At 49.5% G+C, this 71,482-nt stretch overlaps 1 protein-coding gene across 1 annotated transcript; it reads right to left on the minus strand.

Moving 5' to 3' along the window:
- Nucleotides 1–1,403: 1,403 nt before the first annotated feature.
- On the minus strand, nt 1,404–48,445 carry Slc9a8 (solute carrier family 9 member A8). Its single transcript, XM_051186046.1, has 16 exons — nt 48,306–48,445; nt 45,813–45,991; nt 37,181–37,261; nt 33,751–33,809; nt 31,633–31,716; nt 30,099–30,200; nt 29,219–29,253; nt 25,721–25,864; nt 20,622–20,760; nt 18,505–18,610; nt 12,300–12,416; nt 11,201–11,283; nt 9,659–9,770; nt 7,015–7,235; nt 4,921–5,067; nt 1,404–4,431 (listed from the first exon to the last, which is right to left on the minus strand). The coding sequence occupies exons 1-16, from the start codon at nt 48,317–48,319 to the stop codon at nt 4,324–4,326; spliced, it is 1,731 nt and encodes a 576-aa protein (XP_051042003.1). The 5' UTR covers nt 48,320–48,445; the 3' UTR covers nt 1,404–4,323.
- Nucleotides 48,446–71,482: the final 23,037 nt, after the last annotated feature.

Here is a 71,482-nt window from a genome sequence, read left to right on the forward strand (position 1 = left end):
CCATGGGCAGCTCCCCAAGATGCTGCTCTCCTTTGCCATGCTGGGTTAGAGGTCTCCCTCTACAAGGTACTGCCAGGGGTGCTGACCTGGGAATGGGCTCAGCTCTCTTCAAAGCAGGTCACCCACATCAAAGCTGAATGCCCAGGGAAGGAAGCCCCGGTGGACGCCATGGAGGACTCAAGTGTTTGCAGTGTGTCTCCCCTTTCCTTTCTTTTGATAATCTTAGCCTATAATCAAGGCTGGGTCAAAATGGAGGCCATTCTCCTGTCTCAGCCTGTTTAGTGTTGGGATTATGGTTATACACCACTATGCATGGCAGCGATGTTTTTATTTTTGAGACAAGGTCTCACTGTAGCTTTGGTTGGCCTGGAACTTGCTATGTAGGCTAAACTGGTTTCCAACTCAATAGATTTCCATCTCTGCCTCCCAATACAGCATGTTTTTAGAATGGGTTCCTTGATGGGAACCCACCCATTTCTCCACAGCCTCTGGCCTCTGAGGAAGTTATTTCTTCCTGTTTCTCCCCTCCACCTTGAGGGCTTTTTCTGGAGCTACCCAGAGAAGGACTGAGTCCTTTCCTCCAGGCTGGCACACTACTCAGAAAAACTCCCAGCTATCTTCAAGGCCAGGGCACCCTGAGGATTGCGCCTGTTGTTCATGAGCATGTTCCTTGACTTCATCTAGTTAAGTTACTTTGAGATGTCACACTCAGGCAGCTCTCCCTGACAGGGCCCAGACTATACAGAGGAGCACTCATGTCCTACACCCTTGGTGCATCTCCAGCCTGTGGCTGGCAGGCATCAGGTTGATACCAGTGCCCTTCACTCTTTTGGCCGCTGCTGTGGGTGGGGGCATCTCAGGGCTAGAAGCCAGGAAATCTGGTTTTTGCCGTGTGTGTGTGTGTGTGTGTGTGTGCGCGCGTGCTCGAGTGCGCGCGCGCTCTGTGTGGATCCCCCCACTCCCACACAAGACAGGGTTTCTCTATAGCTTTGGAGCTTGTCCCAGAATTCACTCTGTAGACCAGACCGGCCTCAAAAATCAGAGATCCACCTGCCTCTGTCTCTTGAGTGTTGGGAATGAAGGCATTTTCTACCACCACCCAGCCAGTTGTGTGGATTTAATGGAGAAGTTTTCCATTCTTCTGTGTAGATAGAGCTGTCAGAATCAATGTGCAGCCAAGCAGCAGCAGGTCCTGGGAGGCTGGGAGCACTGGACCCCGGGCACCTGGGAGGCAGTCCTGGTTGATGTGAGCATTCTGCCTCTGCGGACCAGAGGCTGTACTCTTTCCACTTCTTGGAACATGCCCACTGCTTCCTGGAGAGCTGTGAGCACCCAGAGCCACATCCAGGAATGTACAAACCCAGCTTTCCAAAGTCACTAGACATAACAGAGGCCAGCTCTGATTCACAGCATTTTATTTCTAACTATCCAGTGATGTGACCTCCCATTCAGTGATGAAGGGGAGGGACACAGGCAGGCAGGCAAGGGTGAGCTCCAGGAGAGTGACATACTTCCTTCGTGCTCAGGCCCCTGGGACCTTACACAGATGGCTCCTAGCCAGCCTCCTTAAGTCACACAGAAAACTAGCCTCTCCAGAACCTTCCACTGCCAAGGTAAGGAACCCAGGCTTGTGAAGAGCCCTCAGCCTCCTCCTGGTGGAAGCAGGGGGCTCCACCAGTCTCCAGCCTGGGCTACCATGGCTCTAGAGCAGAGCCACAGCCACCAAGAGTGGCCTGTCCCACCACTACTGTACATGACTGCGCCTGGGTGAGGGGGCCATGGCACCTCTTCCTCTGAGACTGGGTGGACAGGTGGGAAGGCAGGGTGGAGAAGCAGGGCCACCTGAAGCCCCCCACCATGCCGTTCCAGTTAACACAGCTTGGCCCTGGGGCCCTGAGAGAACGCAGTGCTGCTTGCACCTGGTTTCCTGGGCACCAGCCAGCAGAGAAATCAAGCTGCTATTTCTGAGAGAACTGGGGAGGGCTTCTGTCTCCGTGTGGCATCTTAGAAGCCTCGTGGGTAGTAGACAGCTACTGAATTCCTTCTCACATGGGAGCCAGGAACAGCTGATCTCTACCATATGTACCTCTGTGGCTAAGGGGGGGTGGGGGGGGTCTGGGCAGTTGCCACCCAGCCCAGAACCTTCCATGGGCATGTGGACCTGGTAGATCTTAGGGTGAGTCTTAAGAAGGCTTTCTGCTCAGCCTCTTGGCATTCAATTGCACAGAAAAGAATCTGCATACCAAGCCCTCAACCTGTTAGGTTTCACCCCAAGATGCTAGATGTGGCTGTTTGGAGGAACCCTGTGACCACAGCACTTCAGAATGCAGGGCCACCGGTTCCAAGAAGTGGCTCCTACCCTGCAGGGATGGGCCACCAGGAACTACAGGGTGAGGCCTGCCTATGGGCTATAGTTCCAGATCCCCAAGGGCACCCATGGCCCTCACTCTGAAGTATTACCTTCTGTGCCCAGCTGGCCTGTCCCTTGGCCTAGACCTGAAATTTGGAGCACAGCTGGGTCACCTTCTACCATCTCACATTCACTGCTGTACAGAACAGGACTAGTGGGTCTGGGAAGGTGGTGGCAGCATTTGTCTCTCATCTGAGAAATGCCCTCCAGAGCTTTGCTCCTTGGCCATGGGCCCTGCAGGACTGGGCACTCCCAGGTTCTAAGGCCATATTCCCCAGGAGAGGGTAGATCTGGTGCCTACTGGCACTCAGGGCTGGCACAGCAACCCTCCCTCCTTCTCACCAGCCTCCCGGAAACTCTCTTCAGGTTCCAGCTAAAGCAGGGGACCAAGAGTGATGTGTCTGGGACATGAGCTGGTGACAAGGGACTGAGTGAATGGTACCCTGATGCTTCACTGCTTCACCTATTAATCTCAGGTTTAAAAAGGAATCTTGGCAAGCATTGAGCAAGGAAAGCAACCTCCATCTCAGAGATGGAGCATGAGTCCTGGGAAAGAGAACATTCCAACCTGACTCCAGCCTTGCCTCAAGTGCACAAGGCCACAGGTGACTCCAGCTCCAGGGTTGAAGTGAAAGACAGAGAAGAGGACCAGGCCACATCTTGGCTGTGCCAAAGATAAGTGACCTAATGTATAGAAGCAAACTACACGCTTGCAACTGCCACCTCGTGCAGCACAGTGAGGTGAGGCCTCAGAGGCCTGGCTGTCTTCCAGCGTCAGAACCCCAGCACCTGAGGTGGGAAAGAGCTGCAAGCAGCCCACTCAGGCCCAGTGTGCCCACTGTGAGCCAAGGCCGTACACAGCAGCTAAGCACCCAGGGCGCGAGGGAAGGCCAGGCCCACACATGTGGTTGCTGAGGGGTCACGGATGGATGGACTGCAGCAGCTATAAAAGGGCAGGTAACCAGTGCCTGTGGTGGGACCCAGCGCCTTAGCCTAAGACATGCATGGGACTGTTTGTGTGACCCAAAGTCACCAGTATCCCAAGTGGCAAGTGGCTGGAGTGCGGGAACACTGAGCTTGGCGCCGGTGCCCTGGCCATTGCCCCAGTGTCTTGGAGAGCTGGGGCCTGGGCATGGTGGGCACAGGACCCAAGTTCCAGGAACTGGTAAAAGAGGCTGGGCTCTGAACAGCAGCTGGGTGGAAGGAGCTTCACACTGTGGGGCAGAGGGCAAGAAGGAGGGAGGAGGCAGTGGTGGAGAGCAGAGACGATATGGAGGTAGCCCCCACATTAGGGGGGAAGGGTGGCCCCTAGGATCCTGTGCTTCCAGGGTCTAAAGACCCCTTTGTCTCTTCAGAGAGCACTGCAAACTCAGGCCACCGCCTTTCCTGGAAGCCTGCAGGCAGGTGAGACATTTGCAGTATGCCCACAGAGGACTGCAGCTGCCTGCCAAAGGCAGGCTGACAGGTGCCAGTCCCATGTCAAGAAAAAGGCCCTCCAGCCTCTCTCTTTGAGAACTCAGGCCAGGGACTGTGGGCCTTTCAGTCTCTTGGCCTTGGCACAGGTAGAGGCTGCTGCCGCTGCCACCAAGGCATCCTGACAATGTAGAGACAAATAGCAGATGTGCCTGCCAGCAGCTGCTCCAGGTGTGAGGAAGGCATGGTCCAGTCATGGTGTGAGCTGAGCAAGCCAGCCTCCCAAGCTTTCTCTGTGGCCTGGCAGAAAGACTGCCACCCTCCTCTGCAGGCCCAGAGACAACATTGGGACAGGCCTGGTTCCGTGAGTCATGGAGGCCGATCACATTTCTGAAGCCAGCATGCACTGAAGGCCTGGGCTTCCTAGCCCTCCACCTACCATCTCTTGTTCTGAGGAGGCTGCATGAGGCATCTTCTTCCGGGCCCAGGGCATTGTGGGCTCAGAACAGCTCCTGCTCATCGTCCTCAGAGCCCGACGGGCCTTGGCGGACCTCCTCATACCACTTGTTGGTGAGGCTTTTCATCTGGATGCGCCCATGGTGGAGGTCCTGGAGCAAGACACATAAGAGGAGGTGACAGGGTCATCAGTGACAGGGTCAGGGGACAAGAGGCTGTTGTGAACCTACGGTCAGAGATAACAGGCAGGGCTGCTGAGAACTGAGGGGCGTGGAGGGAGCTCCTTTCCCTGGACCTCAGTCTCCCTAGCTGTCAAGTGAGATAACATGTTTTGCTGCTTAGCTATTGGAGGACATGGTCTTGGGAGTGTGAGGGGCTGTTGTGGAGAGAGGGAGAGCAGCCAGAAGAGCCCTGCCCCCTGGAGGAGGCAGCTATAGTGCTGATCTGAGACTTCTTGGCTCAGCATCAGAGGCTGATCCATGTTCCCATGGCTAACCAAACTTAGCCATTTTCCAAGGTGTGTAGGGAAGGAAAGGCAGCAGGGGCTGAGCTGGGCTGCTCACCAGCCTCCAGAAGTGGCTTCCTTCCCCACCCCTGGCCACTACAGGCCTGAGGGGAAGCAAGGGATTCAATATGCCCACCTCCTGTGTCAGCCGCCGTGTGAAGAAGGGGTTCAGGTACTTGGCATCTAGCCACATGAAGCCTTTGAGGTCCTGCTGTCTGATGTAGTGGGCTTCGTATTCCTCCTCGGTGAGCTCAGATAGGTGTTCTGACTCGATGGCATTGCCCTGTGGGACAGAGCTGGCAGTGTCAGCAGGCACTTCCCTGGGAGCCCCGACTCTGCCTTCCTGTCAGAATGCTACCCCTAGCACACTCTACCTTACTAGAGGTGGTCACAGGCCCGGACCTTTTTGGGCCCCCAAAGCCTACCCTCTGCAGGGAGGCCCAATGGCAAGATTGGAGCAGAGGAGGCTCCCAAGTTGCAAAGCGCTGCTGGCCTACGCCTGCAGTGCAGAGGAAAATGGTGGAAGTACATGGTTTGTCTTTTGGGGGTTGAGAAGCCTGAAGACGCTACACGTCAGCCCTAGCTATAATTCCTGCAACAATAGGTCAGTGGCAGGGCCACCAGATCTGCGCACTTGACAAGTTCCTATACTGCTGCTGCTCTGGCGACCGTGCTCTGAAGACATCTCTGTGAGTGCAGGTCTTGACTGGAGCCTTTTCTGTGCCTCAGTGTTCTCACCATCAGGATGGAGACTATGAGAGTCCCTGCTTCCTATGGAGGCCGAGGGCCTAGGCCTCAACGGTGCATTATGATTGTCCCAGAGTGGCTGTAGCCTTAGCAGAAATGTCAGTCTACACAGGGCTCCCGTCTGTAATTCCCAGCCCCTGGAAGGTAGAGGCAACAGGACTATGGGAGCCACAACATACTCAAGTCCAGTTTAGTCTACAGAGCAAGCCCAGCTCAACAAGCAGAAACCACTGGGAAGATGGCCCAGTGGCTCTGAATGCTTGCCGCTTTTCCAGAGGACTCGAGTTCAGTTCCCAGAGTCCATGTTAGGTTCATAATTGCTTGTTGTCCAGTCCTGGAGAATCTAATGCTCTCCTCTTGCATTCATAGTACACATATGTGTGTGTGTGTGTGTGCGCACACACACACACACACACACACACACCATTCATATACCATGGCATGCACATACACAGACACACATATCCTTTAAAAAAAAAGTTGAAAATCCCAGCACTCAGGATGCAGAGGCAGGTGGATCTCTTTGAGTTCAAGGCCAGCCTGGTCTACAGAATGAGTTCCAGGACAGGCTCCAAAGCAATAAAGAGAAACCCTGTCTCACCCCCCCCAAAAAAAACCCATTAAAGATAAAGAAACAAAAACAAAGAGATCACAATACAACATCAAGCAAAGTGGTTAGCTAGAAGCTGGGAAGAGAGGACTCTGAGCATGGGAAGTACCTGCAGAGCCTGAGGTGAGCTACCTGAAGGAAAGGCCCCAGACCAATGGCCCTGGCTCTCCCACTCTCAGATGGCACTTTGATGACTGACCCAAGTTGCTGACACTGACACTGACTAGAAGGCAGTGTATCTCAGGATGAAGGAGCGGTGGGGTAGAAATGTGGATCAGAAGTCAGGGTTGCTGCAGTGGGGGGAGGATGGAGAACGAGCCAATTGAAGGTAGTCCCGGCCTGAGAGGTGCCTGGTGGTAGGAGATGGCTCACAGAAAGTAGAGGAGGGTAAGGGGGGCACAGAAGCCTCAGTTTCCAATGTGGCTGGGCCCTGACCATCTCTACCCCTAAACCATGACCCCTCTGTCCTTGGGGATGCCAGCCTGCTTACAGCCCTCACTGCTAACAAAAGCTACCATCTGCTTGGCCACTATCAAGGGGTGTAAATGCATCCTGAAGAATACCCAATTTTGAAATCTCTTAGTTCCTGACCTGGCCTTCTGGCTCAGCTCCTGGCAGCAGAGACACTCTTCCAGGACCGTCATAAGGCCAGGCTCTACTTCAAATGTCCTGAGCTACAGATGGCATCAGCAGGTCACAAGCCTGGCACGCACCCTACCCCGGAGAGCCATGCTTCAGGAGTCAAGCCCCTGCACCTGCTCTCAGGCCTACTGCTGACCCTGGGATAAGCAAATGCATAAGGAAGCCCCAGCCCTCAGAAGCCTGACCTGCTCTCCCTGGCAGACAGGCGGCAGGGCCCACAGCTGCACTAACCATCTTCTCAGTCTTGCTGAGGTTGACATCCTTCTTGCTCCTGCGGCGTGCCCGGGCATCCTCAATGTCCACCAGGCGGATGAGGGGCATGGTACTGCCGCCCAGCAGCAAGATGGTGAAGAGCACAATGACAATGGTGGTGGTGCCAATGAGCTGCCGTTTCTCCATGGGCTCCAGGCCCAGGTGCAAGCTCAATGCATAGGGGATGGCCCCACGGAGGCCTGGAATGGTAACGGAGATTCAGGGCTCAGGGCCAAGCAAGGAGGAGGGAGAGATCTGAGCGGTGTGCACACACACACCTTTCATCCCAGCTCTGGGGAGGCAGAGGCAGGTGGATCTCTGTGAGTTTGAGGCCAGTATGTTCTACAGAGTGAGTTCCAGGATGGCTAGGACTGTTTCACAGAGAAATCTTGTCTTGAAAAACCAAAAAATAAAAAACTAAAAGAGGAGGGAGAGGGGACAGAGAAGAAAGTGGCTCCAGCTCAGCATCACTAACAGTAGGACTGGTACCTGGCAGAAATAGTGTAGGATGTGAGAGTAGGTAGCAGGGTGAACAGGTTGATGTCCCTTGCATGTTCTGCATGAGCTGTTCCATGCAAGGGGACCACAGCCATGCTGCTGTGTAGCAGGAGTATTTGGGGACCCATCCGATCTGTCATATGACAGCTATGGTAGCTGAGTTCTATCTCCCTGGTGCTACAGGGTCCCCCTCTGTGCACAGACAGGGCTGCCTGCCACAGAAACCTGCCCAGCAGGTGTTGCTACTCTGCACAGCACACAGAGTAGGAACTAACCTAGAGTGGAAGTGTCCTGCTCAGGGCCATGCAGCAGGCACAGACAGCAGTGAAGTATGATTGGTCTAGTGACTGTCCTTCTTGCTGGCAATGATGACAGGACTAAGGGTGTGGACGGAGCCGGGGAACAGCTGTTCTGCCCATACACACAGAGCAGGGGATCCTGAGCCCTGCCGTTAGAAGCTCCCAGAGCAGCCAGTGTAAACACAACACTAAATTCAGAAGATTCACTGGGAACAGAGACCACAGCAGAGTGGCTCAGACATGGCGGGCAAGGGGGACTTTGAGAGGGCCTGGCTACTGCAGCAGTCCAGACCTGAGATGGCAGGGAGGCCAGAGTGGGGGGATAAAGAGACATGAGCAGAGGGAGCCATTCTTTTCCAAACCCACAAGGGTCACAGGATGAGGGGACCTGACATGTGTGACAGGCTTAGTGTGGGCAGAAGGCTAGGAGTGCCAGTGGAGGGAGCCATATGTACTAACCCACCACTCTGTTTCCCACGGAAGGCAGGGCAAGCCAAGCAGTAGGTAGGCAGTGGGCTCTGGCTCAAGAACTTGCTGTGGTCCATGACCCCCAGAAACGAGGAAGGGTTGGTTTGGAGAGCTGGATGGATGGAAAGGCCAGATCACGAAGGCCAGTACTGTCAGAACACAGGTTCAGGAGGTGGGGTCAGGATCCAGGATGCCATTGTCTGGGGTCAAAGTGGGAGGCTCTGGGTGGGAGGCTGGGAAACCCCAGGGAAGGTGTCTTTGATATATGCAACAGTAGTGGGAAGAGGGAGCCTGAAGCCCAGCAGATACACTAGGTTAGGGCTGATGCTGCAGAAGCCACTGTGAGTTGATCAGGGCCAAGGCCACCATAGCAGAAGGGAGCAGAAGTGGAGAAATGAGGATAGGGTGAGGGGCTGGGGGAGCTGGGGGAGTAGCACTGGTCTCTACTGGGAGGAGACCCTGACTGTTTAAACGGTAATTCCTGTAGTGCAGGGCTGAGGTAAGGAGGATGGCTGCAAGGTCAAACCTAGACGCCACTGCAAGTTTCTCAGCCAGACCTCTACATGTTTATGTGAGACAGAGTCCAGGTTGGACTCAAGCTAGGAATCCTCCCCTGTTCCCAGTAGCTGGCATTACAGTTAGGTACCAGTGTGCTTAGCTCACAATTTTTACAATAAGGCACTTTTGAAGAAAAAGAATTATAAGGCAAATTGTAGTGAACATTATGGAGCACTTCAGCCCACATAGAAATAATATTCAATTATATTCATTTATTTATTTATGTTCTGAGATGATCTCACGCTGTAGCCCTGGCTGGCCTGGAACTCACAGAGATCTGCCTGCCTCTGCTGGGATAAGGCTGTGCCACCAGACCTGACTAGTGACAATTAACTAGGAAGAGTATGGAGAGTTAAAGGTCCTAAAGGGCTGGTTCTTTAGAGCTGAAGATTGACAAGCTCATTCCAGCCTTGAGGAAGTAGAGAGGTGTGACTGACAGGCAGCCGCAATGCTCAGATTCTGCTGAGGACTGCAGTGGAAGGAGAGAGAACCTGCAGGTATGAGCAGGTCCTGGGTTGACTCCCTATCTTTAGCAGCATCCCACACACCACTCTACGTTGGTCCACCAAGGGCGTGTATGGAGCTGGACAAGTCCTTGCTTTGCCTCCAAGGGACCCTGGATGCTAGGCATGACCTTTGCCCTCCCGGAACCTGAGTGTCCTGATCCCAGGGACAGAAAAGGGCCACCCACTTCATGGTTGATGCTGTGATGAGGGTGCCACCTGGTAGTACCTGTTGGAGCCTGGCTTCCCATGCACACAAGCCCAGGCTTAGGCCCACCCTCTCTGGCTGCCACTCACCACTGAACCACATGATAAACATCATCTTGGGGGTGATTTTGTGATCACGGAAGAAGTTCAGCAGGTAGGACAGAGGGAAGATGTTGACGGCTCTGCCGAACAGTACCAGCACCTGTTGATACCAATAAACTCAGTGTAGGTGGAATCCACCGCGTCTTCAGGCTAACACCAGTGTAACAGACCTGTCTAAGGCAGCCCTGCCCTCAGCCAGAGAGACATCCCAACAGCACAGCAGAGGTGGGCACGCAGGCACTGTTGCCCCGGCTCTGCCCGGGAAGCTCTCTGGCCTGGCCTTTTGTCTCAGATGCTAAGAGACTCGAACAAAGGCAGTTCTACCCAACTCCCAGTGGGGCCTAGAGACAACCAGGACTTCATAATGGGGTGGGTTTATGCTAATCTTCCCCACTGTGGCACTGTGAGGGAGAGGGGACCACAGACAGATCCTCTGCTCTGGGGTTTGGCTCCTCAGAGCAAGGAGGGCGGGCTGAGTGAGGCCTACCTGGGAGGACAAAGGTAGCTCATGGCCTGGGCCTGCTGTAGGGTAAAGCCTCCAAAAGGCTTCCCACTTTAACCAACTCCAAGGGGTGCAGGAGTGGTTGGGGACAAAGCATCTGCACAAGGCCCCGGGTGAGACCCCAGCAACTCAAAAACCAGTACAAATGTCAAACTTCCAAGGCCTCCCCTCTGAGACCTGTGCTCACAGGACAGAACTGACATAGGCAGGCAGCCACGTTAAATGGAGCTCACATGGTGCGTGGGGAAAGGACTCCAAAGGACCCAAGAGAATCGGGATCTCTTGCAGGTGATCACATTTCTTCTTCTTCTTCTTTTTTTTTTTGAGGCAGGATTCTGTTGTGCAAGCCTAGGCTATTCTTGAACTTCCCATGTAGTCAAAACTGCCCTTAAAACTTTTTATTGGGGCCTGGAGAGATTGCCCAGTGGTTAACTACACTGGCTGCTCTTCCAAAGGACCTGGGTTCAATTCCCAGCACCCACATGACAGCTCACAACTGTTTATAACCCCAGTTCCAGGGGATCTGATGCCCTCACACAGACATACATACAGGCAAAACACATAAAATAAAATAAATAAATAATTTAAAAAACTTTATTGTCTTTTTTTGAGACAGGGTCTCACTGTGTAGCCCTGGTTGGTTTGGAACTTGCTACATAGTCCAGGGTGGCCTTAAACTCACAGAGATCCAACTGTCTCTGCCTCCCAAGTGCTGAGATTAAAGGCGTGAGCTCATACCCAGCTGGCTTAAACTCTTGATTCTCCTGCCTCTCCCAAGTGTTGGGGTTATAGGACCCACTGGCATGCTCTGGCTAAAACTAAAGGTGACTGCATCATTCAAGGACACCAAAAATGTAAAATGTCCAAATCCTTGTGCCCGGGATCTTTTAAACAAAAGAAATTTTCAACAGAAGCATGTCTCTGTAGCTGTTGACCCTGAACTGGTAATAGTTACATAAATGATTCCAGACCATGTAGTTGCTATTCTAAAAATAAGCATTCAATAAAAAAACAAGAAAAATACTTACTATGCACCAGATGACAAAGGAAATTTCAAACTTGTGAGGGAAACTAAAAATGGACAGGCCAAGAAATGCGAACACACATGTTTCTGAAAGAAACCAAAGAATGGGTTGTTTGTCTCAGTTCCTTTCTAACAATTCAGTAGTAATTTAAGAAAGCATCTTTGAGGCCACACCAACAGCCATCTTATTTTCTGGAAAATTATTGCAATGGATACTGTGTAGCCCCAGAACTGAATGCTAACTAGAGCCGGTCCAGGGCACAGAACAGAATCCGATGTTCTATGCTCCACCCTATGAGGGCCAGGTCTGAGCCTTTGGCCAAGGCTTTTCTGGTAAGAGCTGTGAATCAAATGGCCACCGGGCACTAGAGGCCACCTGTTTTCTAGCTTGGTCCTTGGCAATGGGCTATCTGGTTTCTCCTCACCCTGTCCCTCCCTACCTTGCACAGATAGCCCTGCTATCCAGGCTCCAAAGTGAAACAGGGTCCCTTAACACCAGTTGCTAAGGTTGCAGCTAAAGCCTAGACCCAGGATAAGAGTATATATGTGCGTGTATGTGCACATACAGTTTAGAGGGATGGCTAAAGGCTCCACCTTTACTGCAGGTATGAACAAGAGTGGGTACATGGTAAATGGAAAGGGAGGAACTGTCACTGCTTAGTAGAAAGTCTTCATATTCATTCCAGGGGAACACAGCTCTAGAGTTTCCCCCAGAGCTAGGACACCCTCACTTAGAAAAACTCACAGTGTGCCCCGAGATGAAAGTTAAAACTTGAGCCTGAGATCCCACCAGGGGGTGGGGTCGTCTAAGCATCCTCAGCATCATTTCCAAGGAACATCTGTGGAGATTTCCACATTAACATCTGGAATGTTCAGCAGTACTTCTATCTTTGGCCATAAACTGCAGGCACCAAACGCCCACTTCTGAAGTATTGCACATCTTTTATGCAATCCCAAACCACAGAGGCCAGCTCAGAAGGTAGGAGTATGGTACTTTCTTGGGCCTGGAAGGATTCTGGGCCATGATGCCAAGAAAAACCCTAGCCTATACACCACTAGGGCAGAAATCCCAGTTTGTGTGGGTACTCAAAGGTGGGACTTACCACACAGGAAGGCCACAGTACGGAGGGTCTGCTGCATGAGGATCTGGGTGACTGGGGAGAGGTTATGGTGTGTGTAGTGTGACATCACGATACCAGAAAACAGGATAGCCATGATGCCTGCAGAGAGAAGGCAGATGTGAGAGGGCACAGCGACACATATGCAAATCAGACCACACTTCCTAAATTCCAGAGCCCCAAATATTAGCAGTTTAAGAAAATGGAAGAGGCTGGAAAGATGACTCAAAGGCAAGGAGCAGTGGTTGCTCTTTCAGAGGACCCACATTTGGATGCCAGTACCTACAAGGCAGCGTACAACTATGTGTAACTCCAGTTCCAGAGGACCCTAAACCCTCTTCTAGCTACCATGAGCACCAGGTATGCAAGTAGTCTCAACACCCAGGCACATAAAAAGGAGAGAAAACAAAGAGACTGGGCTGCAGCTTTAGTTGTCAAAGAAGCCTGGATTCCATCCCCAGGAGCACATGACCCAGATATGGTGGCACACACCAGCAACCCCGCCATGTGGGAAGCTGACAGCAGATCAGGAGTGCAAGGTCATCACTGACTGAACACTAAGTTTGAGGGCAGCCTGGGCTATGAAACTGCCTCAAAATGAGAAAGAAAGCGTGGAAGAAGATGTGGGGAGAGACAGGGGCACGGGAGAGAATAGGAAGTGCAGATATACAATCCTGGGGCCTTCCAGAAGCTACAGAGAAATGCGCAGGGCCCCTCCTATCTCTGCCAGCTGGTGACAGTGGCCAAGTGGCTCCCTATCTCTGGGCTATAGCTCCCTCACTGATGCAGTCCCTGCTCCCACAAGTCAGGGGTGAGTGAAAGATGAGCTGTGTGAACTGAACACCACAACTGTGGAATATTCCTTTACACTGTGTGTGTGACGATATGTCACTGTAATCGATTTAATAAAAAGCTAAACGGCCAATAGCTAGGCAGGATTTTGGGAGCAAAGGAGATGCTGGGAAGAAGACAGAGTTGCCAGCCAGACATGGAAGAAGTAGGGAAGCAAGATGGGCGATACATAGGTAAGGCAAATGAGCCTCAGGGCAGCACGTAGACTGCTGGAACGGGTTAATTTAAGTTGTAAGAGCTAGTTAGAAACAAGCCTAAGCTATCAGTTGAACTTTCATAATTAATAAGTCTCCTTGTCATGATTTAGGAGCTGGCTGGTGGGACAAAGACTCATAACACACAGTACCAGGCTCTACAGCTGTAAGCTGTCACTGTATACTGGCCCTTAGTTTAAAGGCTGAGGCGAGAAGCTGTCACTGTCATCCACAGGTAAAGAGCCCAAGAACCTGGATGTAAAGAGTAGGGCAGTCTCATGGACCTTTAAGATGCTCTCTGTTGGTTGAGAGCTAGAGAGATGGCTCAGTGGTTAAGAGCACTGGCTGTTCTTCCAGAGGACCTGGGTTCAATTCCCAGCACCCACATAGCAGCTCACAACTGTCTGTAACTCTAGTTCCAGGGACTGGAGTTACATCTGGGACTCTCACACAGATGAATATGCAGGTAAAACACCAATGAACATAAGTAAGAATAAACAAATCATAAAAAAAGATACTCTTGTAATTTCCCTATAGTCACCAAATACTGTTTCTTCCAGGGCACAGTTGTCCATGCTCCCCCATTAGTACCTGGCAGCTGCTCCCCTCACCACACACGTTCTTTTTAACAGAGCCCCATCTCAACAGAAGGAAGCTGAGGTTTTTTTTTTTTTTTTAAAGCCACCTAACGAGGTATCAACATACAGAAACTGCAAGTCTAACTTGATAAGCCAAATCTTAATTCACTTCTACAATTTTGGAGAAACAGTTAACCAGGTTAACTTCACTTGTACAGGAAAGATCACATAGCTGTGTCACATACTAGGCTCTGCAAAAAAGGCCACCTGCTCTTCGACATCCCTGCAGGCCTCTGCTGCACGCATGACAGAAGGATTGGAATATTCTATCTTCAACAGTAAGTAGCCTGTTGCTTCCTGCTCTCGTTTTGCTTGGAAAAGGGGATAAGGAGATACTCCAGAGCAGATGGACGGGGAGGGCAGGGCCAGCTCACTTGCTTCCTGAGTACACAGTGGGCTCCCAGAGCTGTACCAGAGCCCCCAGCACTCTCCAGCTTCCCTAGTTTCCTCACGTCCCTGAAGGTAGTCTCCAGGATAGCTGACCCTCTCTAATCCTGCAGCACCACCGCAACCATCAAAGGTGGTATACCAGAAGGCTGGCAAGGTGGCTGGCTCAGTGGTTAAGAGTATTTGTTGCTTTTGCAAAGGACCTGGGTTTGAGTCCAGCATCCACATGGTAGCTAACAATCGCCCACAACTCCCAGATTCTTATCTGGGTGGTGAACAATCATACACAAAAAATAAAATCTATGCAGACGTGGTGGTAAGCACCTCTAATCCCAGCACTTGGGAGACAGAGGCAGATGTTTCAGGACAGTCAGAGCTGCTACACAATGGAAAGACCCTGTTATAAAAAAAACAGAACAAACAAGCAAAAGATAAATCTAAAAATAAATAAATACAAATTTACAAAAAAGTGACAGCAGGCAGGGGTACAGCTTTGAAAGTTGTGTTCAGCACTTTTGAAGCCCTGGGCCTGATGTCCAGCACTGCAGCAGCAACCAGCACCAAGAAGCACCTTTAGCCGAGGAGGGAGGCATAACAGGGAGTGCTCCCAAGCTCTTTGGTCCTCCTAGGTTCAGGGCTCACTGGGCTGCCTTAGACAAGGGCCATCGACATGCTTTTCATGTGATATAACCCAAAAGGACACCAAGTTACGATGCCATCATCAGCTGAACATCATTCCAGCCATCCTACAGAGACAGGCTGCTGTGATTGGTTGGTAGAAAGCAAGGCTCAGGGTGGCAGGCAGCCTGTGTGGAAATACCCGGGTCTGTCCCTGGGCAATGCTGCTCAGCTCCAGCAGGGGGCAGTCTAAGCAAAGGGCGGCAGGGGGCTATGATGCACTGGACCAGGGGGCGAGAACACCAAGAATACTTGTTGTGGGAGAGTACAGGGCAGTGACCACCAGGATGAACATACAGCTCTTCATTAGGCTGCTGCAGCTATGCTAGGCAGGCCCACCTTCACTTCTGAGATGACGGACTCTTTTCTTATCTTTGTTTTACTTTTTCAAGACAGGGTTTCTCTGTTTAGTCCTTGCTGTCCTGGAACTCACTTTGTAGATCAGGCTGACCTCGATCTCAAAGATCCATCTGCCTCTGCCTCTCAAGTGCTGGGATTAAAGGCATGAGCAACTTCTAAACTTGTAATGAGAGTGACTGACACAGACATTTACCATTTGTCTGTGTGGATAAACACATGGATGCAGAGTTTGATCAACAGTTTTCACTTGTACACCTGACTGCTAATGCTGGAAATGGCCCAGAAGCACACACGTCACCCTGGGTGGAGGGGGAGTATGGCATTGGCCAGTTCTGGGGCTATTGGAGAGTTCAAGGGACAGCTCAGGAGTCCCATGAGGCCTCACCACACACAGGCCACCACTTGACACTTATACGGCTTTGCCCAATGGAATCATCACCTGTACAAGCCCAAAGAATCAGAGGTCGGGGATGGTACCACTAAGGCTCACTTTTGGAAAAATACATGAATTAGCTACAAAAAAATACTTAAAATTTTATGATATGCTGGAAAAACACAAAGAACGGTTTTCGTGGTTTTTTTAAATTTTTTGTTTTTTTTTTTTTTTTTTTTTTTTCTTTTTTGCAATGGGTTCTCTGTGTAGTCCTGGCTTTCCTGGAACTTGCTCTGTAGACCAGGCTGCCTGCCTCTGCCTCTGCTGTGACTAAAAGTGTGTGCTGCCACCACCTGGCAGAACTGGTGTATTCACACCACATAATTGAAAACATTTGTGAACGCTCACAGACCAAAAGAGGAAAAGCCTGATCGTCCTTTGAAGGAGGATGGTGATGTGGTAGTGCTTCCCACCACCACCACTGCGGACAGAGTCAGGTACCAATGACTACATGTCCCATAATTTCATCTAGTGACATCTTGGAAAGAACTATTAACAGTGCAGGTCATGGTGACCGCAGAAGACACAGGGATCTGACCAGGGCCTTGTGACTGCACACATCTGCCAAAACACAACAGAGCTCCATACATGGATTGCTGTTTATTGTAGGGTGTCGATCCAATTGCAGTTTAAAGGAGAAGCCTTCCCACAGCAGAGCTCAGCCTGGCCTGTATGGTATGTCTCTTCCTCAACAGGTCTCTGTACACAGCCCTTACGGAAGGCTCGAGTCCTGGTGTCAGGACAGCCCTCCCCCCATTCAGCTGTACCTGCACCTGGGAACAAGGCATGGGGCTTGCTCTAGACGTGTAAGGCTGGTGATGTTACAACTTGACAGATAGCGGGCACAGGGTCTATACCACTTGGGTGATGGGGAATATCCTTCTGTATGCTGTGACTATGTTTCTTACTGGTTGATGAATAAAGCTGTTTCAGCCAATAGACAGGCAGGATTTAACCAGGGATAGAGAAAGGTAGTAGGTGGAGTCAAAGAGATACCATGTAGCTGCCGAGGAAGCAAGAGATCTGGACAGCACTGGTAAGCCAAGACCATGTGGAGATACACAGATGAATAGAAATGGGTTCATAATTAAGACAGAGTTAGTCAATAAGAAGCCTGAGCCATCAGCCAAACAGTTTATAATTAATATCATCCTCTGTGTGTTTATTTGGTACTAAACACTTCCCTCTAAACTTGGGGCAGGTAGCTGACAGATAAGGGATGCTGACTGAGCCCACAGCATGGAAGGCTGTAGGAACCAGTGCTCAGTGGACAGCTCAGTGTCCTCCTACAGCTGGGAAGTATGTACCTTCTCCCCTGGGGGGCAGGGAGCCAGTATTTGAATCTCACAACCTCAACCTTGAGTAAGGAGTCAATTGGGTGCCCACCAGTGGGGAGCACACATCTATCAACTCAGCTACTAAGGAGGCTGAGGCAGGAAGATTTCTAGTTCAAAGCTAGCCTGGGCTAAATTCCCACTTCAAAAATCAAAACAGGTAATTCATTTTACTATGCTTGAGAAGCCCCACTGACTTATGGCCATGGAGCAGCATTTTGTTGCAGTATATGGTTTCATGAGAAACTTGCTGGAGGGAGGTTAGGCAGGTTCTGAGTCTCATTTCAGAAATCAGGACATCACTGCTCTAATTCCGGCTGTGACAGCAGCAGATATTTTGTTTTGCTTTTGTGCTGTGTAGGCTGTATATGCACGCTCCATATGGGCACCTGCATGCATGTTTGTATGGATGTGCATTTGGAGGTTAGAGTTTGACCTCAGGTGTCTTCTTCTATTGATCTCATCTTTAAGAAAGGGTTTCTCATTGAACCTAGAGCTCGTCAATTTTGCTAGACTGGCTGGCAAGCAAACTCTAACAACCCTCATGTCTCAGCTCATCAGTGTGGGTGTTATAGATGCATGCACGCTGCTATGCCTAGCGATGTGGATCCAAACTCACACCCTCACATTTTCACAGTGAGCATTTTATCAGCTGAGCCATCTCTCCAGCCCCTGACATTTTTTTTTTCTAAGATTTACTTATTTGTTATGTATACAGCATTCTGTCTGAAGGTGTATCTGCAGGCAGAAGAGGGCACCAGATCTCATTATCGATGGTTGTGAGCCTCTATGTTGTTGCTGGGAATTGAACTCAGGACCTCTGGAAAAGCAATCAGTGCTCTTAACCTCTAAGCCATCTCTCCAGCCCCCAACCCTGCCTTTTAAAAAAGGAATACATTTATCTAGCTTCTTTGTCCGTCCTTTGTGTGGGTGCCTGTGTGCACATTCGGGGAGCAGAGGACAGATACTGGAGTTAGTTCCCCACCTCCCATTGTGGAAATTCTGGGGACCAAATTAAAGTCATTGGCTTTGGTGGCAATTCCTTCACTTGTTGAACCATCTCACGAGCTTGATTTTGTTTCTGAGGCAGGGTCTCACTGAGCCCAGGCTAACTTTGAACATGCTATGTGGTAGACGATGACCTTGAACTCCTGACCCTTCTGCTTGTACACCAGCCCCCTCCCCCCTAAGCACACTGCTCCTCCAACCTCAGGTAAAACAAGGGCCATCACAGCACCTTTGTCTCTGCCAACAGGTCATAGCTTGGTTACTGTCTTTAGTCACAGTCACAGTGTGCTGGTTACTGTCCCTTACCTGAGAGTGAGATTCCCTCTGCCAGCCCATATGGCAGGTAAGCGAAAATGATCATCATGCCAAACTCCAGGGAAGGCGTTTTCCTCAGGTCAATGTGTTTCAGCACGTGCCACAGGTGTCAAGGAAGGAGAAGGGCACTAGATGGACGTGTGACAAGACCAGACACGGAAAGCAGACAGCAGTACAGAAGATGCTGATCCTGGCACAGCTGCAGGGGGGAATTTCTCACTACAGATTTTTTTCTCTGTAGAAATGAGAAATCTGACATGACATCACAAACACTGACTCAACTGCCTGCTCTCCAGGGACTCCTTGCCCCCCACTGAAAGGCCCGCCTTTCCTGTCCCTGCAGAGTACCACACGCATGCTCCTGGGAACAGAGGGCCCTTGTTCCCATGCCCTGACTGAAGCCGAGTTCCCATGGACTTGCTCATTACAGATGTGCTCCTTGAAGGCAGCCACGTTCACTGCCTCTTTCCTAGTTTTCTTCTCTTTGCCCTCTTCCTCCTCCTGCCTCTCTTTCAGACAGGATCTTGCTATGTAACCCTGTTGGCATCAAACTTGTGGGAACCCTTCTGCCTCAGTCTCCCAAATGCATGCTAGGATTACAGGCATGCATCACTATCTCTGGCATGCTTTTTTCTTTTTAATTTTTACATTTTATATGCATGAGTGTTTTGCCTGTATGTCTGTGCACCATGAATGTACAGTGCCCAAAGAGGCCAGAAGAGGACGTTTGATCCCCTGGAACTGGAGTTTCAGGTTGTTGAGAGCTGTCATATGGGTGCTAGGAACTGGACGTGGATCCCGTGTAGGAGCAGTAAGTGCTCTAACTGCTGAGCTACAAGTCTGGAGGATAGTGTCATCCTTACTCTGCTTATTGAGAGCTGTCAACCAACTCAATCAGCCTCTGGACAGAGGGACAGACCAGAACATCTCCAGGGTGGTGGGAAACACACTCAGAACCAGCAAGAGCGTTGCAGTTAGCTGAGAGACAAACTGCTCCTGGAGGGCCATGTGGCTGTTATGGGGACATGGGCCGGTCAACTGCAGAGCTACTCTGGAGCCTGTCCTATTTCTGTATGATAAATTGTCACCAGCAGTAAAGGTCTGTAGAACCTCCTTCTCTGCCCAACAGGCCTCAGCTGGTACGCAGTTCACGGTGCAAACCATGTGGGTGGCACTTCCTGAAAGCCCTTGCTGTCCTTCCAGATAAACCCTCACCCTGGGAGGGACTGCCAGCACTCCACACTTGTGGGCTACAGATGGCTGAGGGTAAGAGCCGCCCCACTGACTTCAGTTCCTAGCACCTACAACCACTCTCTCTCTCTATCTCTTTCCCTCCTTCCTCTCTTTTTTTGAGATAGGGTCTTTCTACATAGCTCTGGTTGTCTTGGGACCTGCTCTGTAAATCAGGTTGGCCTTGAACTCAGAGATCCTCCTGCCTCTGCCTCCCAAGTGCTGGGATTAAAGACATGCACCACCACAACCTGGCTACAAATCAATCTTAACAAAACAAAACAAAAACCAAACAAATCCACACGCAACCTACAGTGTCTAAGAAAATTGCCAGTTTTCTGGTGTGAGAATGACATCTTCTGTTTGTGGCTCTCACCCAGAGCACCAGCAGCAGGATGTCAGGTCAAATCTGCCACCCAACAGCGTGACTTTGAAAACTGTATCCCTGCCAGGAGTGGTAGCACATGCCTTTAATCCCAGCTCTTGGGAGACAGAGGCAGCTGGATCTCTGTGAGTTCAAGGATAGCCTGGTCACACATACGAATACTGAATTCCAGGACAGCTAGGGCTGTGTAGAGATCCTGTCTCCAAAAAAAAAAAAAAAAAAAAAAAAAAAAAAAAGAATCAAACGACGAAACTGGCATTTCAGCAGGACACAAAGCTCAAGGCCAGCTGAGGGGACCCTGCTGTCTAGAGGAGAAAGTATCCTCTGACACCTCAGAGGTTGAATTTAAGAGTCCTTGAGTTTAGAACGTTTCTCAAACCATAGCTTAATAAAAAACTTTCCATTAATCAGAACTTGAGATTAAAATTGGGCCCTTGAGGAGAAAACAGTGAGAGTGGATGCCTCTACCTCCTGCTCCCATGTTAAAGGATATCAATGCAGAGATCAAGCCAGTCAGCGTGCCCAGTGCTGCAGAGCCAAAGAACATTTTGAGGAAGTAGCTGAGGGCCTGTGAGAACGTTTGCCACCCACTGACATCCGACATATGCTTTCTTGTTAGACCTTCAGCCGTACTGGGAAAGGAGAAAATAGAAAGTTAAAGTGCTATAGACTGAGTCCTAGAATCAGCTCTGAGCATAACTCATTGCTCCATCCAGAGTCCCCTTCTTCCCGCCATTTAGTCCATCACCCTGAATGGTTTCTGTGGTCACCTATTTGTTCAGGCACTGAGGTGGCTTCTGGAGATCAGAAGTGAGGGCAAAGTTAATGTCCTCAGGAGCGGCCCCGGGTAATAAAGGGGAAGGGCCAACGGCTGTGAACAGGGTGGGCATCTAACTCAGACTGGGGTAGAGGTATTTGAAGAAGGCTCTCCAGGCAACACAGGCTGGCTGGGTTTCCACTTAGCAGCGGGGGCTCTCAGGCCGAGGAGGGGACAGTGCTAGGGCAGGGATCGTGAGTGGGAACATTCAAGCCCATGGAGGATACAGGCTTGGGGAGGGGAGTGTAAGAGAGCAGCAGCCAGTGCAGGGCTCATGGATGACGGGAGGCCCTGAAGGCCTCACCTGAGTATAGGAATTCTACCACAAAACCCCAGACGGCTTTGGGCTAAGAGGAGGCGGTAGGGAGCCCTGAGATGAGCTTGAAGGTCCTCCCTTCCACTGTAACAGCAAGGCAGGTATAGGAAGCCAGTCAAAAGCTGCTTTGTCCCCAAAGGGAAGAGTACCATTAATAGCTGTTTTTGATAACATCACACCCTCTGTCCTGGATCCATTTACTCTCAGCCACACCTCCACCCCTAAGGCCCATGTTTGTCTTCCACCCAGACTGGCCTGCGTCAGCTGCTAAGTGACCCCTTAACATACATTTGCCAAGGAACAGCTGCTCCAAAGCTTCATCGTGGCATCTCTGCCCAGTTTCTTTCCTCTCTGTGGTGGCCCACAAGGATACTCGTGTTTCTCTGCATGTCATTCTTCACTGTCCCTGGCTCTGCTAATTCCCTTGCTTGTCCGTTAGGACAGTCCTCTCCTCCCCTCAGACAACTTTCCTGATTCTCAGGTCCCTATGAGCCAGCTCCTCCTTCAGAGTGTGTGGTGACAAGTGTCATTCTCTCCATCCTGTTCTGAGTGACCTGAGCCAAATCATAGCCCAGCCTATCAGAGACATGCATACATGTCTGTGGAGTCAGGCTACAGAACTAAGGACCGTTCACCTTCACTAACTGGGATTCCACCTGAAAGAAGGACCTGTGGTGAAGAGATAGCTTGGCCAAGTGACCTCCGACCCCTGGTGGCATAATAAAACAGTTCTGAGAGGTCTCACAAATAAAACAGTCTGCCCTCAGAGGCCAGCAAGATGGCCCAGAAGACAGAGGTGCCTACAGCAAAACCTGAGGGTCAACTGCTGAAGGCTGTGTTCTGAGATTCAAATTAGGACTATGTGCTTACAGGTGCACACAAAGCCACAAAATAAATACAAGTATTAACTAAAGAGTTCTCTTCACACCAGTTCCCTGACTGAGCTCTCCTTCACTCCCAGCAGATCAACTGGGGAATGTGGGAGCAAAAGCAGCCTCACCGGAAGCTGATTTGGCTGACCAAATCCCCAGTGGACTACACCCACACGCTGTGTAAGAATGCAATGGGAGCATCCAGCTGCTGCTCTGGACATGCGGCAGTGGCTTCTCCCCTCAGTCACCTACAGACACCCCACTGAGGCACTGGGAGTCCCTAGCTAACAGACTTCCCTGAGCCATGGCCTGTTACTGGAGTGAGTTGACATTAAAGGGTATTGGTGGCCACACAAGGTGCTCCCACTTCGTCTGCCTCCTGGCTGGGAATCAGCGCCTCCGTGCAGGCTTGTGATTGAAACCCCATCCTCAGAACAGTGTAAAAATAAACTCCCACTTCTGCCCATGGATTGACTCCTCCAGACCCTGCTATGGCATCTCTGATGCTAGAGTCTGAAATGTCCTTGGAGCCCCCATCATGTGCTTACCTCTGTCCATGGTGTTAATAGCTTTCTCAATAAACTACTTATCCCCCTAGGGATCCATGTCGGCATACCTCATGAACACACCCCATTTCAAATCTCACCGTGCAGCCAGCGCTCTTTATTTCCAGTTGGAACATACTGATCCTGCTGCCTGTTTACTAGAGCAGGGAGTGGAGTTCCACAGAATAACTGGTTGTCATAGCCCAGGACCAGCAGGTGGCTTGTGACAGCAAAGAAATTAAAGCAGACTTACACCCTTAGGGCACAAGACAGGGTTTCCTCCCCAACAATTGACATAAGAACAAACTGTGACCGTAGCAAATTAAAGCCAGAAACAAGCAACTGGGAGGTTGAAGCAGAAAAAGCAGGAGTTCAAGAGGAGCCTGGGTTACAGGAGACATGTCTCAAAAACAACAATAACAACAAATCACCAAACTACTAAGTAAATAAAGTAAAAAATAACCCAGGAATAAGCCGGGTGGTGGTGCACACCTTTAATCCCAGCACTCGGGAGGCAGAGGCAGGCAGATCTCAGCCTGGTTTACAAGAGCTAGTTCCAGGACAGGCTCCAAAGCCACAGAGAAACCCTGTCCCGGAAAACCAAAACCAAACAAATAAACAAAACCCCCAGGAATTAAAGAAGAATCAGAAGGGCTTTGCTTTCTGACAACATTCAAAAGGAGGCCCTTCATTTGCATATATCCTTTGCACAGTAGGCAAGATGCCTGACCACTCTGGGAAAAAACTGTTGACAGGCATCCCCTCAGAACTCAGGACAGGCAGCAGCTGGGTTTTGGTAGTTCAGAGTCCACTGAAAAGGGGACAGGCCTTCTATTCCCCTTCTTCCTGCTTCTGTCTGAAAATGCTCACTGGTCTGGAGCATAAGACAGCCTTTCTGGAACCCTCCATGGGGTTCCTGCCTCTCTTGCATGTCATTTCTCTCTGGCCCGCCTGTCAGCACAGGCAGGACGTGGACAACCCTGACTGTGAGGGAAGTGGCCATGACAATAGGAAAGGTTGCCCAATCTACACACACATATTGCAGAGCCACCTGCAGGAAGTGTTGTGGGTGGCCTTCGAAGCCACTCTTCCAGTAAGATGTGTAATGACATTTTCCCCCATTTGTTTCAAAAATATCTCTTCAACTTGGCAGTAGTGTGGCTGAGACCTGAGGAAAGTGACATTTTCCTACTGACAGATTTTTTTCAAGGAAAAAAAGGCAAAGCAATTGAGTTCTGCTTCTAACCATAAAAATAGCTCATGCCATCACCTCCAAGCAGGCACCTCCTTATCACAATGCTTAGTGTGCACCAGGAGATGAGATGCAGGCAAAACCTAGAGCTAAGAAGCTTTCAGAAAAGAATGTATTTGGTCACAGGGAATCATGTAGCCCAAGCTAGCCTCAAACTCCTTATGTAGTAGAGGATGGCCCTTAACTTTGACCCTCCGGCATCTATTCCCTAAGTGCTGGGATTACAGGAGTGTGCTGCCATGCACAGTTGTATGTGGATTACAGGTATGTGGTGCCATGCACAGTTGTATGTGGATTACAGTATGTAGTGCCATGCACAGTTGTATGTGGTGCTCTGGATTGAATCCACAGCTGTGTACATGTTGGACAAGCACTGTACCAACTAAGTTAAACTTTCAGGAAATAGCTTACAGAAGAAGAAAACCAGCTGCCGCCTATGTTCTAAATAATGCCTCAATGACTTTTCCTAACTAACCCTGCAGGGATTTCTATCGAGAGGGCATGAGAAAGCCAGTGAGAGGGCAGTGGGTGAGCATGTCAGTAAACTGATACCCAGCAAATCATGTTACTTTAGACAATTTTTATTTATTTATTTATTTTGTCCAGACAGGGTTTCTTGTGTAGCCCTGGCTGTCCTGGAACTTGCTCTGTAAACCAGGCTGGCCTCAAACTCAGTGAACTCTTGACCCTCTTACCTCCACTTCAAGGATTATAGGTGTGTGCCAACAGTTTCTATCTTTTATGTGAAGAATATGTATTAGCCTTAGAATAAGAACCATTCTGAAGTTTGATTCCGTTTTAATGTTGAAGGAGGATTTCTTGCACTTGAGTATTGCTTGGTAAGCTCTGCCTGCAGCAGTCAGTAAGGAGGTGACCTCGTAAGCACAGTGAAGGGCCAGAGGTGGGAGGCAGCCTCAAAAATGGCGCTGCAGTTATCCACCTAGTCGGTCCTTCAGTTCAGTTGTAACTGTGGGACATAATCTGTTGGGGAGGTCAGAGAGAGACAGGAGCCAGCCCAGAGTCACACAGCCGGGCGGGGTCAACAGGAAAACCTGTGCTCTGCACTGCAGCTTGAGGTTTATTATCCACCTGTAGCACCTCAGATCCCATCACAGGCAGCAACCCCAGTCAACATAAAAAGACTCATAGTTTTAAGCCTCATGAGGTGGAGCAGTACTTTTACCCCAGCACCTGTGAGGTGGATGCAGAGGAATAGGAGCTCACAGTCATCTTTAGCTACATAGTGAATCTGAGGCCTGCTTGGGTGAGACTTATAGCTGGGCGGAACTGGACAGATGGCTCAGCAGTTAACAGTTCTTACTGTTATTTTAGAGGACCCTGATTTGATTCTCAGTATCTGCACTGCAGCTTACAAATATCTGTAACTCTAGTTCTTCTGCCCTCCATAAACTGTCTGTCTCTCTGGAGCTAGATACACCACTGCCACCTCGAACAGGGTGAGCAATCCCTCAACACTGGCCATACTGCATTCACTACTGCAGCAATGCTGTCCAAACACTAATCCCTCACTTGGCTGCCACTGATCATGAAGGGAGCACCCTACAGACGCCACTGCACAAGAGGCTGGGAGGTGGGACCTGGGAATGTAAACTGAGAAGCCCTTCAGAGCTTAGAAACACAGACACAGCTCCCTGCAGCAGCCTGGCTGTGACACAGTCCTGTGGCAGACCCTTGTCAGAGTGCCTAGATGCAGAGGCAGCAGAGAGTTGATCACATGGGACCAACCTCTGTACTGGCATCGATGGGATCTTCCACTCTCTCCTACTTACTTGGTTAGGACAATGGAGACTGCATCGTTGAGAATGCTTTCTCCAAACACCAGCATGTTGAGCACGGGGTCCACGTGCAGTGCATTGAAAATTGCGATAGTGGCTACTGGGTCAACCGCAGATATCAGGGAGCCAAATGCAAAACTGCAAGGAGAGAAGCAAGCAGATTCTGTAAAGCATGGTGCTGGGTGCACATGCCAAGATGGCAGCTGAAGGGCCAAGAGGGAGGGTGTGCTTTGTGTGCTACTGACCCCTGCCTACAGCCGTGCTGCACTGCTCTGGCCAACGCTGCCCAGAACCCTGCCTACCCCAGCACACACTTTCCGGCTTTCTCAGCCAGAATGTCCTACAAACTGTTGCGTTTGACCTCTGCTTTGCCACCAGGTCAACTGTGCCAATTGTGACCAACACCAGCTTCCACTCATATTTGCAACACCCAAGAAGTTGCCAAAAACAGCAGCCACTGGAGGGTCCAGCCTGGGCTGCTGACACTGGAAGCTGGGTCCCTGGGTCTCACAGGCAGCACTTGATCATATGGTCCACTGCCACAAATACTGGCCACCTGCCTACCGGGTTTCCAGGCCCTGGAGCTCATCAGTGAGCATCCCCTTAGCACGGGGGCTCCGGCCCCAAGCCCTTCCTTTACCACTGACTGTCTAGCTCAGAGTCAGTGCTAGAGGGGTGGGTGTAGGAATAAGCAGGGCCCAGGTCAACTTAGGAAGCACAATGTGGGCTTGGCTGGAGTACTAGCTAAGCAATGCTGGAGGCCCTTAGTTTGATCCCAAGCATCACAAACCATGTGTGGGAGCAGACAGCAAGTTCCAGGACAGTTTGAGCTATGAGACTGTCTCAGAAAACCAAAGACAAGAAAATGGCAAGTGCAGTAGGGAAGGAAACCCAGTGCACAGACCGTGACCACTAGGAGGAGGCGGGACTGGAGTCATCTGACTGGTGTTGCCCAGTAATCCTTCAAAAGAAGTATTGCTGGTGGAAGGAAGCCTATGAAGCTGGTCAGGCACTACCCCAGTTATCAATCTATGAGGTAGCAGTTCTCCGATGAAAGTCTGAGGCAGCCAGGAGAGAACCAGACCCGGCAGGATACCCAGCTCCCAGACCTGTTCCCAGACTCTGCCTTCCTTAAAGTAACCACGTGCATGCAAGCGCCTATTGCCCCTCTAAGGTCCCAGGGTGGATGCCATGTTTTCACCTTGACCGTGTTCTCAAAGCCAGAGCTACAGACAGAAGGTAGGTTGGGGAGGGGGGTAGGGAAGAGGAATGAGGGAAGGCAGCTCCACCCGGCAGCCAAGTGGCCAAGGCCCTCAGGCCCTTCACTGCCACCAGACCTAGAAGCAGACTCCCCACCTGAGTCACCGTCACCACCCACAGTAACATTAAGGAAGGTGAGCGGCCACGATGGGCTGTGCTCTGCAGGTCTGCATGCAGTACACTGTCCAGGCTCTGGTCTCTGCCCAGCACCCACAGCTCAGAGCTGTTCCCTCACTTTCTATCCTTATGGCAAGGGCTCCAGGTGTGAGCACAGTGCACGAGGTTGGACTAGCTTTAGCAGGTAACAGGGAGCACACCAACCCTTAGCGGGGAGCACGGGAGCTGTCTGTGCCCCACATGAGGAAGGGGAAGTGGACAGCAGCGAGGGGAGAGCTGGTCAGCTGTGCTAGGGCCATCACACTTGGGACACTTCAGCCCTATGAGCCAACAACCCTTCTTGTTGTGAACGTCCTACTGGGTTGCAGGTACACGGTGAGAACCCTAGCCAAGGTAGGTACTTTGCTGCAGTTATTGCAGCCTCTTAGCCAGAACTCTGGGATCAGGGTCCACAGGCATGCTTAGAGAGGATGAACAGAGGGTCAGCTAACACAGAAGCTGGAGATGCACAGGGAAGGGGGTGCAGGTGCTCACTACACAGGATCTTGTTGTCTGAGTCATACTCTTCATAATATAAAAGAGAGCAGATGCCTTGGGAGAAAAGCCAGTGCATCATACTGGTGCCTGCCGGGAAAACTCAGTTGGCAGGGGTCCTTCTGACCATGAACCCCAGGGCCTGGCCAGCAGCGACGCCACACTCATTGTCAGGACCACGTCCTTGAAGGACTTCAAGCAACTGACTCAAGCTAAAAATATGCTTATTCTCTCTCTCAAAGTTAGCAACACTAACAAAACATGAGAAGATGGACAGGGAGGGACTTGGGGAGGAGCAGGGACAACCTGGTGAGGTGCTGTAGCCTACTTAGGACAAACTGCCACCAAGTCCCAGTTCTGTTGTCCTTCAGGCTCCTGTGGGAAGGAAGGTGACTCAGGTGGTTGTCTGTGTATCAGACTTTCTGGGGAGCTCACTCATCTGTAATCCCAACATTTCTGGAAGGCTAAGGCAGAAGGATTGCCTCAAGTTTGGGGCCAGCCTGGGCTATATATTGAGCCCAGAGCAACCTGGGCTACAGAGTGAGACCTTGTCACAAACAAGGAATACTTTTTTTCGTTTTGTTTTGTTTTTAAACACAACAAAAGCTCCAATAGTCCTGCCTGGGGAGGGTGAAGGATAGGCACTGTGGACCAAGCTTGTTATCAGTGGCCCACTTCCATGAACAGGTTCTGAGGGTATGGTCTTAGGTGTTACACTGCAGCTGAAGTCTGACATTGTCAGTTCATAGGAATGATCTAGAACTAAGTACTTAGCCCTCTTCCTCAGCTTCCCACCAAGCCACAAGACAGGTACTGAATGGACACAGGGACACAGAGCAAGGCACAATTACAGGCTTCTTGGCTGCAATGGGGTAGGGTCCTTTTGGAACTCTAGACCTGGTGTTTTCTGAGATACAGCTGCCCAAGGTACTGCTCCGAGTGGGATTAAGAGTCTGAAAGCACCCTGACCAGAAGGTCACTACAGTGTCTGTCGACTAGAATGGCTTCACATCGAGATGACCATCCCAGGGCCAGGTCCTGCCTACTTCCTCTAAGTCTTGGTGGGAATTCCAGAGTCAGGATTCTCACCTCACTCTCTCCCATTCCACACTTATTGGGAAGGCAACCTCCTTCCACAATGGCTACACAGAAAACTGAGGTTTTGTTTGTTTGCTTTTACAGTGCTAGGGACCAAACCCAGGGCCTCATAAATGGCAGGCCAGGGCTCTGCCACTGAGCTACACATTAAGCCCCCAGCTCTGGAGCTACTCCTAAGGAAAAGACAGACGGTATATGATGTGACTGGGATGTGGGCAGGCAGTTAACTGGCCAGTTATTTCCTCCAAAGATCAAATGTGATCAGTCATTTCAATCAGCAACGTTGTGACCAGGGCTCTTCAAAAGTCTCAATGTGATTCTGATTCATTTCAGAGATAATTAATTCACAACAGATTCTATACTGGAAAACATTGGCAAGCCAGGCAGGGGGAGAGGAAAGATCACACCCACGAAGCCACGTGCAGAAAATGTCCCAGGCCTGAACAGCAGTCACATGAGGGAATGACAGTGTGGAAGATTTACCTGTCTGTCATGTTGAGTTTACAGATTACATCAGCCTGTAAAATAAAACACACAAACACACAGACACACACAAAAAAATTCCCTGGAGAACAGCCAAGAAGATTAAAATGTCCATCAGTGCTTTCTTATCAACTAATAAGGACATCATCTTCAGTCCCCACTGGAAATAAGGAAAACCCCTAAGGGCTGCTGTGAGCATGCATGGGCATCTAGACCCGAGCGTGGGCACAATTCTCCTTCCTCCAGCCTGGCGGCTGTGGTCCTCTGCTCTAAAGGTGACTCCCCTTGACCCCAAGGGGACACAGCGAAGGCAAGCATCTAGGAAAGCTGCAGGGCCGACTTGATTCTGGCCGCTGAGAGGGCGGCCACATGAGCAGCAACTGGTTTGTTCTCAGCACTGGGGTGGCTAAGCTTCTGCAAATGACACAAGAATGGGTGTGCACATGGAGGTCTGAGTGCCAGCCCACGAGCTTCATTCTGGCTGAAGTACACTGATATGAAGCCCAAAGCCCACAGCATGCATCACTGCCCCATCAAAGGGCTGACAATGGCAGGGAGCATCATGGGAACTGAGAGAACAGGTTCACAGTCAGCTCTGCTTTAAATGCAAATCTTCATCCAGAAACAACTTTCAGCCCTACTGCAATCGCTCTGAGAACACAACTGCTACTTGCACCATTTCAAGCTGCAGCATTGCGCACTACTTTGCTTCAAGGCGTACCAGCTGCAAGTAAAATCAAGCATCTGGGGGTGATGCCCTAGTCACATGCATGAGCGGGATGTCCTCCCAGGAGGGCACACACTACTAGGTTGCTGCTGCCCCACCCTGCATTACCCTCCGACAGAAGATCTTCAAGGTCATCAGGGGTGCTTTGCTTACCTGACCCAGAAAGTAAATTCCTCCACCTACTACAAAAGCAGAGATCGCCGTTCCAAAGACAGCAAAGAGAGTGATGGAGCCGATGTTCTGAAAGAAGTTCCCCTGGGAGGCGGGAGCAGAGGGACAAGAGGCAACTGCTGAGCTAGGGAAGCTCAAAACACAGGTGTGGAAGAATCAACCCTGTCCATGTTTGGTCTCAGTCAAAAACCCACACAATCCCAGTTTTCTACTTAATTAAAAGGTGCATTTTGAAAAGGCACCTAAACTCCAAGATCAGAACAATGGTCAGTGTTAGGTCCCAAAACAACCTGGGACAAATGGCTCATGGCCAATTACCACATCAAAGTGGACACTGGCTCTTCTCAGTACTTCTCATCCAGTCCGATACCCTACACCTCTCCAGTCCCTGAGCTTTCTTTCTCTTCCCTTCCCTTCCTCCAGCTTTTCTTTCCTATATAACTCAGCCATTTTGTCCCGTCCGTCCCCCCCCCCGCCCCCGCCTCCCTTTTCATATTTTGGAAACAGGGTTTCTCTGTAGCACTGGAGGCTGTCCTGGAACTTACTCTGTAGACCAGGCTGGCCTTGAACTCACAGAGATCTGCCTGCCTCTGCCTCCCAAGTGCTGCACACTCAGCCATTCCGGCCACAGGCTCTCTTGGCTTTGCTCTTGGTCTGCTTGCCCCTCTTCTCTTCCTCTCTTGCTCTCCTTTTCTAGAAGCCTCTGGTTATTCTTTCCCTCATATCTACAGTATAAACCTCCTTAGCCATACCACTTTGCTCCTACATCAGTCAGAAAGTCCTTTATGCTGTGTTAGCATCATCAAATTGACAGGCAGAAAGCTCAGCTGGGGAGAGGGGGATGCACTAAATTGCTGAGTGCTTGCTTGACTAGCAATGCATGAAGCCTTGGGTTTAACCCCAGAACTACATACACCAGGCCCTGGGACACACATCTATAATCTTAGCACCTGGGAGGAGTAAGCAGGAGGATCAGAAATTCTCAGCCACATACAAAGTTCCAGTTAGGTTCTCAAAAGAACCTACCATAAAAGAGAGAAAATATTTGAGTTCTGGCAACATGGAAAATAGCCACATTTCCATTTGATGAAGAAAATGAAGCTACTAGACCCTCACAGACTCCACTCAGGAGGGACCACTAAGGGTTTCAATGATCAAGATTTCTGTTCCTTGTTTCTAGGGACAAGGTTTACTTCAAGAGTATCCTTGGGGGTGGGGAGAAATGGCTTAACAGTTAAGAGGATGTACTGTGGCTAGGTGTGGTGGCACACACTTTTAATCCTGGCACCCAGGTAGAGTAGAGACACAGTGGGGTCCAGGCCAACCAGGGCCATGCCATGAGATCTTATCTCGTGTGGCTTGCTGCATCCTGTCCGTGGCCCTCAACCTTCGAAATGCCTGCCTAGAAGCTCAGAGCACTTGTGCAGGGCCAGCAAGTCAGTCTCAGCCACTGCTGTTAAAGGAGCCCGCCCCATGGACAGGAGCAGCTGTCTCCACCTAAGCAAGTGAACCTTACCTTGTGCAGTGAATATCCTGACTCAAAGATGATAGGTGGGAGCAAGAGAAGGAAAAACATGTTGGGGCGAAACATTTCTTCCTCCTGTGAAGTCAAAAAGAGAGGATACTCAGGACTGGGACTGTACAACCGTGAGACCTATCCATCAGTCAGTGGAGAGCTGAGGGATCCTATGCTCTGAGACTAGCGTGGCAGAAATGCACAATGCCCGAAGCAGGGACAAACCAAGCAGAAACAATAAAGCACTGCCTGCCTGACATACAGCGCAGGGCCAGCATGGCTCACAGGTTGAAGGCACTAGCCCTGAGTCTGACTTCCAGAACCACAGTGAAGGACAGCCCATGCTCTGACGGTGAGCAACTCGCCCTGGGAAAGGAGGGGCTATTTGCAGCAGGGATGCAGTGTCTCCCTCCTCCAATCCAGTCCACCGGGAAGTTCAGACTGTGATCTGCCTGGGAAATAGGTCTTCGAAGGTCAGGGTAAGAATGCAAGTGAGGAAAGGGCAGAAGCAGATGACAAAGGCGCAGACCCACAGACAGTGCGCTTGCTTTGCTTCCTGTCTTCTGTGCTGGGGACTACAGTGAAGTCCTTATGCTCACTGAGCTAGGGGAGCTTCCTGCAAGTCACAGGAGAGACCAGAAGACCCCACGGGAAGGGCCCGTGCACCTTTTGGCTGTGTCCCAAGACTGGTCTGAGGCGACTGTGGTTAGGACTGAGCAGTAAGGGTCCAACACCACTATCCCAAAGACAAGGAAACTTGGGTGGTCTTTTCCCTTCAAAATTTTGCTTTCTTGACAGGTGTGGTGGTGCACACCTTTGCTCTTAGCACTTGGGAGGCAGAGGCAGGAGGATCTCTATGAGTTCAAGGCCAGCCTGGTAAGTAGCTAGATCCAAGATAGCCAGGACTATATAGTGACCCTGTCACCAAAAAAATACCAAAAAACAAATTTTGTTTTCTTAATTTTCTTGTTTTTAAAGATTTGTCTTGCGATTAAAAAGACATCTCGGGTTAAAAACACTGGTTGTTCTTGAGGACCCAGGTTTGAGTCTTAGCACCCATATAAATGGAGGCTAACAAACATCTGTTATTCCAGTTCCAGGGGATGTGATGCCTCTTCTGGCTTCTGTGGGTACCAGGCACATATGTCACCCATGGACATACATGCAGACAAAACATAAATAAATCTCAAAAAGTAAGTTTGTATGCGCGCGCACGTGTGTGTGTGTGTGTGTGTGTGTGTGTGTGTGTGTGTGTGTGTGCGCGCGCGCATAGAACAAAAGAGGTCAGGTTCCTGGAGAGTAACTGGACATTTGTGAATCACCTGTCCAGCATAGGCACTGGGATCTGTGTTCACAATAGAGGACTTAACCACAGTCATCTCTCCATACCCCCCCCCAACACTTGGGTCTTTTCAAAGCATAAGTATTCACAAGCACATTAGTCTATAGCCCAGGATAAACATTAGGCTCTGCCCCTCCAGCAGCCCCGAGTCCATTTGCATCTCATCCACTTATAAAAACAAATGTAGGTTGCAGGAGTGTAGCTCAGGGGGAAGCCCATGCTTAGCATGCTCAAGGCCATGGATTCCATCCTCAGCACCAATCTCAACAAGCGTCGACCCAGCAGGGTCCATGGCATTCATCTGTCTCACTTGGGAGGCTGAGGCAGGAGGATTGACAATTCCAGGCAAGCCTGGGTAAAGAGACCCTGTTTCAAAAAAACAAAGCAAAACAAACCCCAAAAACAAACCAACCTAAGTACGTTGGCAACTCTGTAATCTCAGCACTCAGGAGACAGAGGGATCTATCTCCAGCAATTAAACATAAAGATAAGATGCACTTGGAATCCCAGCACCAGGGAGGCAGACATCATGGATCCTGGGTTCCAAGGCCTGCTGGCCTGGCCTACATAATGAGATCCAGGCCAATGAGAGACCTTTCTCAAAAAAATAAGCTCCAAAAGAACATGCAACAGCCAAGACTGTTGACCTCTGGTCCCTATACATGTGTTCATGCATACACACACACACACACACACACACACACACACACACACACACACACGCATGAACGCGTACACACATAGACAAGCAAAAGCTGTGATTATGTCAAACCTACCTTCCAATTTGCCAGCTTTTTAAACTCTATAATTTTTATAACTGCTCCCATGAGAATACCTGGAAGGGAAAAGCAAAGCTCAGTAGACACACAGCACAGGGTCACGTGGCTGGACTGGGTAGGACTGGGTGTTATCCACTACAGCAGGCTGCCCTAGAGTTCTGCAGGTCTGTTTCTGAGAATAAAGACAGGAATTACCATGAAATAGTGTAAATCACTGTGCATTTCCCACTTTTATCTCAGGTGCATACTATGGCAAAATCTAAGATATGTTGGGAAGAAGAAAAACCTACTTGTCACTCTTCTGCCTGGTGTGGAGGACACACAGCTGGTCACCTCCCTGGGCCACCTAGTTTCAGGATTGTCTTACACTACTTATTCCTACTGTTTAAAAATGGTGGTTGAGGGGTGGGGTGGCACAGGTGGCAAAGGCATTTACCATTAAACCTGATTAAATGAATTCTAACCCAGGACCCACACGCTACAAAGAGAAGCAACTCCCAAGAGCTGTCCTCTGACCTCTACATATGCAAAACAGCAAGGGCGCACACACAACTGCTATGTGTGGTTTATAATGGAAGGCGGGTTGAGGTGACTAGAGAGAGGCCAGTTCAGAGATTGGCCTCAAACTGTGCAGCTAAGGAGAGCCTTGAATTCCTGACCCTTCTATCTCTGATTTTTGTTTTTTCCTTTATTTTCTGCAATGTTATTAAACTTTGTGTCCTTTTATTCTTTAACAAACATAGTAGCCATAGTGATGCACAGATGATCTCTGTGAGATTGAGGCCAGCCTGGTCTATATAGTGAGTTCCAGGACAGCCAAGGCTACAATAGCTAGATCTTGTCTCACAAAACAAACCATCAAGTCCATACATGCTGTCCATAAATACTCTTGGATATGTGGCCTTCTACTGAGGCCATAGCCCTTTAAAAAGCCTGCCTTGCCCTCTCCCAGCAGCTGTAGCTGTCTGGAAGGAACAGCTGAGCAGCCTGGAAATGCCAGCTTTACCTGTTAAGCTGCCGGCAGGAGGTTTCCTCTTTGTGAGCTGTCACCCATGCTGGGGTGGACTTTGGTGATACAGCTGTCTTTGAGTCATTGCTGCTCCTGTGAATGATGGAACTGTTTTTATAGCATGTGAAGAGACAGCTAGGCTCTTATTCAAAGGACAGTGAAGTGGAAGAGGAAATGCTTTTAAGTGTGGACGGAGGTCCTCTTAACCTCAACACAAAGGGCCGATTAATACGCACTAAGTGACTGCAGGCCATGTGTACCCAAGGGGACAGGCCTGCTTCCTTTCAGCCTCATGTGGAGTTGCTCTTGAAGTGGCCAGCTCAGCTGTGACACAATGAATGCTCCAGCTGGAGAACATGTTCTTTCCATTCCAAGTCAGTTAAAAACTAATCATTTTATGGGGGGTGGGGGTGTCCATGCTATAGTGTGGAGCTCAGAGGACAACCTGGAGAAGTCAGTTTTTTCCTTTCACCCCAAGTGGAAAGCTAGGGATCAGACTCAAGCTGAAGATTTGGCAGCAATCACTTTTACCCACTGAATCATGTGCCAGCTCCAGGTTATAGTGGGCCGCCAGTTCAAGAAAACAACAATAAACCAAGAAACCTGCCTTCCCATCTGTCCCTTGGCCACACTGATTACTCTGGCTACAGTGCCTCAGGCATCACATCCTCAAAGGAAGGGGAGGCTAACTTCTCTTAAGTCTACCAGGAAGGAAAACGTCTTTTTTCCAACCACACTTCCCCTTTGGCCCAACTGTCTTATCCCTCTCAATGAGTCACAGCAAAGAAATAAGTTATAGCACGATAGCCAAGACCAAAACTATCCTAGCATCCCTTCCTCCTTGGGCCCTACAAAAAGATGCCAGATCAAAATGAGAATTCTGCTGGGCAGTGGTGGTGCACATCTTTAATCCCAGCACTTGGGAGGCAGAGGCTGGCAGATCTGAGTTCGAGACCAGCCTGGTCTACAGAGGGTATTACAAGACAGCCAGGGGTACACAAGAGAAACCCTGTCTCAAAAAACCAAAGGTGGGTGAGACTATAGCTCAATGGGAGAGCTTCTACCTGCCTAGGCCCTGTGGGACCCTGGGTTCAGTCCCCAGCAACAAAACCCAAGTACAACCAAGGTTCTATTTCCAAGAAACAAGTGACAAAGGACTCTTGCCAGGCAGCCATGTCTGCAGTACTGGTGTCGGAGAACCACCAGCATTTAGCATTCTACCTAAATATGGATGTGTGCACATGCTCACAAGTAGATATCGGACCCTCTGAAGTCATAGCCAGTTCCGAACCACCTGATGTGGGTGCTCGAAACTCAACTGTGTCCTCTGGAAAACCCGCAAACGCTCTTAAAACCCAAGCCACCTCTCCTGCCCTTCATTTTTAATTATTTTTAAAGATTCATTTTTTTGAAAAAAATTGTATGTGTGGGTGTTTTGCCTGCTTATATGTCTGTGCACTTCAAGCATGTCTGTTGCCTAAGGGCATTAGATTCCCTAGAACTAGAGTTACAGATGATTGTGACCTATCACGTAGTGCCGGGAACTGAATCTAGGCCCTCTGTAAAGGCAGCCAATGCTCTCAACCACTCAACCAATTTTTATTCTATTTTTTTTTTCCAGACAGGGTAGCCTTGACTGTCCTGGAACTTGACACACAGACCAGGCTGGCCTCAAACTCATAGAGACCTGCTTGCCTCTGCCTCCAGTGTGCACCTGGCCAAATATTTATTATTTTATTATGCAAATTGGTATTTTGTCCTCAGTCTGTTCACCACCTGTATGCAGTACCCAAAGAGGCCAGAAGAGGACATCAGATCTCCTAGAACTAGAGTAACAGATGTGAACTGTCATGTCGGTACTGGGAATGGGACCTGGATGCTCTGGAAGAGGAACCTCTGCTCTTAACTGCTGAGCCATCTCTCTGCCCCACAATATTTATTCCTAATAAATGGTAAAACTATCCAGAAACTGTCAATTCCCTGAAGTAGCTTTTTAACCCTTTTCTGAAATGCCCCAGAAAGGGAGGGAGGCAGGAAGGCTCTGGCACTACAGGAGTCATCTGTCATCTGTAAAGCTAGGGCCCTTCTTTCTGGCTGTGACAATGACTCTACAAGCTAACTACCAACCACCAACTTCAGTGGAGCTGGGCACTGCATGGGGAAAGGTGGTAGGTCACAGAAAGAGCTGCCGTGGTTAAGTCGGCTTCTGTCACCTTTAGGGGTCAGCACCTTTCTCAGACCTCCACCCCTCGCCCACCATAAAATGGACTCTAAGGCCCCGTGGCAAGCTTTGGAAAGGATGACAGGAACTGGGAAAGTCACACATCTCTTACAGATGTGGCGCTGAGGTGGCCCCAGGAGAAACAGTACTATTGTGTATGGGGTGGTGTTCTGGAACAGACTGCCAGTATCACCTACCTAGAGAGACGACAGCCACACTCTCAGGCAGGAAGTGCAGTCGGTACCGGATCAGCAGGTGCACCAGGATGATGCAGATGGCTGTGAGAAGGACAAGCACTATTTAAAAGACTCATCAGGCAAGAGACAGGAAGCTCAGGGCAGTGGCTATCTCGGGCTAACAGACATTTGGCAAGCAAACAATGAATATTGGTCATATTTTTTTTTTTTTTCCTTTTTGGTTTTTCAAGACAGGGTTTCTCTATGTAGCCCTGGCTGTCCTGGAACTCACTCTGTAGACCAGGCTGGCCTTGAACTCACAGAGATCCACCTGCCTCTGCCTTCTGAGTGCTGAGATTAAAGGCATGTGCTACCATTGCCCAGCTTTAACAACAAAAGACTATTTACAGAGTCCGTCTGTGAGATGGTCCAGCAGATAGAAACACTTTCTGATAATCCTGACAACCAGAGTTCGATTTCTACAACCATGTACAAGCACAGATTCTACTTCTGAGGGCTGCCCTGGTGTGCATTTGCTCCCCACCTCACACACACACAAAGAAAAGCCTGCCATGTATGTATGTGCAACACGTGAATGTAGTACCTGGTGGAGGCCAGAAGAGGGCACTGGATCCCCTAGAACTGGTTATAGGCCGCTGTTAGCCATTGTGTGGGTGTTGAGAATTTGAACTGGGGTCCTTTGAAAGAGCAAAAAGTACTCTTAAGCACTGAGCCATCTTTAGTCCCACAAATGGTTTGCTTCTTGTTTGTTTTGTTTTTGAGACAGGGTATTACTATGTAGTCCTCATTTGTATGTAACCCTGCTATCCTCGCTAACAGAGCTCTGCCTGCCTCTGCCTCCTGAGAAAAAGGTGTGTGCCACCACCGCCTGGCTTTGTTGTTTTTTTTAAGCCTTGTCTCAGGTTGTCTATGCTGCTATTCTTGCTATGTGCAGGGGTATAGGAGGATGACCTTGAATTTCTGATGTTTTTGCTTCTACCTTCCCGGGGTTGGGATTATAGATGCCCAGATTATGCTAGGGGCTGAATCCAGGGTTTTGTGTGTTGGTAAGATCTAACCAACTAACTGACACTCCCTGCCTAGAAGATACATCAGATTATATAGTGAGATCCAGCCTTAAAATACACACACACAGGCTGGGTGTGGTGGTGCACACCTCTAATCCCAGCACTCCAGGAGGCAGAGGCAGGTGGATATGTCAGTGCCCATAAAAATGGTTCCACTCCATCTTGGCTCAAGCACAAGAGAATTCAAAACTGTCCTCACTGTCATAAGACCTAAAGGTCAAGGGCGTGGCTACAGTAGGATGTTCGATCTAGGCCTTGGGTGTCTTGTTCTATTAACAACAGACCTGGTCTAAGGGGTGGTTACTCCTGATCCTCGAGGCCAGGAAGCAAGAAGTTGAATCTAAGGTGTGATTACTAAATTCTTGGAGAAATGAGGAAGAAAGGTCTGTTTGTTCAGTATACATGATACCATGTTCCCCTTTTGTTAAGGATTGTAAGAGTGGTTAAAAATAAACTGGTAGCATTTCAGTATTGACTGATTGGCCCTCCTGCTTTTATTCTGTGTCTCCCTCTTTTCCTTTAACATCTTTACTTAGCCTTTCTTTAGTCCATACTCCTCCTCTCAGGTATGAACCTCGGGCTGCTAGGCTGGCTCTGACGGCAGCCCACAAAGATCTGAGTTCAAAGCCAGCCTGTTCTTCACAATGAATAGCCAGGGCTACACAGTGAAACACCTCATCTTAGGGGGCAGTGGACAAGCCAGAGAGATGGTTAGGAGGATGGATGGGGATGCTTGCTCAACAACCTCACCGAGAAACCAACTCCGGAAAGTCATCTTCTAACTTCCACATGTGTTATCATGGTGGGACATGGCAGCATGCAGGCAGATGGGGTGCTGGGGAAGGAGCTGAGGGTCCTGCATCTTGAGCCCATGAGATGAGAGAAGGGAGGTCTCTGCTGCTTCTAACAAGCGGGTTTATTTGTTTGTATGTATGTATGTATGTATGTAAACATGCATGGGGATGCACATGGAGGCCAGAAAAAGGGTGGTGGTTTGAAGGAAAATGGCCCCCAAAGGGAGGTGTGGCTTTATTGGAGTAAGTGTGCTACTGTAGGGGTAGGCTTTGAGGTGCCATAAGCTCAAGTTATAACTGGTATCATAATTCACTTCCTGTGCCTGGGGATCAAGATGCAGGACTCTCAGCTCCTTCTCCAGCACCCCATCTACCTGCATGCTGCCATGTCCCACCATGATAACAATAAACAGCAGAGGCTGTCAGCCACCCCAGTTAAATGCTTTCCTTTATAAGAGTTGCCATGGTCATGGTGTCTCTTCACAGCAACTGAAACCCTAAGGCAAAAAGGCATCAGCTCCCCTGGAGCTGGAGTTACAGGAGGCTTTGAGCTGACCCATCTGGATATTAGAAACAGAACTCAGGTCTCTCTCTGAAAGAGCAGCCAGTACTCTTGCCCGGTGTTGGTGGCCACAACTTTAATCCCAGCACTCAGGAGTCGGAGGCAGGTGAATCTCTGAGTTTGAGGCCAGCTTGTTTCTACGGATAGAGCTATTTCCAGGACAGGCTCCAAACAATACAGAGAAACCCTGTCTCAAAAAAACAAAAGCAAAACAAATTACATAAAAAAATTTTAAAAAGTATGTTGGCACACACCTTTAATCCCAGCACTCTGGGAGCAGAGGCAGGAAGACCTCTAAGTTTGAGAGCCAATCTGACTACATAACAAGTTCTAGGCCAGCCATGCCTACACAGTGAGACTCTGTCTCTAAAACAAAACTAACCAAAGCCAATGACAGGAAGACATCATCACTGGTAACACCATGGAGACTGAAGTCCTACAGGAGCCCTGGGCCTTCATTCCCCTCCTAGGCATTCAAGCAAAAGAAACAGGAGCACATTATACAACCACCTGTCTTAGTGTTCACAGTAACATTGTCCCCAACAGCCAAGAGGGAGAGTGCTCAAAATCTAAAGTCAGCACTGAACACATGAGATACTCTACAGCTACAAGCAGTGAGCTCTTGTGTAACACAGGTGAATTTCAAAGTCTTCCTTATTACACTTATTTAGTGGGAGAAGGGAGTATGTAGGTTCAGAGGACAATTTTAGAAGTTGGGTCTCTCATCCTATTATATGGGATTTTGGAGACTGAACTCAGGTTGTCAGGCTTGATGGCAAGTGCCTTTAACCACTAAACTACCTCCACAGCCCCATAATGTCCTGAGGACACTATGTCAAGTGACTCAGCCACATGTCGTTCAGGTCTGTTTACAGAAGCTAACTCACTTGGTAACTCCCAGGGACAGCATGACCAACATGCTGTCTTCAGGAGAGGGAGTGTCCTACCACAGTTAGTCATAGTTTGGACTGAAGTTTCTTCTTGGGGTGATGGCAGTTTTCTAGAAGCAGATGGTAGGGATTGTTGTGGAATATTTGTGTACACCATATTATGTGTCTTTGTCTAAGGCGCCTTCTGATTGGTTTAATAAAGAGCTGGATGGCCAACAGCTAGGCAGGAAGAGGTTAGGCAAGATTTCTGGGGTAAAGAGAGGATTCTAGGAAGAAAGGTGAATCATCAGCCAGACACAGAGAAAGTAGGATGGGCAGTACAGACATGAGGTAACTGAGCCACATGGCAAAATGCAGATTAATATAAGTGGGTTAATCTAAGATATAAGAACAAGCCTAAGCTAAGGTGGAGAATTCATAATAAGAAGTCTCTATGTTGTTATTTGGGAGCTGGCTGTGGGTATAAAGACTCATCACAAGGGATAGCAATATTGTGGATGTGGTAAGCACCAATGAACCAATGAACGGTATTACTTTAGTGGTTAATGTTAGATCCAAAAGACAGTCCATTAAGCTCAACCTGGGCTACAGGAACTTTTCTGGTGGTCAGATTAAAAACCAGCGTTCCTCAGGAACTTGTGAAATTGGTTCCTATCTACCAAAAGGAGTCATTTCCCTTACCTCTGGAGAGAAGGGTCATATGGCTAGCTGTGTTGTCTATCAGCATCCCAAAGCCCATGCTGCCCCTAGGGTCCCTCAGTAGCACAAGAACCCAGTACATACTTCACAGCCCATGCGAGCACCCTTGCCCTCCTCATCTCCTATCACACCCCAGACTCTCTCCAGCTCACAGATCCCCCCCCCCCCCCCCACAGATACTCATTCTCCTTATAACCCCGCTGTTGTTTCTCACCTTTTCTCTACTCTCTGTCCCCTGCAAGGCACCCCTCTCTCAGGCAGCCCTGGCCATGTTCATACTTCTCTTTCCCTCTGCTCTTCAGAAGCTTCTGCTGTTCTCTCATATCTACAATAAACCCCCTTCTTAACCATACCAAGGAGCAGTCATGTCAGTTTACACAGGGACTTTGGGTGAGTAAACAGAAGGACCATTACTAGATAAACAGGCCTTAGGCAGGTTTCTGTTTATCAGAAAAGCAGATCTCTCTAAACTGGGTTCCAGGATGTCATAGAACATCCATAATCCTCCAAGAACCTTCCTTAACCTTGTCTCAAAGGTCAACTGCCTCTGGAAAGGTCACCTAGTCCCAGTCAATTCTAACACCCTGTATTAACTCAGATCCCCACCTGCTGACTGTCATATAACATCTGTTTGCTTTCCCACAATTTATTTGCTCTTCTCTCTGGCCCCCCACCCAATGGCTTTATCAGTTTGATCCCCAATAAACCTTTCTGCCCAGGGATCAGTCTAGTTTGGTAGCTTCTCTGCATCATCAGTTATATTTGGTGTTGAATCCCAGGGAGCTTTAGATTATATCACCACTAACCATTTGTCTCTCCTTGCCTCACACTAGGAGTTATCTGCTCTGTCTCTGCCTCTTGGCACTGGAGCCTCCTCCATAGAAGTTTTGCAGGTAATCTGGCAGCTTCTCTATGCTCTCCTGGGGGCTCTACAATATTGGAATCCATGCCCTGGCAGAGTTGCTGTTAGTGACCCTTCCCCTAAGCCTCTCCCACCTCCTCCCCACTCCGCTTCCAAAGGTGCTCCTCTCCTGCGCACTCTCTCTCTGTTTGCTCCGGCCTCTAACCACAAGCCCTCCTATGAGTAGACTCATGACTCCTCACCAGCCTCCTCTGTTCTCTTTTCCTCCTTGGACTCAGAGATTCTGTTAGAACCTCCTACAGCAAAAGGCTAGACCTCAGTACAATAGTCAACCTCCATGGCCAAAAACTGGCACGTTCAATTTCCAGGTTCTCCCAACTTCTGCCACACACAAGCCAATGAGCTTTCTCTACTCTCTGTTCAGTTCTCTACCTCTGATCATTAAATTCATTTTCTAGGGATTCAATGTCTTTGGATACGGCTAACATTAAAAACTGCCACATGCCATTCTACTTTATTAAAAAGGCTAACTCTGGAGCTTGGATTTGGCCCTCCTTCTCCAGACCCAAGCATGCATGTTTAAGTTTCCTCCAAAGTTTTTGTCCTGGGTCAGTCTGGCTACCAAATCTGTGACAGGAAGGAGAGCATAACAGAGTGGCTCAGGAAAACACACTATGTGCTTAAAAGAGCTAAAAAGTAGACTATTCCCAGAAGGGTTCTGCTGCTTGTCTCAGAGTCCTCTTCTCAGTTTTGTTTACCAGCTCCAAAAAATGACAAAGTATAATCACAATGTTTAACTCTCTGAATTTATCCCCAACATCGCTAAAAACTTTTGCTAAAGTATAAACTTCTATATCCTTTGTATCCCAGGATTTGTAATTCACTGGATATGTTTAAAAGATCTATAAAATCTGAACTTTGATTCAACTCTTATTTAGAAAATAGATGTTTTTAAAAAGAAAAGGAAATGTCCCTGAAGGGCTCACCATGGAGTAAACAGCAACCATGGCCTGCTGCCATCTTGACTGATGACCTCATCTGGATGGGAGCAGCCATGTGGCCAGCAGCTGTCATCGCTAAGGTTGAAGAGAGGGCATGCCATGTGACTTCACTACCATCTTGGTTAAGGTGACCACAGGGTATAAACCAGCACCAACAAAGCAACTAGTCTCACTGAGCTCTGTCTATTACTGCATCTCCCTTTTTAGAGTAAGGAGACAACACCAGACCTCCACGATGGTTTATTTTATTTCCCCTACATTAATGAGGCAACTGCAGGCCTTCAAAATATTGTGGATTAGAACTGATTTTTGTATGATGATTTTTACCATGAGCGAAACATAACAGATAAGGATAAAACCATGAACAAAATTTATGGAAAACAGGATATAACAACACATATTTGATCATTAAGGCCTTTTAATTCCTAAAGTTATAATGGTCTACTCAGGTGGCTGATCGTGGGGTAAGCTCGGGAATTAGTGAAATTCTATCATCAGACTCTGGGCAAATTCAGGGACTGGTGGGATTCTGTGCTCAGCCACATCTATTTGGAGCTAATGTTTCTCGGCCTTTCTGTCCAGAACACTTGGTGTGTACCCAATAACTAGAACATTTGTGCCAGACAGGGTTAAATGGTAACAGATTCACTGTTTTCCTGTGGAGTCAAAACTCTGGGGGTGAAATGCAAGGTAAAGACTTCCCCTCAGCCAAGGGCCACGCTGGACTGCTGTGACAAGCTAGGAGAACACCAGGTTACAATTCCAATGACTTCACTCAGATAGAAACAAAAGCAGGGGCTGTATGGCTGGAAAGGGTTCTCAAGGTCTAGAAAACATTAGCACACTAGTCACCAGCAGCTCACAGGAGGGTCAGTGAGTTCTTCAGTCACTCATTCATAGTTTCCTCTTATCAGTTGGCTTTGTTTGTCTGGAAACCTCATTAGGAATGGCTAGCGATAGCACAGGGACACAGGAAAAACCATACCTTTGAGTCAGGTATAGTGCCACATGCCAGTGATCCAGAGAGGTGGAGGCAGGAGGATCAGGAGTTCAAAGTCACCCTAGGAGCCCAGCAGGGTGGCAGACACTTTTAATCCTAGCACCTGGGAAGGCAGAAGCAGTTATCGCTGAATTCCAGGCCAGACAAAGCTGCTACACAGTGAGACCCAGTCTCAAACAAACAAACAAGGAGCCAATGACCCAGGAGAACCTGGAGCCTCTGAGCAGGGTGCAGCCCTGCCTGCCTCCAGGTGAATTAGCAACTGCAAGCTAGAGCAGAAAGCACATTGTGCAGGCCAGTCCTGTGGTAACAGCCAAGCCAAGTTTAAGCGCTCCACACCCTGAAAGTGACCTCCAATGCCTCAGTAACAAACAGGCTACAAAAGCCCTTTCCGGGCATGTCTCATAGCCTCTAACAGTGACCATTGGTCAACACCCTTCAAGAAACCCTCATACGGTAAAGATTTCTTAATCTGATAAAAGATTTGCTGCTCCAGGGCTACAACAAAAGACAGGGTGTGGTGATGCCTGCCTACTCACCTGCAATCCAACACTGGGAAGGAAAAGACAGGTGGACCTTGGGAGTTTGAGGGCAGCCTGGGCCTCACAAAAACAAAACACCTAATGGTCTTTATTATGGTGTTCAATTCAATTCTTTGACTATTTACTACAGTCTGAATATAAATGTGAGGAAATTTTTTTGTTTTCAAAACCTAGTCCTAACAGACATCAGAGAAATACTCAAACAGGGCATGGTGGTATACCTATGATCCCAGCAATGGGAAGGCAGAAGAATCACAAGTTCAAGGTCAGGTATCCTCAGCTACGAAATTGGGGGCCAGCCTGAACTACTGAGACCCTGTCTCAAGAAAGAAAATACTCAAAACCCAGTCTGCCTCCTGTCCTGGAAATGTCTAATCCAAAAGACAACTGTGGTATCACCGAAGAGCAGAGCAGAGGGTAAGTAAGGCCTGGGGTGGTGGTACATGCCAGCACTTGGGAGAAGGCTGACCAACCTTCCCAATGCTGCGACCCTTTAATACAGTCTCTTCTGTTGTGCTGACCCACAACCATAAAATTATTTTTGTTGCTACTTCATAACTGTAATTTTGCTACTGTTATGAATTGTAATATATGTGTTTTCCAATGGTCTTAGGCGATCCCTGTGAAAGGGTCACTTGACCCCACAAAGGGGCAGTGACCCATAGGTTGAGAACTACTATCTAAAGTATTTATGTGGCTTCAGATGTATTTTTAAAAACTGGGTGTAGAGCCAGGTGCCTCTGGGAAGCTTGAAGACATCTTGGGTGTTATCTTCAGAAATGGTTCCCACCTTCTTTGAAACAGGGTCTCCAATAGACCTGGAGCTCACTGATTCAAATAGACGGACATGCCAATGACCCCAAGAAATCTTCCTGTCTCTGTCATCCCAGCAAGGGCATTACAAGTACAAGCCACCACATCTGTCTAGATCAAAAGCTCTTTCTTGGCCAGGCATGGTGGCACACACCTGTAGTCTCAGCACACGGGAGGGAGGCAGAGGTGGTTGGATCTCTGTGAGTTTGAGGTCATCTTAAGTCTACAAAGATAGTTCTAGGACAGCCAGGGCTGTACATAGAGAGATTCTGTCTGAAAAATAGTTGGTGTTTTGTTTTTCAAAAGCTAAGACATTGTATTAACAGCTTTTCAGAACCGCTAGGCCTCTGATTTCAGGAAGGGGAGTCTCGACAGGTAACAGACACCCTTGGGCTTATTCACCTAGGACGAGAAGGCTGAAGAAAATGGTCATGCCACTTGACTGCTCCTCCTGCTGGGCCTGCTCCCCTGTCTGCACCGGAAGGATGGGCTTGGCAGGTGTCGGGAGCACCAGCTTCGTGGTGACACCCAGAGTAGTGTGAAGGGTGAAGTTGAAGCTCTCATGGGTTGTGTTGGAGAACCTGTTGGAAACACACAAGTGGTAGTCACATAAAGAAGCATCAAGGCATCAAAACACACACCTTGACTGAACAAATGAGACATAACAAAGCCCCAAGGGTACAAATAGCAGGCAGGCCTTGAGGAGGGGAAAAGCCCTGCCTGCAAGGTACCAGATGCCAGTGACCTCTGGCCATCCAGAGGTCAGGAAGGGGGGGGGGGTCAGGCTTGTGGAGAAAGGAATGCAAAATGCTGGGTCTAGGGCCAGGGATGCAGCTCAGCTGGTAGTGCACAAAAGGAGGTTCTGGGTTAGATCCCTAGTATTGCATAAACCAGGTGTGTGTGTGTGTGTGTGTGTGTGTGTGTGTGTGTGTGTGCGCGCTTGTGCGTGCAGGGACAGATCTATAAATCCCAGCACTCAGGAGAAGAGGAGAAGGATAAAGAATGTGATAGTGTTTTTTAGCTAAAAGACCAGCTTGGGCCACATGAAACCCTATCTAACAAAACACAAATGCTCAGTCTAAGGCTATCAAACAGTTGATTAGGTAGGAGAACCACAAGTTAAAAGTCTGCAGGGGATAGCGAGTTCAAGCCAGCCTTGGAAACTTAGTGAGACACTGTCTCAAAATAAGTAAAAGAGGAACTTAACACCACCAGCTTAACACACTTGCGGGAGGACCACAAGTTTGCTAGAGTGAAACTCTGCCTCAAGTAAACAAACAAACAAACAAACACTGCTGAGCAGTAGAGCACCTGCCCCGTGCACATCACTCTACAGGCCAGGTCAGTCCTTTCTCCTTACCAAAACCAAGAACAACTGAGGAAATGCTGCCTATAATCCCTGCACTGGGGAGACAAGGGCAGGAAAATTGGGAATTCAAGACCAAGGGCCCTCTGGGCTACACGGGGATACACAGTGAGTTCAAGATCAGTCCCGTGGGCCACATGAACCGGTCTCAAAAAGGAAGAAACAAAACAAACCACCGGGGTGGCACTGGTGTCTCCCCACACCCCAGGTTCTACTCTATTTACTTGGTGCCTTTACCTCCTAGTTTACATTCTCCTTGGATTTCGCATGCACTGTATGTATTACTGCAGACTGAATCCAGGACCCTGTGTGTGGCAGGCCAGGCTCTACCACTTAGATCTCAGCCCTTCTGGGATTACTTCCATAAACTGAGGAAGTCATCTGAGTTTGCCCAGCTGTGTTCAGAATGCCCTCCCTACCCTACTCTACCTAACACTTCTTGAGCCTCAAAAGGTTCAGGTTGCCTGCTCTGTCCCTCAGGCTACCCAAGGCTTTGGCCCTTGCTCTCAGTGTTAGATCTGTGAATTACTGCAGGAGTGACATAGTTGTTATGATAACAGGTGGCATACACTGAGCCCTGCCCACTCCAGGATCTAGTAACACAGCATCTCAAGACTCGAAACACACTTCAAACCATTTGCCTCTACATTTTCTCCTTAGTCTTGAACTGCCCAGATACACACTGAGTTAATGACTTGGTACCAGATTGGCCAAGAGATACCTGAAATGTTCTGACCCCAGTACAAGTTCAGTGTCATTTAAGGGTTCCTTGTTAATTTTCAGGAGCGCATTCCAAAGGCAGAATTTGTAACACACAACAGTGTCCTGCCAAGTATGAAGATGGACTAACGGTGGCACATGCGCAGAGGGCTGGAGCTCTACACTGTCAACCAGCTGTCACAGCATCACTCCCAAGTGCTCGCCCTCTCCATTTTCTTTCCCGGAAGGGCTGAGCTAGGGGCTCACTGAGCTACAGCCTTTCCTGACTTGTCACCCTCCCTATCTTTCTGTGGATTCAAGGTTTGGGTCACAAGACATTTTCTTCCGGGGCTGGCTCCTCACCACTCACACCTTTCAGTTTCCTTGCAAGCATTTGCGGGGCGGGAAGCACCCTGCCTACAGCCTCCTCCTACAGTAGGATGGTTGCCCCTGAGGGCAGCTCCTGGAGCCCAAGGCCGGGCGGAGCGGACAACCAGCAGTTAACGAACGAAACCTTCTGGGGACACACACGAACACTGAAGGCTGCTGATGCTTGTGTGGCAATGGGAGGACTTCCTGGAGGAGGAGGAGCGCCTGGGGCACCTCGGATAACCGGAAGCGGGGTGAGGGAACTATGTTCGCGCTTCCGCCCGGCTACGCTACGGAAGGCCGATGTATGACCTCGGGGAAGCCGCAGGGCCCGAGTCCCCATCCCGCCCTCCTGCCGACCCTGGCCGGCAAGACCAGAGCCACTCCACCCGGGCGCCCGAGGCCCGTCGTCGCCCACCGGCCCGGCCCTGCGCCTCCGCCACCCGCAGCAGCGCACTCACTCCTCCTCCGCCATCTTCTCGCCAATGCTGTGGACCTCCGAGACTATCGAGTTGGACGTCGCGGGGCTAGCGGGGCCTGCGGCTGCTTCCGGCTTCCGCTGCGGGCGGAGGCGGGGCTTGGCCGTCCAGGGCGACCCTCTGCCCTGTCGTCTCGGTGGCAGAGCGTGGGCCGTCCTCCCGGACTTTCTTAGGTACCGTTCCCCGATCCTTGTGCAGACCTGGCTTCTGAACAGTCCGGCTTTTCCTTTCACCGGGCGGGGAGGATTTGGGGGAAACCGTTCTGAGATCCCGGTGGCTCAGCTGTCAGCAAGGCCGTCCTCCTCGCATGGATTTCACAGGGCTAAGCGTAGAGGAGGAAGGGCTTTCCAGGCGTCCGCCCAGGCTGTGCCAAGGCGAGTCAGCCTCAGTTTCCCCAGCCGTGGGAGGAGTAAAGCACAGGGCCTTTGAAACACCGGGCAGTGTTTCCCTCCCCTATGAGTGCTGGGGATGTCGGGGTTCGACATCCACCCTTGGTTTGTGTGGTGTATGTGTAGATGGGGAGGTCCGGGACTTGAGGGCTTTGCGCCTCGCCTTCCACCTTGTGGGTCCTTGGTGTTGAACTCTGGTAGGAAGCCTTGGCAGCAAGCACCTTTACTCATTGAGCTATCTCACCACGCCAACAGATTCTTTTTAACCTGTGTGTGTGGGTGCACTAGGAGGCCCGAGGTTGTCACATGTCTTCTTCGCGAGACAGAGTCCCCACTGAACCTGGAGCTGGAGATGTGACATCCTGGCTGGCCAGGAACTTACAGGGATCCTTGGCCTCCCCCGCCCGATGGTTACAGATGCCATCCATCGGCCATGCTTGGCTTTTATGTGGGCGTTGGGGATTTGAACTCCAGTCCTCATGCTTGCCCAGCAGGCGCTCTCCCCTCTGGACTTCAAACACAGGGTAACTTTACTTTTTTGAGACAGTCTTGCTCTACTGCCTAAGATGGCCTGGAACTGCAGAGGTCTTTAGAGTACCTTCCTGGTAACCCTTCTCCAGAGCCCCTCCCACCCTGGATAGTTCTTTCCCCCTGAATAAAGTTTAATCGTAATAAATGATTGTTCTGGCCTCTCCCCCCAAAATGACCCTTCATCCTCAGCCTCTGAGTAGTTGGGATTTGAGTGTGAGAGACCCCCCCCCCCCCCCCCCGCCACAGACATCCATCTATCCATGCCTAGGGCAACACAAATTAGGGAAGGGGTCTGCTGAGCTAACACGCCCAAGTCCTGAGAAGAACCTACTGTGTACCTTGTGAGGTTGAGGTAAGCAGGTATTAAAGCAAGAGAAAGAAAATGTAAATGGACCCAGGAAGGCCATGCAGAGTTGAAAGGAAGGCTTCCACCTGCCGAGGATGAGAATGCTAGCACAATTAACATTTGCCAAGAAGGCCTCCCATATAAAGACATTTCCAATCGGGAAAGCTAAAATAGGACTGCCAAGATGACTCTGGATAACAGCACTCGCCACCAGCCTTAGGACCTTAGCTTCATTCCTGTGACACACACAGTAGGAGGAGAGAACTGACTCCTGCAAATTGTCCTCTGCCGCCCACGCTTGTGATGTGACACATGCACTAGCTAGTCTTATGTCAACTAAGCTAGGTTATTTGAAAGGGAAGCTCAGTAGAGAAAATGCCTCCATAAGATCTGGCTGTAGGTGGTGCCATCCCTGTGCTGGTGGTTATGGGTTCTGTAAGGAAGAATGCTGAGAGAGACAGTACGCAGCACTTCTCCATGGCCTCTCTATCAGCTCCTGCATTCAGGGTCCTGTCCTGACTTCCTTCAATGATCAACAGTGAAGTGTAAGCCAAATTAACCCTTTCCTCCCTAAATTGCTTTGGTCATAGTGTTTGGTCCTAGCAATAGAAACCCTGACTATGACACACTAAGTACATTCTTTTTCTTTTTAAAAGACTTGTTTATTGTGTATACAGTATTTTGCCTGCACACCAGAAGAGGGCACCAGATCGAACCATGTGGTTGTTGGGAATTGAACTCAGAAGAGCAGTCAGTGCTCTTAACCTCTGAGCCATCTCTCCAGCCCCCAGTACATGTAATTTTTGCAAGGAATTTGAAAAGGCAATGGCACACACCCTTAATCCCAGCACTTGTGAGGCAGAGGCAGGTGGATCTCTGAGTCAGAGGCCAGCCTGGTCTATAGAGTGAGTTCCAGAACAGCCAGGGCTACACAGAGAAAACCTGTCTTGAGGAAAAAATCAAGAACAAACAAACAAAAAAGTGATAATAAATAAAGAGGGTTATAGAGGCTGTGTAGTGAGATATTCACTTTGTCTGCACCTGTGGCACTGACCACGCCCATTGGGGTGGGGACAGGGGCAGATGTGACCTGGGGGAACTAGGTCTGGGACAAAGAGCATCCGGACATCCTTGGGACCAGGAACCTGCTGGTACTCATCTGTCTCTATTGTTATTTCTCCCTGAATAAACATCTATTTTTCCTGTTCCTTATTTTTTCCTGATCTGTTTTTCCTGATCCTTATTAAACCACCATAAGTTTGCTCATTGTCTGCTCTTCCAGGGGACCTGGGTTCCAGAATGGCTCACAATGAGCTGTAAGGCTATCTCTGAGAGATTCGTCACTGCATTCTAGCCTCCACCGGTACTGCATGTAATCATGCAGGCAAAACACCCACACACATAAATAGAAAAATTTAAGAATAATGGAGGCTGGAGAGGTGGCTCAGTGGTTGAGAGCATTGGTTTCTGTTCCAGAGAACCTGGGTTCAATTCCCAGCACCCATGTGGCTGCTTACACCGGTGTGTAGTTCCAGTTCCAGGCCATCTGGCATCCTCACACTGACACACATGCAGACTAAACCCCAATGAATATAAAATATAAATAAAACATCCTGGGGCCTGCATGTGATGAGCAAAGGCTCCCTTGTGGAGTCATTTCTCTCCTAAGTGCTGAACTCAAGTCTTCAGGCTTGGCTCATATAGTAAGTGGTCTTCGTTTACTACTTAAAACCACAAGCTGCCTCTGCAGCCTACAGCAGTAAAGTGTTCTGAAGGCCTGAGCATAGATTAATGTAACCATGGCTTCACTTTCTACTCACAAGTTTTCTGGGACTCTCCCAAAATTAAAGTGAAAACACTCAAATTTCCAGTGCAGCCCTTGGAAAGGAGGGTTTTACCTCCTTTTTACATTAGGAACCAACCACCCTTTGATGCCCCCCCCTCCCTTCCCAAGAAGCTCCTTAACCGCCCTGTGAGCCCTGACTTCAGACAACTAGCTCTCTGGAGAAGCCCAAGCCCACACCCACACTTTTAGGTCGGCCTTACCCTTTCTTTTTTGTTTGTTTGTCTGGTTGGTTGGTTGGCTTTGATTTTTCAAGACAGGGTTTCTCTGTGTAGCCCTGGCTGTCCTGGAATTCATTCTGTAGACCTGGCTGGCCACTATCTCAGAGATCTGCCTGTCTCTGCCTCCCCCGTGTTTGCCACCATAGTCTTAAATCTCTCTCTCTCTCTCTCTCTCTCTCTCTCTCTCTCTGTGTGTGTGTGTGTGTGTGTGTGTGTGTGTGTGTAATCTCTAAGGGGCCAGTGAAATGGCTCAGCAGATAAAAACCTGTTTGATGCCAAGTCCTTTAGAAAAGAACTGACTCCTAAAAGTTGACCTCTGACCTAAACATGGGAGAGTGCACACCTAGGAATAAAAAATAAAATAAAACCCTCATCAAACTCATCTTGAAATTCTTTCTGTGGCTGACTCATAAATCCTGGGGCAAGGCTGGCGGGATGACTCAGTGGGTAAAAACACACCTGCTGCCAAGCCTGAGGACCTAAATCTCATCCCTGGGACCACATGATAGAAGGAAAACAAAAAACAAAAAACCAAAGAAACCCCCAAACCTTTGTTCTTTAACCTGTGTGTGCCAGTACACCTCCCCCACGTGAGTAAATGCGCTTTGCTTTTCTTTTGAATCTTGGGACTGAGTATGTAGTTCAGTTGCTAGAACACTTGCCTAAGTGTGTGAAGCCCTGGGTTCAAGCCCTAGCCCCGGGGAGACTGAGGCAGAAGGGTCAGAGGATCAAAGTTTAGTGATCCAAGTTTAGTGTTTAGTGAACTGGTGGCCAGTCTGGGCTATGTGAGACCTTGTCTCCAGCCAGCCTGGGCTGTGTGAGACCCTGTCTCTGAAGCAAAAGGGAAAAATAGTCCGTCCTGGATTTATCTGTCAGGAAGTCTCTAGAAAGAGCTTAGGCTGCAGGCGGTGGTATACAGCTGTGTCACATTCCATGGCCACCAGTAGTATGAGAGCCTAACCCTCTCTGTAATTCCAGCAGTCTGGAGGGTGAGGCCAACTGGCTAGTGTAGCAAGACCCAGTCTAGAAAGTGAGGGAGGGCATGGGTGAGGGGGCTCCCATATCTACCACTCAGAAGCCACATCACTGCAAGTTCAAGGTCTACACTGTGATTATCCAGTTCCAGGCCAGCAAGGGTTATGTGGCCGTATCTGTTGCCCCCCAGAAGTCAGAAGAGTACTTCAGGTCCCCTGGAACTGGAGTTATGGATGGATGTGAGTCGTTATGCGGGTGCAGGGAATCAGACACAGGTCCTCTGCAAGAGCAACAAGTGCCCTTACCCGATGAGCCTTCTTTCCAGATCCACCGAATAAGTGTAAGTTCATCCTGGGTGTGTTGGGAAGTGAAGCAAGGGGCTGGGGAGATGGCTCGGCAGTGAAAGGTGCTTCCCAGCAAGACAGCAGGAGTTTGATCCATCATAACAGTGAAACAGTTGTCCTCTGACTACCAGGAGCTACTGCAGCCTGAGCCCCCCCCCCCCATGCACAGGCAACTGTAAATAAAATCTAAAAATAAGTCAGCCAGGTATGGTGGCACTCACTTTCTAGTCTCAACACTCAGGAGGCAGAGGCAAGCAGATCTCTGTGAGTTCAAGGACAGCCTGGTATGCAGAATGAGTTCCAGGACAGCCAGAGTTTCCTTTGGAAGAGAAGAGAGAAATATCAACCTTGGCTGCTTAGGGAGAGTTGATTGGGGGTAGGGGACCAAGGACAGAAGACCTGAACGAAGGGGCCTGTGAAGTGACCCACACGACGTAGATGATATGGTGGAGGCGACAGCAATGAGTGGCCTCCTAGTGCAGACTAAAGTCAGGGTTGGGCCCAGTGGCTGCAGCAGTCCTCTGCCTGCCAAGGCCTCTCAGGTCTGTGGTGAAATACACATTGGTACAAGAGATTAATATCTACCAGCTTGACACTTCCTGTGGGTGTGATATTCTCTATTGTTTCCTTAATTCCTTATGAATCATCCCAGCCGATCTTAAGATGTCCAAAAGACACAAAGAAGCCAAGCCATCTACCTGCTGTCACACAGCAGGCCGATGTTGTAACCAGGATTCAGGTGTAACGTGCTTTTGAAAAAAAAAAAAAATGTTGCTGCTGGAGGCTATCTTAGTTTGTCTGCCTCTAAATTGTCTGCCTGAGAACTTTCTACCATCCTTTGGCACTATGCTAGCAGGATGTAGGTTGGGCTGTGAAGGGTGGAGACTGTGTCTCTGGCTGGTCACACTTGTTAAGTGTGGGCATGAGGCTGTCACTCTTTTTTTTAGTCTCAGAGGCCTGGCTGGAATTTCCCGAGGGCTGCCCCTTCTACCCACCCCCGGAGCTGGGTTTTTATGAGGGCCGCAGGCCTCCCAGCCATACCTCTTTTGGGCCTGGTGCCAACCCCAGCCAACCCTGGGCTACTTGGCACCTACCCTCTGGCCTGTTTGTAAGTTCCAGGCTCTTCTCACCTAACCCTGGGTTATTGACCCAGGAAGGCAAATAGAGCCATTGAACTTGAGCGTGTGCTGTGCCAGGCAGAGAAGTTGCTGTTACAGGAGCACAGCCTGTCCTGGCACCAGGTACTGCTTCCCAGCCTCAGCGGCCAGAGCAGCACCAAAGCCCTAGCCTGCCGCTACATCCCTTCCCCAGAAGGCTGCCCTCTGGTTACAGGGCAAGCCCTTGCCTGTGTTGTCTGCCTGGGCTTCTCTGTTCCCTTCGTTGTCATTAAGATTTTTGTTGCCTCAGTTGAAATGTCACCACCTCTGGGGGCCCTCCCTGACTGTTTAGGCTGAGGCTTGTCTCTGAAGAGCTAACAGGAAATACTGTGGGATTTGGGGCCTGATGCCCTGTGGGACATAGCCTCCACATCACAATACCTAAAAACCCAATGGATCAGCTGGTTTCTGACAAAAACTTTAAGTTCTGGAAGGCTTTAACTGGGGGATATAGCTCCATGGTAGGGTTCCTGTCCAGCACTCTACAAGGTCTTTGACTTAAGCCCTGAGTAGCAGGAAGAAAAACAAACAAAAAACCGGCACAAGATATGGTGGCACGTGTAACACGAAAATAAAAATCCAGACATAGAAATTGGGGTTCAAACTTCAAGATGAAAATCAGAGAAGCAAAGCAGCCATCCACTAGCTCTTACCTCAACCTCAGGCTAAAAGGGCTGACCTTGAAAGACCCGCAGAGCGTGGACCTTCACGCTCCCACGCAGGAAAGGCGACACCCCAAATCACTCACGAGAAGCGGTCTCCATACAAATAGCATGAGGAATTTTTATTTCAAGTGCACTGGGGTCCACAGGCATCGGACTGAGGACCCCGAGGACAGAATTGAGACAGTTTTTATAGGGTTTACAACAAAGCCCACACATAGGTCACTGAGGCGGGGCTTCACAAGCAGTTTACAAAGTCAGATAAGCGGTTAGCCAGCTCATTTTCTGTTATCTTATTAGGCCAGGATTACACACTCAAGGACCTGTCTGTTGTAAACAGCAAGAGTGTGACCTTGCCTATTTACTGGCAGAGGACAGGGTCTGGAATTTGAGGTTTTTAGGGCTTTTTAAATAGTATTTCTACACTTTCGGCTTCCGGTGGTCATTGGAGAGCTAGGCTGTATTTTTTCATCCTTACAACCTGTCTCCACGAGCTCTCACCAAGCCTCAGACTGCTGCCATTCCTCAGCGTGGCTGGAGACTGACTCTCTGAGACTGACTACCGAAGACCCTGCTCCCATCTTTTATACATCTCTAGTGCTGGGATTAAAGGTGATCTGTTACTCTTTTAGACTGGTTCAATCTCATGTAGCCCTGGGTGGCCTTGGACTCAGCCATCCATCTGCCTTTGTCTCCTGAGTCCTGAGATTAAAGGTGTGTGCCACAACTGCCTAGCTCTCTCTCTCTCTCTCTCTCTCTCTCTGTCTCTCTCCCACCACCTTGCTCTCTAAATTTAAATTAGAAACAATCTTGTTTTACATATAAGTCCCAGTTCCCACCCCTTCCCACCCTCCCATGACCCCCCCCCCACCTCATCCCCTTTCTTCTCCCCAGGGAGGTGAGCCTTCCGTGGGGGATCATCAAACTCTGTCATAGTACTATAGCTAACTAGTGTGGCTGGCTTTGCTTTCTGATACTTCAGGCAATCTTTATTAAGCCATAAATAACAATATATCACCACAGGCACACATGTTTCACTCCAGGCCTTGGAGAGCAGAGACAGGCAGATCTTTGTGAGTTCCAGGTCAGCCTAGTCTAGGTAACAAATTCCAAGCCCACCAGGGCTACATGGTATCAAAAATATATATACATTGCCAGTGTTTTGGGGTTGGTTAGATGATTCAGTAGGTCAAGGTGCTTGTCCCCAAGCCTGAGGACTCCAGTTCAATCCCAGAGACTCACATGGTGGAAAGCATGAACCTACACTCTCAAGTTGTCCTCTGATCCCCACACACGGCTATCCACATATAACCTCTAGTCACACGCACACACACACAAATAATTTTTATAAAGAAAAGTTTGAATATTTTATTTTTATTTGTTTTGTATATGTAAATGCTTCTCCTGTATACCTGGTGCCCATGGAGGTCATGGGAATTGAACCTGAGCCCTCTCTGCAAGAACAGCTAGTGCTCTTAATCACTGAGCCGTCCTCTAGTCCTTTAACCCTTTGAAAAACAATCAGAGTGTTATGTAGACCAGGCTGCCCTGGTATTCACTGAGTAGCCAAGGATGACTTTGAGCTTTGTAGCTGAGAGTGACCTTGAACCCCTAACCCTGCTGGGATTACAGGTGTGTGCCATGATGGCCATCCTGTGCAGTCTGGGGGTGGAACCCAGGGCTTCATGTACACCCAGCAAGCGTTCACCTGCTGAATTACATCCTGTAACACGAATAATAAAAGACTCAGAGACAGATATTGGGGTTCAAGCTTCAAGTTGAAGATCAGAAAAGCAAAGCAGCTAAACCATTAGAGCTTAGCTGCTCTACCTCAGGCTGAAAGGGCTGACCTGTCTCCACGAGCTCTCCACCAAGACTCAGGCTGCTGCCTCTCCTCAGCATGGCTGGAGAATCAATCTCCACATGAGACTCTGCTTTTTATACCTTCCTAGTGCTGAGATTAAAGGCATGTGATCCCAAGTGCTGAGATCATCTTTGTCTCCCCGCCCCAACACCATGGTTTTTTGAGACAGGGTTTCTCTGTATAATAGCCCTAGTTGTCCTGGAACTCACTCTATAGACCAGCTACCTCGAACTCACAGAGCTCCACCTGCCTGCCAAGGTGTGCGCCATCACCACACCACCACGGCCCAAAATCATCTTTTTTGTGAGCTGTTTTTCTTTAGGACTGGATCAATTTTGTGTAGCTCAGTGTGGCCTTGAACTAACAGAGATCCATCTACCTCTACTCCCAAGTGGTGGGATTAAAGGTGTGTAGCACTACCACCTGGCAACTATAGCTAATTAGTGTGGCTGGCTTTGCTTTCTCTACCCTCAGGCAAACTAATAAATCATAAATAATGCATCACCACAACATCCCTGTAAAGTGAAGTCTGGGAAAGAAACTTCACTTGCATTGAATGTTCTACAAAAGAGAGTTGACTAAGGAAACCTCATTGACTTTGGGGAGCTTGGGTTGTTGCAAATCCTAAACCAAATTACCTCAGGGTCTGGTTTGTCTCCTTAATAGCCATTCATTGCCCATGTCTGTGTCACACCTGACATCCTTGTGACTATCATGTGAGAGCTCTTGGACTGTATTGTCAGAATCCTGGCTTCCACCAACCCCAAAGCTAAGAATGTCATCATATAGCATACCAGGCCTGTTATAAAGGTGTCTTTGCTTGATTGCAACTGACTAATCCAATGGTTCTAACCTGTGGATTGTGACCCCATTGGGTTGAAGAACCTTTTCACAGGGGTTGAATATCAGATATCCTGTGTATCAGATATTTACATCACAATTCATAACAGTAGCAAAATTACAGTTATGAAGTAGCTATGAAATAATTTTATGGTTGGGCTCGCCACAACATGAGGAACTGTATTAAAGGGTGGCAGCGTTAGGAAGGTTGAGAACTACTAGACTACTTTGTTGTGGGAACTTAATTCATTTAGGAAAAAAAATGCAAAATATCCTACTGAACTAAATCAGCCTGTGTACCACAAAGATGTGTTGACAGCAGATTGGGAACCAGGATAATACATGTTATCTTGGGGAAGAGGTTTAGCTTTTGTTTCACAGGAGAAGAAAAACTGAATACCATCAAAATAAATAAAGATTTGGTTCGAACAGGAGAGACCTCTTAATAAGGAGAAGTGATAGCTCATCAACTGACGTGACAAAGCAACATGTCAACAAAAACCCTCACCCTACAGGGCCGGGGCAGGGGTCTGGTTTTTGTTTTGTTTGTTTGTTTGGTTTGTTTTGTCTTTACAGGAAAATAGAAATACCCATCTTCAAGAAGTCAAAAGACCTTGGACATCTAGGCTTCTAAAGAAGAAATAAAACTAGCTAAAAAATTACCAAGAAAAGACAAATCTGACCTGGTGGTACCAATATTCTCTACAGGGTAAAATCTCATACCTGAAAATTAATATCTTTGTATTTATCAAAAAGGTTGAAGTCCTGACTCAATTAAAAAAAAAAAAAAAAAGCTGGCTTTGGAGTTGGACTGTGGCTCCCTCCTTCTTTAAATCCAAACATGTTGTTAAAAGAAAAATTCAGAGTCTCTGTCTTGAATCAGAAGAGCCACCTGGTCCGGGACAAAAGAAAACCAAAATCTAGGCATTATTGTCATAGTCCCCTCATACTTATTTTTGACTCTTTAGAACCTTTCTTTAGATGTAGTACTATCTTAAAGCTGAAATATTTTTTTTGATATTAATGATGTTTATGCTTTCCACAGTAAACAATAAAATTTCCTAACAGCAATCTCTAAAGTCTTCAAATAAGGTGATGGGGGCCCCACAACAAAGACTCTACCTGGTCCATAATGCCATTGGTATGGTAATCACCACTCAAAGATTGGCTTTGAACTACAAATTGCTCAGGACAACTCCAAGGTGGCCAGCTGAGGTGGTCCAGCTTTTTATACCACTGTAGCCAGAGTTTCAGATAAACCTTACTACTCTGAGACTGGCTACAAATGTTGCAGCTAGTCCTCATGGGACTTAACCATTGTTTTAGTTTTTTTTACAGGATCCCATAGAGATACTATTGTCCCCCAGACAGCTGGAAGTAATTCTAAGAAGATGAGGTCCTCCCAACAGATGGGATGGATAGTTTTTCTTTTTCTCAGGGTTATGGATAATTGTCGTGTGTAAGGGGTTGGTTATAAGTTGTTATAGGGTTGGAAACAGAACAATAAAGAGTAGGCTCAGGAATCTCATTTAGAATAAAAAAAGGGGGGGGTAGCTGGGGTAGGACTGTAAGGTAGATTATTGTATCTACTTGTAGGCTGAAATATCAACTATTAGGCTTAGATAATTTGCATTGGTATGGATCCTGTATATTGATACAAATGTAAAATTATTTTTCTATCCCTATTTAAGATAATTTGTATATTGATACAAATTCAAAGTTATATTTGTCATATTGTATATATGTTTCTACTTCTGTTTAAAATATTTTATATATTGATGCAAATTAAGGATATTTTTGTCATATTGCACTATACATTTCTACCTCTGATTAAGATATTTTTATATATTATTGCAATTTTGAGAACATGCTGTACACATGTTTGAAGATTGTTTATTTTTATAATATGAAGTTTGGTCTTGAAGCTATATAGGTTATTAAGAATTATAGGTTATTAGTCACCTATGAGACTAATACTTATGTTAGGGTCTCTAGATGCATAAGGATGTATCCCATACAAAAAGGTAATCTTCAAACACTTCAAAGACCTACAGAATATGACATTTAAATGTTTTAATAACTTAGAATTCTGTTGACATGAAACATGACTGCTCCTGGCAGCACCAATTTACTACTGAGAGAATGATGGGCACCAAAACAGTCCTTCTAGAGTTCGTTTTCTTCTTGGCCAAACTGGCCTATTGGGCAAAGAACTGTCCTTGCCTAGACTGCTGTCAATAAGAACACTGTCCATGTGGACAAGCAGGACATAAGGAAAAGCAACTGTTGAACCTTGGCAAGACAGGGTAGGACAGTCTTTCAAACTTTCCTCCTTCTGAAAATGGTCTGTCAGATGTTCTAGGCCTATAGCCGAAGGGGTGCTTCAGCATTGCAGAGGAACTTTGGGTGACTGTCCAGACAGACAGCTGTTTCTGTCATTTCTTGGAAGTTGCTTCCTTGTACTTCCTGTTTACTCAGGTAATGTTACTTTCCTTCTCAGGTCTTTGATGGGGTTGAAGACTGGATAGCTATAGTCACAATCCTCTTGTATCTTAGCTAAGGTATTGTGGGGAACCCCAGAGCAAAGTTAGCATCTTAACAGGCATCTTTTCTACTACTCTCTTAGATACTAACATACTGGTAATTTTCCATTCCCCGATGATTGTTTTCTGTTAAGCATATGATACAGCCTGACCCTGAAAGAGTCCCAGCTGCAGACTTATCGTATAGCAACTTATCTTATAGCAGAACACCTGCATCCTGCTTGGAAGGACATTCTGCCTCCCTCACATCCTCCCTTTGGCCCATTCCCTCATTTCTCCACCACTTAAACCCTGTGGTTATAGTCAATAAACGAGACTTGATCAGAATACGGTCTTGTCTCCATCTCTCGTGTCTCCCTCCCTCCCTCAGGATGCCCGTTGACTGACCCCGCGGGCTGGGGCAAGCTATATTAGGTACAAGACTGGGGCTCTTCAGGATAGAACAGCTGTTGGAATAATCTCTGTTATTTACAAAACCCTGTCTCAAAAAACAAACCAACCAACAAACAAAAACAACACATATCGCAGCATATAGAAGGGCATTCCATATCACCTCCCCAACTTTAAGAAGTTAGCATTCTCCTTCATTTCCTCTTCTCTTCTTTCATTCTCGGAGCCTAGATTTCTCATCCTAGTATTTCTCTTTGCCTGCCATCCCTGCCTATTCCTCTACTGTCTAGTTATTTGTCATTCATCGTTTTATTAGACCAATCGGGTACCCTGGGCAGGCCAGGGGAATCAAATGCAACACGTCTTTACATCATTAAACAAGTTTAGCATAAACAAAGGTAACACATCTTCGCCTAGTTAAAGTATATTACACAACAAAATCCAGCACAAGAGAGATGCTGACAGAACCCTAGATAGTGTGGGGAGATCCCAGAATGGTGGATGGAGGAATGCCTGGGGAGTCAGTTAAAGGGCATTTGGATTACTGGCAGAGTATGGAGTTGATATGGTAAACAACACTGAAAATTAAGGCAAGGGAGGTAGAGCAGAGTAAGACAATTATTAACCAAGGACCAGAGAGAAATATGCAAACTTGCATATGCAGTAGAGGCTTTCCCTGGGGCTCAGCTGAGGTGGCCATTTGGATAGTCACAATGAAAGCCAGCTGTAAATATTAATCTCTCCAAAGTGACCACACGACTACATGGAGAAGGTGGGATTGGGGGCTGAAGATGGAAAAAGTTGGAGTGTTTGGGGACAGTGACCTGAGGGAGAGTCTTCAGTATTTCTACATTAGAACACATCTTGTCCCCCAACTTTCTCCTGCTCTCCTTTCCTTCCTTCTTTCCTCCCTCCCTCTCTCCATCCCTCCCTTCCTTCTTTCCTTTTTTTTGTTATCTTATAATCCAAACACAAATGACAATTCCTAAACACAGAAGTTTCTGGAAGCCCCGGGCTCTGGCACCAGGGTCTTGTTTGCTGTTCAGCTGTTTCCCGGGCTCCTGCAGGGGTGAATCACCCTGTCTCATGTTTCCTAAAGAGGTAATGGGCCCTTTTCTCATGAGGTGCCTCCCTCTGCCCGGCATTCTGGGAGTTTCTGGAAGGTGAGTGAGTGGGGTGGGAGACATTCCTGCCCCTCCCCCTGCTTGCCTCCTTTTGGCTCTAACCCTTCAGTGTGGAGCTGTTCCTTGGGTCTACTGAGGGAAGGTGTGGGTGCACTTCTTCAGAGTGAGAGGATGTGGCGGCTCAACAGGGCCCTAGAACAGCCTTGCAGTCCCCTGAGAGTCTGTACTCCCTACTCCTGAACACCAACACTCTGAGGGGCCCCCACTTCCACCAGGGCCTTCCCTATACCATAGCCACAGAATCCTCTAGAAGCCACACTGTCCTTCCCTGTCCAGGATCTCTTGCCCCAGAGACCTACTCAGTCTCAGGAGAGCGGCGGTCACTTGACCTGGGATCCAGCCTCTTTGGGGAGGACAGTCAGGGCTCCAGGTCTGGCCTTGCCCCCCCCATGCCCTTCAGCTTCCTGTACCTCTCTCCTGGGCTGAGACTCCTGCTACACCTGTCAGACCTACTCTCTCTCTCTCTCTCTCTCTCTCTCTCTCTCTCACACACACACACACACACACACACACACACACACACACACGCTCACTCACCCACACCCACCCACCCGCACACACAGCCAGGGTCCCCTGCATGCAGAGAAACATCACCTACACCCCCTCCCCCGTTCCCCTGCACTGAACCCCTCACCTACCCCTCCCTCCCCAGCACTGACAAAGCAGCTTTGGAGAGCCCTTGTGTTATTCTGCCTACCTCACTCCAGACCTTTCCAAGAAAAAGCCATGCTATCTGAGCGGAGAGAGGCACAGCTCTTGGTGGCTTGTCCTACCTCCTTCCGCATCTCACACCGAGCTCCTCAGAGCTGTATCATCCTCACCCCTGCTCTCCCCTCCCTTTCCCCCAGTGCTCTGCAGCTCCTGTCTCCAGGGTTTTACAAGTGATGTTCCCTCTGTTTGGAATACTGTTTCCCAAGTGGACGGAAACCTCAGGCCTCTCTCCCTCATTCCTTTGGGTCTTGGCTCTTCCCAGCAAGGCCTTTCCTGTCAGCCCTGTTTAAACCCCACCCTCCCACCAGTCTGCCCCCTATTGCCTACCTGTATCTCTCCCATAGCCAGGCCATCTGGGTATATAGAATATACAAAATACATAAATAATATATATATATATATATATACATATATATATATATATATAATAAAATAATTAATCTGAGCTGTGGTGGCACATGCCTTCAATCCCAGCACTTGGGAGAGAGAGGCAGGAGAATCTCAGGCCAGGCTGACCTACCAAGTGAATTCCAGGATAGCCAGGACTGTATGTATGTATGTATGTATGTATGTATATTTGTACCTGGGTCTGAACAAATTTGAATTGGTTTGGCACAGCTGTGTCTGGAACTCAGCCAGTCTGGGCTATCCTGTCAGATCCTGTCTCAAAATAAAACAATAAAAATAAATTGTGTCTCGCCAGGTGTGGTGGCATGGGCCTGTAATCCCAACACTGGAAAGACTGAGGCAGGAGGATTATGAGTTTGAGGCCAGCCTGGCTGAGGCCTATTGTACATAACTAAACCAAAGTCCCACAAGAAGACTCAGTGGAGGAGAAGTGCTTGCTGCTAACCCTCAGGACCTGAGTTCGATCCCTGGGACCCACATGGTGAAAAGTGAGAACCAGCTCCTGCAAGCTGTCCTCTGGGCTCCACACGCCTGCTGGGACCTGCACAGATGAATAAAATGTAATTTAAAAGGCAAAAACAAGACAAATCGGAAGCTCTGTAAGTACAGTGTTCCCAGCTGTCCCTCCCTCCTGAGAAGGCACAGCATTTGTTATTGACCTGGTACCACCACCTGGTGGAACACTGTGAAGTCCCCTCCCTCGGGGTGGCTTGGGGAACACGCAGACACAGTTTGTAAATACTGTTGTTCCGTAAACCACCCGAACACCATACTCTCTGCTGTCCGTGGTGGGCCAACAACACACCGTGATAACCAGACACGGGTCTGTCCCACAGTGACTTCCTGGAGGGTCGTGGGACAGGCAATGGGGATGTGTCTGGGGAGAGACTCCGAGGAGGCAGCGTGTTGCAGATAGTGGGACCAGTACACAGTGCAGAGAGCTGGTGACATGTCAGGGACCCTCAGGAGACTTGGGGAGTGTTGGAGGAGGCAGTCGCAGGAGTTTGTTTGTACCTGTCCTCCTGGCAGTGCTCGGGGACAAGGAAAAGCAGGGAGACAGACTGGAGATGAACACAGATGTCCAGGCTGGTGATGACGGTGGCTTAGCCTCGGTAGACAGCCAGCAACACAGGACACATGGCCAGGGCTGATGAGGGGCCACACTCTGTCTTCCTTTCTGTTTCCTTTCACACCATTGGTTCTAGGCTGTGGGTCATCAGACTTTCCTGGGCACTGCTAAGGAGCCTACAGCCTCGCTAGAGTCAGCCCTGGACCCCATCCCTGGAGCAACTGCTGTCTCCCCAGCCCTAAGCCCACTGTGGCCCGTACCCCTGCCTTCCACTGGGCCACTACTGTCCTGAGGAAGTAGCCCTGAGTATCCTGGTCACAGGTGGATGTGCTGGCAGGAAGGACCTCAGCCAGCCTGCCAGCACCAGACTCTCGAGGCCAAGTGTCCTGCTCCATCCACTTTGTCACCACTGGAGTGAGCAGATCTGATGTTTTACATCCCTGTTGGTAGAGGCCGGAGTGCGTTAAGCCTTGCTGAGGCTGCATCTCGACTACTATGAAACTGAATCCTCATTGATTAATAATGCCTGATGTGGATCTGGGAACAAAAATGGGGTCTCAATGGTCTGCTTTCCACCTCTCTTCATCCACTAGGGCCTCAGTCTGCCCTCTCCTGTGGTACCTTAATATCTTCAAGCGTAGCAGGTAACAATTCTCTGAGGCTTTGAAATGATGTGAACACTGTGGCCATGATGTCCAAGAGGAGAAGGGAAGCTTGGGGTAGCCTGCAGCAACTGAACACAGCGTGTACGTGTGTGCGCGTGCGTGTGAGCGTGCACGTGTGCGTGTGTGAGCTGTGGGATTCAGAATCACACAACTGGTAAGTGGCAGAGCTGGTATTTGAACCCAGGACCCCTGAGTCAGGACCGGCAGACGGAACAGTTGGTCAGGGAGGGGAAGGTGCAGCCAGGATTTGCCCTGTGACCTCACCACTCACTTCTGCTTTCTGTACAATGTGCTCAGCACACAGGAAGCCTGGCGGGGCCTCCCTTGACTGTCCTGTCTGCAGCAGGGTGGACATGGGGTCCGGGCCCCACTTCCTGTGTTGTGCAAGATGTGCCATCCCCTTTTGGAACAGGCAGTGGCCCCGGGGGATGGGTACAGCCAAGGTCCTGAGTTATCTCACAGGCCTGGCCTTACAACCCCCTTCTTTTCTCCTCAGTTGTCCTGAGGTTTAGGCAGCCTTGAGCAAGAGGCTTGAGGAGTGGGGGAATCTTTCCTGCCACGGTCTGTCTCAAATGAAGTCTAAGGCTGGGCAGCCACGAGGGAGCCTTAACCACACAGCAGCCTTATCGATTGATGGCTGTGAGAGAACAGCCCCTGTGTTCCAGGCCAACCTCACCAGAAACCCTGGGGCCCCATCCCTGCTAATGCCTTGGGAGGCTCCTCCAATGTGGGCCCTTTTCTCAGATGAGGAAACTGAGGTTCCAGGGGTGGAGCAGTCTGCCCAAGGGTAGACCAGTCATGGCTGTGCTGTACCCCTGAAGGCTATTGTACTGGCTGAAAGCTGTCCCAGGCACCGGGAAGGTCACAGGAAGACTGGATGCATTTTAGCGCCATCACGGGGCATACAGTTTCCCCTCCAGGCCTCAGTTTCCCCATCTGCTCTGTTCCAGCTGGAGTTTGTGTTTGTGGGTCAGAAGGACCAAGGCAATGTCAGAGCAGCGTGGAGAAGAGAGACAGAGGCCACTGTGGAAGCCAAGCAGCCAGGGATGGTAGGGTGCCCACTGGGCAGTGTTTGTCACTGTCCCAGACACTTCTGCTGAGGGCTTGGGCTGGGAGTGAGGGACCCCGACTCACAGACATGGGGTGTCGGGCAAAGACCCTACTTCCTCATTTGAGACTGTTCTCAGAGGAGCCTGGGGACAGAGCCAGGCTGCCACAGGGAGGTCTGCCCAATGCTTCTCGGTGTCGCCACCCTCCTGCTGACACCGTCATCTGCCGGTGGTCCCGACTGGGGTCAGCTAAGGAGCAGACTGGAGCCAGAGTGGAGGCTTCAGAGTGTCCATGTCAGGCTGAGTCCGAAGCCCGCGTGGCCACTGACCTTGCTTGTGACCCTGGGAGCTAACAGGTGACCAGAGAGGGAGGGGTGGTAGAAGGTGCTGGCCCTGGGACCTGGGGATCCTGGACAGAGGACAGGTGCCGGTCGGCTTCAGGGGGTGAGCTGGCAGCCAGGGGACAGAGTGTGTGACTCACTTTGCAGACACATCTTGTCCCGTTGGTCACAGCAGCCAGGCCACCTGTCCCAGGGGGATGTTTATGGTCTTGGGTTTGTGGCAGGGCAGTGGGACCGGGTGACTCCCTTCCCCCCATGGAGGCCTTGGGACTGTCCATGTCTCCCACACCCAGGGCTCCCTCTGCAGAGCCAGTGCCACCTGGGGCCTCACACCTGGTTCTGTTCCTTCCCTCACAGTCCCCACCACTGGGCTCATCCAAGGTTTCTCAGCTCGTGCTGGGTCTGCGATGCTGCCTGCGGCAGGTCCTGCTGCCTCTGTTCTTCTAGGACAGCGGGTTTCCACAGAACCTTCTAGAGCTCCAAGTCTCTCGGCAGAAAAACTTCAGAGGCTGCAGGGCTCTGTACCCCAGCTCTGCCCCCAGGCCCTCTGGCATCATCCTTTCCTCCCTCACAACCCACTAGCCTCACCCCTGCAACACACCACTATGCTGCCCCAGGACCTTTGCACACGCTGGTCCCCCAGCTCCATCCACAATTTCTCTATTCCAGGTCACAGTTCACAGAGGCCCTCCCTGGCCAACCCCTCTTGCCTCCTACCTAGAATGCAATGCACACAGGGTGGCTGTTCTGTAAAGAGAGTGAGGACTTGGGTGGGGCATGGTAAGTCATGCCCCCCACCTCAAGGGGCTGAGGGTGAGAGGGGCTCTGCCAGCTCCCCTCCCCTGCAGCTGGGACTCTTGCCATGAGCCTGACCAGTGATTCTCAACCTTCCTAATGCTGCGACCCTTTAATACATTTCCTCATGCTGTGCTGACCCCCAACCATAAAATTATTCTCATTCTTACTTCATAATTATAATTTTCCTACTTTTATGAACTGGAGTACAAATATCTATGTTTTCCAAAAGTCTTGGGAAACCCCATGTGAAAGGGTCTTTTGACCCCAAAGAAGTCACAACCCATAGGGAGAGCCATAGCTCTAGAACCTTCCTTGGCCCTGTACTGCATCGCTCTGCAGTCCCTTCCTCTCTGCTTCACAACTGTGGGCCCCTGCCAGTTTCCACTGCTCTGAACACGCATCAAGCGTCCCCATGGCTCCCAGTCCCCACCCTCCACCCCCAGCTCCATCGCCACAATTCATCCTCACTCATCTCCAGGACATACACGTCTGACCCTTGAAACAGTCAAGCTCGCGCTGCCCCAGGGCCTGTGCACTGCTGTCCCAGCAGAACTCTCTCCGCAGGTGCACACGCCCCTCCTTGTCTTGGGTCCTCTGGGTGAAACTTTCCCTGACCCCCCCTTATAGTTCCGTGTTCTGTTCCCTGGTTGATCCTCTCATCACAGGTGCTCAGTACCCCGGGTACCCTCCCTGTGGGGTTGACTTCTCTGTCAGGGATGGGTTTGGGTTGGTTTTGTTCTCTAATGAGTCCAGGCACATCGTCAGCTCTCAGCTTTGTCAAATGACTGAGTGACCGCTGACTCTCGACACTCACAGAGGTTGTCCCAGAGGCCACACAGCTGTCTGAGGAGCCGTGTCAGGAGAATGGCATCAGGGAGACCCAGTTCTGACACAGGGTCCCCCAGACCCTCCAGCCCACAGCCCCAGGCTGGCAGGACTTGGCTTGTCCCTTCCCTGAGCCCAGGTGCCCCCAGACTCTGTGAGTTCTATTTTGAGCCTCTAGTCTGGGTACCTCATGTTCCAGCAGGCGGCGTGGCCAGTCTGAGCCTGGGCGTGGCTGTCACCCTATCTGGGGCACAAGGGCCATAACCTGCAGCTGCTGAGGCTTTGGCTCTCTACCCAGCTCTGTCCCCTGACCCCATCCAAGCCCTGCCTGGTGTCTTCCAGGAGTGGCTTCGGGTCACCACCTGGCTCCAGTTACCTCTCTTCTCCAGCCTGATCCCTGACTGCTCTTTCCCGGCTGTGTGACCATTGGCTGATCACCTCACCTCTCTGGGTCTCTCTGCCCTTGTCTGGGGGACAGTAGGAGCTCCATCTCCTGAGACTGTAGCAGACTCTGTGTGATAAATTGAGGGGCCCCAGACCCATCCAGGAGTTCGAGAGGAACCCAGTGACAAGAGAGTGCCTACCATTAGCAGGCTGAGGTGTAAGAACTGTCATGGCCTCCAAGGGTGATGGCAATGTGAAGAAACTTCCACACCTCATGTCTTCTCTATCACCAGCCCTATCTGTACCTGTGGCTGATGTGGCTGACGGCCACCGTTTCTGCTCCTCTGTGGATCGCCTGCTCGCTGGCTGCCTGGTCTTTCTTTTGTTGGCTCTGTCCCCTGAGCTTACTATAGTGCCTGCATACAGTAGGCACTCTGTAAATGTTCAAAGTATCAATGAGTGACTCCTGGGGAAGTTGAGCCTTGTGAGCAGAGTGTGACCCCCCCCCCAAGCTTCATGCAGCTGCGTAAAGGTTGACATCTCCCTGGGTCCAGAAAAAGAATGTCACCTTTGGATCCAGCTGGCCAGGGATGGATGGGGTGGGGATAGGGAGCAATGTGCATTCATTTCAAGAGAGGGTTGGTTAGTGGTGACTGTGGCAGGCTGTAGGCTAGAGGCTAGGGTATTCAGTTGCCCCAGAAGAGGGGACATGGAGGTCAGTGGGGATTCAGGCTCTGACTCCCCTGGGGCACCTTGGTCCCCAGCTCAGTCCCAGTTCCCTTCCTGAGCAATTGTCCTGATGCACAGGGACCAGGCCCAGACCTGGCTGGGGGCTGGAGCTGGACTGGTGGGGTTGGACCAAGAATCTGTCTGACCCTGAAGCCCAGGACCCCGCCCCAGCCTCCACACCTCAGGAACATCCAGGTTTCTACAGCACAGCTTAGAAACCCCGACCCAGACTCAAAGACTCAGGTCCAAATTGTAGCTTTGCTTTGTCCCCATCCTAGGGGCCTTGGACATTTGGTCTCTGAATTAACGGTGACTTCAGGAGCATGTGTCACATACACACACACTCAAACACACACTCACACACACACATACACACAGAGAAAGAGGGAGAGAGAGAGAGAGAGAGAGAGAGAGAGAGAGAGTCCCTCCCCAGCTCCCCAGTCTCTCCCTGTGCCCAGGGTTTCTGACTTGCTGTTGGCCCTTTCCCAGGGGCCCCAGGACTCATCAGTGCTGCTGTCTGGGAAACAGAACCTCTGAACCCTGGTCCCTATGTTGAGGACACTAATGGGTCAGTCCAAGACCCCTGTGCCTTCTCAATGTCTCCTGCTGTTGGGTGTCCCAGGGGCTGTCCCCAGACTCTGCAGAAGACGCCTGCTGTGGAGCAGCATAGTGACACAGGCTAGCCCAGGGATGAGGAGGTGAAGTTTTTATTTTCATCAAACAGGTGCTTTCCTATGCTTCCCTCCGCTGAGACCCCGGTTCTTCCCACCACTAGGGTGGCCTTGAGGCCGCTGCCAACCCCCATGTCCCCAGGGTTAATGGTCCATTCTTACTTGCCCTGCATGGGGTGGCTTGCCACTCTAGACCCAGGGTTCGTCTGTGCCCCCACTTTCGCAGTTCCCACCTGGCCCTGGGCTTCAGCGTTCCCCGTCCCTGGTGGTCACAGTCGCCGCCAAGCCCTCCATGGCCTCCCTGTTGCTCGTGTGAACCGAGGGTCCATCTGCCCCAGGGGCTTTGCACACTCTGCGTCCTTGCAGAGTCCACATTCTCAGCTCAGTCACAGGGTGCTCTGCTCTCTCCAAGGTCTCAGTCAATGCCGCCTTTTAACCCTTTGTTGAGTCCTATGTTCCAGGGGTTCTCAACCTTCCTAATGTTGTGACTCTTTAATACAGCTTATGTCGTGGTGACTCCCAGCCGTAAAAATATTTCCTTGCTACGTCATAGCCATAATTTTGCTATGTAAATATCTGACATGTGAGTCCAAAGGGGTTGTGACCCACAGGTTGAGAACTACTGCTCTCAAGGGACCAGTGAGTTTTCTCTTCATTTCTCTCCCTTTTGTTTATTTCTCTTTTAATGATTTTAATGCAAACACCACACTGCTTGAACTGTGCAAAATTGTTTAAATTTTATAAGGGAGAAAGGAGCCAGGAGTGGGGTTGCCTCAGTGGAGGTAGTTGGAAGTGGGGGTGCCCCACCCTTGGAGAATAGAAGTAGTAGGGTCAGGAGGTCAAGGTTATCCTCTGGTGCAGAGACTTGAGGCTAGCCTGGGCTACATCTGACCTGGACTATAATAGAGTCAATCATATAACTAATTTTCAAAGGATCCTCAGACTGCTGTGTAGCGTGCTGCAGACTGACAGAACAGATGGAGGAAGTCTGCAAAGCCCTTGCCCATGGCTGGCACTGTCACCAACTGCCCATCCTCTTTTCCAAACTAAAAAGGCATCAGCCTGCCGTGCCTGCTTAGTCACAGGAAGCCCGGACCATGTGTTGACATTTCTCAGTGGCACTGTCCTCCCTTCCTCCCTCCTGTGAGTCATAGATCCCTCTCCCTTCTTCTTCCTGGACCAAAGGGCATGACCCATGTAAAAGAGCTGTCTCCTCAAAGGTGTTCACAATGCGTTCTGGAGCCAAATACCAGGGACTGTGGCCTGGCAACACCCACTTACATCACCTCACATTCCAGTGACAATGTGGGACAACATTAGGAAGCTGTTGTAGTAACAGAACAAAGAAAGCCGTAAGTCAAGACAGTTTTCAAATACATGTGTCAACGTTATAGCCCAACAGATATATCTGCACTGCAGGCCTCAGATGCTATCTGGTAACACTCAAGCCGTTTGGTTGGTGTGCATGCACTGTCTGTGCACTTTAGAGATTTACCCAGTGATCAGATAGGTGTTAGCTTACACACTGACCAAAACAGCAAATGGCTTTTAAAAGAGCTAAGGGTGGCCAAAGATAGTTTGACTCTGGATTTGCAACATTCCAACCTTCCCCCACCTCTGAAACCATAACCAGTTGACCCACTTTTCGGAAGAGTTAGTGCAAGGTGAGCATTGTTTCCGGGACTCTCATCCACAGCCCTTTAGTGTCTGCCCGGTCCCCATGTAGACATGGGTCACGGCTTCTGATACCATGTTCTAGGCTGCTCAGTTCAGCGCCTTTTCATTTCTGACTTACAGAGAGGATTGCCTCGTGTCCCCAAATAAGGAAACAGGGATCTCAGCCACAAGAGCTGAATCTCAACAGCCATCAGAAAGAGAAAGCAAGCTGGCTCTTGCAGAGGACAGCCCAGGCAGATGGCTGCTTCTGCCTTTGGTGTCCTGAGCATAGAAGGCACAGCCCTCAATGACCAAGGCTGCAGAACTGGAGGCCCAGCAGTGGCTGTGGATGCAGGGGTTGGGGAGGTGGCTTCTCAAGCTTGAGGACTTGTGCCCCATCCCCAGCGCCCATGTAAATGGCTGGGAACACACTTGTAGCCCCTGTACTTAGGATTCAAAGCAATAGGATCAGAATCAAAGTCAAGCTCGATGTCGTGGCTTGCATCTGTAATTCCGGCATTTGGAGGCAGATGCAGGAGGATCAGAAGTTCAATGTCACACTTA

Source organism: Phodopus roborovskii, unplaced genomic scaffold (assembly GCF_943737965.1).
Source record: "Phodopus roborovskii unplaced genomic scaffold, PHOROB, whole genome shotgun sequence".
In the NCBI taxonomy this organism is placed as follows: Eukaryota; Metazoa; Chordata; class Mammalia; order Rodentia; family Cricetidae; genus Phodopus; species Phodopus roborovskii.

Coding starts and splice junctions, on each gene's coding strand:
- Slc9a8 (XM_051186046.1), bottom strand. Junction 18,611..20,621: donor CTGGCTTGATCTCTGCATTG/ATATCCTTTAAC, acceptor CACCTGTGGCAC/GTGCTGAAACACATTGACCT. Junction 7,236..9,658: donor GTTTATCATGTGGTTCAGTG/GTGAGTGGCAGC, acceptor TTACCATTCCAG/GCCTCCGTGGGGCCATCCCC.